Source organism: Myotis nattereri, assembly GCF_964212035.1.
Source record: "Myotis nattereri genome assembly, chromosome: 2".
NCBI lineage: Eukaryota > Metazoa > Chordata > Mammalia > Chiroptera > Vespertilionidae > Myotis > Myotis nattereri.
Genome location: NC_138076.1, coordinates 161,369,323 through 161,441,411, shown reverse-complemented (window position 1 = coordinate 161,441,411; position 72,089 = coordinate 161,369,323). Strand labels below are relative to the sequence as shown.

General features: G+C 36.9%; 3 protein-coding genes across 3 annotated transcripts; 2 read left to right on the top strand and 1 right to left on the bottom strand.

Moving 5' to 3' along the window:
• Window positions 1–16,361: 16,361 nt before the first annotated feature.
• Window positions 16,362–17,318, bottom strand: LOC308513067 (olfactory receptor 6C6-like; the record flags this gene model as incomplete). Its single annotated transcript, XM_081082865.1, has 1 exon — window positions 16,362–17,318. One exon carries the CDS (start codon window positions 17,316–17,318, stop codon window positions 16,362–16,364), a length of 957 nt encoding a protein of 318 aa, XP_080938991.1.
• Window positions 17,319–43,545: 26,227 nt separating this feature from the next.
• Window positions 43,546–44,529, top strand: LOC308513913 (olfactory receptor 6C2-like; the record flags this gene model as incomplete). Its single annotated transcript, XM_081083982.1, has 1 exon — window positions 43,546–44,529. One exon carries the CDS (start codon window positions 43,546–43,548, stop codon window positions 44,527–44,529), a length of 984 nt encoding a protein of 327 aa, XP_080940108.1.
• Window positions 44,530–62,399: 17,870 nt separating this feature from the next.
• On the top strand, window positions 62,400–63,356 carry LOC308513912 (olfactory receptor 6C2-like; the record flags this gene model as incomplete). Its single annotated transcript, XM_081083981.1, has 1 exon — window positions 62,400–63,356. The coding sequence occupies one exon, from the start codon at window positions 62,400–62,402 to the stop codon at window positions 63,354–63,356; it is 957 nt and encodes a 318-aa protein (XP_080940107.1).
• Between the last annotated feature and the right edge of the window lie 8,733 nt (window positions 63,357–72,089).

Here is a 72,089-nt window from a genome sequence, read left to right as displayed (position 1 = left end):
AGAAAGAAAGAAAGAAAGAAAGAAAGGAAGGAAGAGAAATTAGACCACCAATTTACACCATACACAAGAATAAACTCAAAGTGGATAAAATGCATAAATGTAAGTCAGGAAACCATAGAAAGAACCCTAGAAAAAACATAGGCAATAAAATCCCAGACATCCCACATGCCAGAATTTTTGTGGAAACATCTCCTGGGCAAGAGGTGGTTAGGGGTGATGAGGCAGGCAGGCGAGCAGTTAGGAGCCAGCAGTCCTGGATTGCAAGAGGGTGCAGGTCAGGCTGAGGGGACGCCCCCCCCCCATATGCACAAATTTCATGCACCGGGCCTCTAGTATATATACCAGTATAAAAACCTAATATGCAAAGTGTGCCCTTGGGAGTTCGACTGACCAGGAGTTCGATCTCTCGCTATGGCGTGCACTGACCACCACGGTGCGGCACGAAATGAAGGAAGGCCCTAGCCAGAAGACAGCAGTGGGGGAATGGAGGCCCCAGCCAGCAGCCAGCAGCCTGGGAAGAGAGGCCCCGGGCAGCTTTTGCAGCTGCTAAGGACCCTACCTGTGCATGAATTTCGTGCACTGGGTCTCTAGTAAAGCTATAAAAAAGAAGGATATCTTACCCTTTGAGATAGCATACGGGGACCTAGAAAGTATTATGCTAATTGAAATAATCCAGTCAGAGAATGAGAAGTATCACATGATTTCAATCATGTGTGGAATCTAATGAACAAAATAAACTGATGAACAAAATAGATACAGAGATATAGAAGCATGGAACAGACTGAGGAATCCAGAGGAAAGGGGGTTGTGTGGGGGGGGGGGGGGGGCGGCAGGGGGGACATGAAGAGACTAACCAAAGAATTTATATGCATATATGCATAGCCCATAGACAGAATCAATAGTGTAGTGGAGGACTCAGGTGGGGCAGGAGCACAGGGGGAAAATGGGACACATCTGTAATACATCAATAAAAATAAATATATAAAAATAGAAACAGTGCTAAATGACTAAGTTAAGAGTTTTAGAAACAAAGAGAGATATTTTTGCAAATTTTGCTTCATTACTTATTACTATTTATATGGTCTTGAGAAAGTTAATTTCCTTGTTTTAAAATTTCACCTACAAAAATAGATAAAATAGTTTTGATCTAAATTATAAGGATGAAATGAGATGTGCATAGAATACACTAATGATTACTAACTGCTTAATAATCAGTGAAGAGATCAGTACACATAAAAACCATAAATGTGTAGTAATATTGTAGAGGATGTCATTTCATACTTTAACAACCTTAAAGTAATACTAATGTTTCTGAGAATAGAAGTACTATGTAGGTGGGCATTAATAATTAACTAAATTTTAGAAGTTTTTTTTTTACTGGAATCAGACCGACACAAGGGTGCTGATGAGCCCTATTGTTCAATAAAATTCTAAAATCTCTAACCAATTAAACAAGATTAGAAAGAGAAATTATAAATTATAAAATTTAGGTAAACACTTGATTGGTAAATAAAGTAGACCTACTTTGTATTGATCTGATCAGGGCCTTAAATATCCAATTAACAAATTGAAACTATTATAACAATAATATAGTTAGTTCAGTAATGTGAACAGACCAAATAAATTTCTAAGGAGGAATAAAATGTTTAGAATATAATGGTAAATTTACCTTTCTCAAAAAGCAATTCAACATCCATCTTAGACTTAAGCTATATGTCATGACATACTTTCAGAGTAAAAAAATAGAAAAGTCTAAATAGTTAAAAATAAGCAATTCTTCAAATAATTTTATTCATTCAGATAATTACATTTTTAAATAAGGACATTGATGAATATGTATTCTTATTAAATATTCTAGACATATTTTAGATGTAAAATTACAAAAATGTTTATACAGATTGACCCCAATTTTACATGCAGATATGATTTCGGCAAATACATAAAAATAGTAATAATACTGTCAGTGGGATATTAAATCATAGTTCATTTATATTTTTCATAAAAATTTATTCATTCTTAATTAACATCTTACCAAAAGACATTATCCAATAAAACATGTTTTTTCAACTTCTCTAATTTATAAAAACTGTTAATGAATTCAGAACACTGATTGCCAAATATTTTATAGCCATATTTTCAAATAAAATAAATTTAGTGACATTTAATTTTCTTCTGGAACTGAGGAAAATCTTTGTTGCCAATCTGCAAAATAGATAAACTATTTCCAAATAAACTTAGAACATAAGCACTGATAGAGGTCAACAATAAACATCATATAGCATAAAATGTTTTCATTTAAATAAAAAATATTTATATTACATTCCTTCTTACTAATTAAATTCTGCCAATCAATTTTTTTGCTTGTTTTGAAGTTTTTCTTCCTTTTATTATTAAGAACATAATATTTTCCCTTCTACATGATTATCCCGTCACTTCAAACATGAATTCACAAACCCACATTATGTAGACTAACAATTTTATATTTCTTCTCTTATTTTAATTTTCCAGTGTATTACCTCTGGGCTGTTGATGGAAATGGTAGGTCTTAAAGAATCATAGAATCGAAATCTCTCTTCCTGGATCTCATCTTCTTTTGGCCCTGCTCATTTTTAATATGTCCTTGCTCTAACTTCCACTCTTTCTGCTAAACACAGCGAGCATTCCTGAAGATGCAATGTTGGTACCAAAGCAATTTCAAACCACAAAGCAGATATTTGTTCTGCAACCAGTTAAGATTTGAGAATCAATAACTATCAGTGATAAGTTGTCATTGCTCAAAGAGTTGATTAAAAATTGCACTTTCAGGCCTGGACAAGTCTCTCTCTCTCTCTCTCTCTCTCTCTCTCTCTCTCTCTCTCTCTCTCTCTCTCTCCTCTCCACCCCTTTTTCTCTGTCTCTGAAATCAATCAATAAAAAATATAATTTTTTTAAATTAGTACTTCCAAAAAATGTATCTTTTCTATTTTTAAAAATGTAGCAAAATATGTGAAGGCAATTCTCCAGGAAAAAATATCCTCCAACCTCATCATTTTTATTGACTTCTAGGGTCGTTCAGGCATTTTTGATAGAGAGCAGTAAAACAGTCACCACTCTCTCCACCATCCTACAGTGCATTGTCTGGTTTAAACACTAATGTATTAGAAATGCAGGTGCAAGTGCATAAATCAAATACACATGGTCTTGCGCTGATTTATAAAATAGCAAATAAAAATAATTAATGTTTTATTTAAAAAGGAATAATAAAGTATCATCTTCAAATCACTGATATTTATTTGTATGTAACTTACATGGTATTTGTAATTATTCTTAAATTTTTGAAAGAAAAGTAATAACACTATTTTACTTACCGTTAGCAGTATATGTTGATTATCTTTTTCTTTTTTCTAGATTACATGAGCAAGGATCAACTATAGTGAAAGGCAAACATATATATTGTAAAACTTTGTAGGTAGGAAAATTAATGCAAATAATTTTTCAAGTTAATTCAAATCACAGACCTAAAGTGTGACTATTTTAATAATGCTATTATTCTTCACTATCACATATATCTGAAATTATGGTAATATCTATGCCTTGAATAATAAAGATTTCTGATAAACTCTTCTTTTTTGATACCCAAATAATTTGTAAGATGTGTGTCTGACTAATCCCCCTTTGCTAACATTCATAAAAATTGTCATAGCTGAGATGGTTAGCTTGAAACTTGGGAAATATTTGCAGGTTTCAAATTATTTAAAAGGAATGGATGCTGCTCTATAGTAGTAAGAAATCTAAGGGATAGTGCCATGGTCAGCAAACTGCGGCTCGCGAGCCACATGCGGCTCTTTGGCCCCTTGAGTGTGGCTCTTCCTAAGCCTTAGGAGTACCCTAATTAAGTTAATAACAATGTACCTACCTATATAGTTAAGTTTAAAAAATTTGGCTCTCAAAAGAAATTTCAATCGTCGTACTGTTGATATTTGGCTCTGCTGACTAATGAATTTGCCAATAGTGTCTCTGAGGAGAAAGAGGAAAGGGGAAAAAATACTCAGTAGAGCCTATGCCGGTTGGCCATTGTTTTCATCATTAATTGTTAAAAGCTTATTGTTTTGAGAATGATGACATAAAATATGATTAGGTATAGATGATAGATGACAAACTCATTTATATGATTCTGTGACATTTAAAAATATTCATTTTAAGCCGAAACCGGTTTGGCTCAATGGATAGAGCGTCGGCCTGCGGACTGAAAGGTCCCAGGTTCGATTCCGGTCAAGGGCATGTACCTGGGTTGCGGGCACATCCCCAGTAGGAGATGTGCAGGAGGCAGCTGATCGATGTTTCTCTCTCATCGATGTTTCCAACTCTCTATCTCTCTCCCTTCCTCTCTGTAAAAAATCAATAAAATATATTTAAAAATAAATACATAAATAAATAAAATATTCATTTTAAGACAATCATGTAGACACTGCAAACTAACAGACTATTTTGAAACATAAGAAATACATATGGGCCAAGACACCAAGAAAATTAATTCCTTTATTGGGGGAGGGGGGAGTCCGTCAATATGTAAATCTCTGACTAAGAGAACAGCATGTGGGCCCTAACACAAATATTACTTATACCTATTTTTTAAAAAGCAACTGTATTCAATATTAAGAAAAAAATAGAACTCTGAATACTACTATGATTTAAGAAAGAATATTTTCTTATGCAATTTGAGAATGTGCACCTAAGCTCAACAACCATCTTGGAATATTACTAATTATATAACACCTATCATGAATTGAACATTTACTATGCATGAAGTATTATGCTAATTGCTATACATACATTATTCAATTTGTCATCATAATAGGCAAAACACACAACTGTGAACTCTTTTGCTATTACAAAAATTGAGAATTGTGAAAATTATTTCACTTGCTCACATTCATGATAAAATTTATAAATTATGGAGACGAGATTGCAATCAGATCTTTAACAAGTGTAGTTTGTTAATCATTAAATTATACATTGAATTAAGTAAATAGGTGGTTAGATGACAGGTTAATGATTGATATATGGACAGATAGATAAATAGGATAAGATAATGATGATAGATAGATACAAATAAATTTTCAGCAATTCTCAACCTTTTTCATCTCATGGCACACATAAACTAATTACTAAAATTCTGTGGCATACCAAGAAGTATAATTTTTACTGGTCAGACAAAAAACTTCACATAGTGTGTGCATCATTCATAGTACTGAGGGAATAATTCTGATTTGATTTTGCGTAAATTTTAACATTGGGCAAATTAATAAACATATTAATGATAAGAACTAATAATCTCACTGTAGAAAAAAGGGGAGAATCAAATATGAATGAAAGAATTCAGTGTTAGATTAGAATTAGAAGCAGCAATGTAAACTAATGAATTTTTTTATTTTAGGAGCTACCATTTATTATGCCAATACTATGTTAAATTAGTTTTTTTCTGATTTTTATTTAATCTATTGGAGTGACATCTATAATAATCCTATATAATAAAAGCCTAATATGCAAATTGCCCCCTTGGGTGTTTCTTCTGGGAGTTCGACCACTCACTATGACATGTGCTGACCACCAGGGGGCGGCACGAAACATTAGCGATGTGGTGCTGGCAGCAGGTGGCATTGGAGGTGCTGCCTGCCCTGATGGGCCCCATGAGAGCAGGACTGCAGCGGGATGGTGGAGCAGTTGAGCATGCAGCACCAGGCCAAGACGGGTACGAGCAGGAGCCCGATCACCCCACTGATCGCCCTGCAGATAGATGGCCACCAGTGGCAGTGGCGGCAGCTGAAGGTGGAGCTGCCACCTGGCTCCCAGGCGTTGAGGGAGCTGGGCAGGGGCCCAGCCCCGATCCATCACCCCACAGGCAGGATTTTGGAGCAGATGAGGGAGCGGCACCAGGACAAGGTGGGGTGCCAGGCGGGGCTGCAGGGCTACAAGGCTGGGGGCACAAGCTGGGGCCCAACCCCAGGCACCACCTCAAGGGACCCCACCCATGCACGAATTCGTGCATCAGGCCTTTAGTAAAAGCATAATGTGCTAATTAGACCAGACACCCGAATGACCTTCCAGAAGTCATTTCAGACGTCCTTCCATATGAAGCGAGGTGGTGGGGGCCGAGGCAGAGACAGTTAGGGGCAATCAGGCAGGCAGAGGAGCAGTTAGGGGCAATCAGGGAGGCAAGCAGAGTGGTTAGGGGTGATCAGGCAGGCAGGTGAGTGGTTAGGAGCAATCAGGCAGGCAGGCAGGCAAGCAGTTAGGGGTGATCAGGCAGGGGAGTGAGTAGGGGCAATCAGGCAGGCAGGCAGGCGAGCTGTTAGGAGCCACCAGTCCTAGATTGCAAGAGGGTGCAGGCCAGGCTGAGGGGACTTTCCTCCATGCACAAATTTCATGCACTGGGGCTCTAGTTGGTTAATAAAATTATATAGGTTTCATGAGTACAGTGTTATAAATGCACCATCCATGTCTGTAGGCTGTCTATGCTTTCCTCCCGTCTCATCTCCCCATTTATTCCCACTTTTAGATGTTTTAATGCATGGGTCTTTCAGGTATGGCTCTGTATTGAGCAGGGATTTCTTTGTTGAATTATAGTTGGTTAACTTGTTGAAATTTCAGGGGGAGACGCCAAGAGGTTCTCTCATGTTGCAGTTCCTCTGATGTCATTCTGTTTGTTTTCTTGTTTGTGCATTTATTGCTTTCAGTTATACAACCCACATATAAGTAAAATCATATGGTTCTTGGCCATTTCTGTCTGACTTATTTGGCTTAGCATAATATTCTCAATATCCATCCATCTTGTTACAAATGGCAACATGGATATCACATCTTCTATATCCAATCATCTATCAAAGGACACTTTGGTTGTTTCCAGGTCTTGGCCACCATGACTATATGTTAGCTTGTTGTTTAAAAAGAACATAGGTTAACTATCTAGAGATTACATTTCAGCTTTTGTCCTTGAACACAGTACACTTAGTTTATTATAGTAGCTAGCCAGATAATTCCAACTTCTGGAGACACTATTTGTTTCTATATTAATGGGTGTTTTTTTCTCTATTGTTTCATGTCTGATTTATTTTTTGCTGGACACTGTTTGAAGTTATTCTTACAGAAAAAAAGTGGGGACCATATATATGGTTTTATCTACTCCAGAGAGAATTTTTTCTCTTTTCTTTTTCCACTGGGCCAGAGAACACTGACAGCCTTTTATTTGCCTGAAACCCTTTCTTCACTTTATTTTCTTAATACCCTTCTACCCTGGTGATTGTCCCTCCTACCTCACTATGTGCTCTGTCTACATATTTTCTGCTGATCCCTCCTTATTTTTCTGACTTCTGTATGTTGAATTGGCCCAAAGTTCATTCTCTAGGTCTGTTTCCTTTCTATGCTTATTCTCAAGGTGCTCTTAGTTGGTCTCAAGTTTGAAAACTCCATCTATATATTGGAACTTAACCACCTCTCACCATTTCCATTGCCACTTTCCTGGTTAAAACCACATTTATGTATTATTTATTTATTTGTTTGAAATTTTACTAACAACTTTTGTAGGCAAACATATTGAAATTGAACTCAAAATATCAGAAACTAGTGTTGACCATCAATCCATGATATACTGTGTGTTTTTTAATTTTCAACTTTAGTTAATATATTGATAAACATTAGGATTTTGTATAACAGTGCAAATTATCACTACAGGCTTTTCTTCTCAGATTTTATCTTTCTCAGCCTTAAAGAGAATCAGACTACAGTATGTGGTAGATTTGAAGAGAGGGTGGTGGAAAGAAAATACAAGATGCCAATAAGCAATGAGTAATATTTTTAGGGGAAATAAGTATCAAGGGAGAAAAGGAAAACAAAATGAAACTATCAGAGACCCATGATATGTGTGTGTGTCGGGGGTGGGGGGAGGTTAGGTAAGAGTAAATTTAGGAAAGAGATTGTATGAAGTGTAGCAGTGGATTATGCATTAATATTTTCAATGGTTTTCTCAAGACATTTAATTAAATTTAATTTTAGCTATTTCTTCTGGCTTTGAAGCTTTCTGTATTAGACTTTAGTATCAGTATGAAACTAGACCACATCCAATTTCACTATAGTCCAGTTACATCTAAATGAAATATAAGTAGGTATTTTCTTTTTTCATAATCTAGAATGATGCTTTCATTTATGTTAATATTCTACCTATTGTGAACTTTTAAAATGCTATCATTTTATCTGACATAAGTTGGACATCAAGACCTTCTCTAATGATAAGGAATGGTGGGTTGAAAGGTACATAGGAGTTTTTCTTTATCTTTTTTACTGTAAATAATTTTTATTTTTTAATTACATTTAATGTACAATATTATATTAGTTTCAGGTCTATAACCTAGTGATTAGACATTACATAACTTATTAAGTGATCACCTGATAAAGCTAGTAGCCAACAGTTATTACAATGTCTATTCCCCATGCTATACATTACATCTTTCTGACTATCCTATAACTACCAATTGGTACATAGGAGTTTTGATCTTCCTTCTTGATAGAATAATGATTCAGAATTTCTAATAAATTCTCACCTCTATTATTAATGTTTTTAGAAATTCCAAGTCTAGACCCATGTAATTTCTACTTGTTAGCTCTACACTCTATTTGCTCCCCTTCTCATTCAATAACAACAAAACCCCACATTACAATTATTTAATTATATCATGCTTGAACATGACCCTGCACTCCCTTTTATTGTCTCACCATGCTTCCTTTACACCAATCTTTCTCCATGAAGTGATAAATTTCCACTTACAAAGAATATCTTTTCATTCTTTTGTTGTTGTTGTCGGTAATCCTCAACAGAGGATATTTTCACATTGATTTTTAGAGAGCAGAAGAGGAGGCAGAGACAGGGAGAAAGGAAAATCAATGTAAGAGAGACCCATCAATTGGTTGCCTCCCACACGCGCCCTGACAAGGGCCTGGGATTGAGCCTGCAACCAAGGTACTTGCCCTTGACCAGAATTGAACCCAGGACCCTTCAGTTTATGGGCCAACACTCTATCTCTGAACCAAGCCAGCTAGGGCCATGTTTTTGTTCTTGACCCTAATAGGATGATCAAATATTGGATATCAATTATCCTTTCTCTTTTCCCTTGGTTCCCATCCAATAATGATAAAAATAAGATGGTATAAATATGGAGTGAAACTGAGATGAGGATACACAAGGAAATTATATTCTTTCTGTATTTTAGAAATTCTTTAAAATCTGTGGGCTGATTATGGCTCCCTTTCTTTCTTTACAAATAAATAATTTTAAGATAAATTCTAAAAGAAAATTCAAAGATGAAACCGATAAAAAAATATGATAGTTTCCCAACTGGTGTTGCTCAGTGGTTGTGAGGAGATAGAAGAAGGGGGCTAGGTAGAGACAGTAATATAAGACTTCCATTGCCAGGATCATGGAAACCTTAAATAAACTTTTATCTTTATCACCATTTTCATCTACTTCACCATATTTCTAAAACATTCAAGTTTATGAATAAAACAGATTTAAATTTCTTGTTGACATATGAAATCACTATATCTGCTTATTTATTTTTTGACAATCTATTTTTGAAAAAGAAAAATATTCTGGTTTACGACAGTACTGTATTGTCTTAAATGATGTTCAATTTCTTTAACATTCAGTTTTTATACTCTACTAATAGCAAACTATAACGTATATTGTAATAATATATTAAACATATAGAGGATAGATGACAAACTCATTTTTATGATTCTGTATCAATCACGGGATCAATTTACAAATTAAAATTTTCCAGAGACTAGAAGATGGGAAAATGGGGAGATGTTGTTCAAAGGTACAACATTCTAGTCATAGGATAAGTGAATACATATGGGGATCTAATATACAGCATAATGACTATAGTTACAATATGGTCTTACATACTTAAAAGTGATGAAGAGAGTAGATCTTAAATGTTTTCACCACAGAAATTTTTTTTAATCTTTATTGTTGAGATTATTACAGATGTCCCTCTTTTTTTCCTCACATAGCTTCCCTCCACCTGGTTCCCACCCCACCCCAGGCCCTTGCCACCCTATTGTTTGTGTCCATAGGTAATGCATAAGTGCATATAAGGTCTTTCCTTCTCTTTTTCCACACCCCCCTCCTTCCCCCTTCCCTCTGAGTATCATCAGACTGTTCCATTTCCATGCCCAAGATTCTATTCCATATTCCATTCACCAGTTTATTCTGTTTATCAAATTTTTTATTCACTTGATTTTTATATTCACTTGTTGATAGATATGTATTTGTTGTCACTTTGTTGTTCATATTTTTTATCTTTACCTTTTTCTTCTTCTTCCTCTTCTTAAAAAAAATACCCTTCAGCATTTCATATAATAAGGGTTTGGTGGTAATGAACTCCTTTAGTTTTTCTTGTCTGTGAAGCTCTTTATCTGACCTGCAATTCTAAATGATAGTTTTGTTGGGTAGAGTAATCTTGGTTGTAGGTTCTTGCTATTCATCACTTTGAATATTTCTTGCCACTCCCTTCTGGCCTGAATAGTTTCTGTTGAGAAATCAGCTGACAGTCATATAGGCACTCCCTTGTAAGTAACTAACTGTCTTTCTCTTGCTGTTTTTAAGATTCTCTCTTTGTCTTTTGCCGTTGGCATTTTAATTATGAGGTGCCTTAGTGTGGTCCTCTTTGGATTCCTCTTATTTGGGGATCTCTGTGCTTCCTGAACTTGTAAGTCTATTTTTTTCACCAGGTAGGGGAAGTTTTCTGTCATTATTTCTTCAAACAGGTTTTCAATATCTTGCTCTCTCTCTTCTTTTGGCACCCCCATAATTCGGATGTTGGTACATTTGAGGTTGTCCAAGAGCCTCCTTACACTATCTTCATGTTTTTGGATTCTTTTTTCTTTTTGCTCTTCTGGTTGGGTGTTTTTTGCTTCCTCATATTTCAAATCATTGACTTGATTCTCAGGATTCTATAGTCTACTGTTAAATTCCTATATATTATTCTTTATTTCAGTCAGTGTATGCTTAATTTCTGACTGGTCCTTTTCCTATTTTTTTTTCTTCTTCTTCTTTTTTTTTTTTTTTTGGCATTCTCACTAAGATCCTTGAAGGGCTCACTAAGTTCCTCAGTGGTTTCTAGAAGTTTCTTGAGTAACCTTCTAACTGTGATTTTGAATTCTATATCCACTAGTTTGCTTTCTTCCATTTTTCATTTGTGGCATGTTTTTTTGTCTCCACATTTTGGCTGCTTCCTGTGTTGGTTTCTATGTATTGGGTAGCTGCTAAGTCTCCTTGAGTTGATAGAGTGACCTTGTGTGGTAGGTGTCCTATAGGGCCCAGTAGCTCAGACTCCCCAATCACCTGAGGTGGACACTCTTGGTGTACCCCTTTGTGGGCTGTGTTCACAGTCTTGTTGTAGTTGAGCCTTGATTGCTCTTGGTGTCACTGTGGGAAATTGATCTCCAGGCCAATTGGCTGTGGGGTTCAGCTGTGACTTCAGTGCAAGAGCTGCTGTTCAGGAGACACCCTTATGGATTAGGACTTGCTTCAGTGGGGCTTTGGTGCTCACTGAGTCTGCCTGTTGAGTGTGTCACTTATGGATGTGAAGAGTTGTAATCTGGTATGGTCTCACCCTGACCACTGGGTACACTGGCTCTTGGGTCTCCAGGGAGGTGCAAAGTCAGCCACTGCCTGGGGCCACCCAGCAGGAGCTAAAAAGAGATCTGCAGATTCCTCCTTTTTGTATCAGGTTTGGAAGTGTCCATGCAAGGCCCAACTGTGAAGCAAGGCAGGCTGGTGCTGGTGCCGGCCTTGGGCCTTTTATTGATAGGTTTGGGGCTCCCTGACCCTGCTGCAGCTTGTTTGACAGGTTTTAGGCTGGAAAAGGACAGACCATTCATATGCAAAAGCCACTGCGCACAGCTTGGGTGGGGTTGTAAATTGGGTGGAGCAGGGTCTCAGGGAATCACCAGGGCAGAGTAAACAGAAATGGCTGCCAGTCAGCCCTGCACTTGGGAGGTCCCAGCACAGGAACAATGACTGCTGTAAGCACCTCCATCTGGAAGAAAGCTGCCCCCGCGTTCCTACCCTGATGCCAGACACTCCAGTTTCTCCCGTATGTGTCTAGGTTCCCCCTGAGCCTCCCCCGGCACTGGAGGTCAGAGCAAACAGGAACTTGTAAATTCAATTCACGGTGCTGGCCTTTTAAAAGGAGCAGTTGGGTCTCCAGCAGCCTGTGTGTCACTCAGCCCCAATCTGCACTGGTTTTTACAGTTTGTAGTTCTTATGGCCCATAGGGGCTTCTTTCCCCAGCTCTGGGACCCTGAGCTGGGACTCTGGTATGGGGCTAAGACTCCTTGCTCCTCCAGGTGGCCTCCACAGAGGCAATCTCCCTCCCTATTTAAAATGCAGCACACACTTAATGATCATTACTAAGGCTTTTAGAATGCAGTTTCTCATTTGCCATGGACATGACCACAAAACATTTCCCCAATAGGTTTTTTTCTTGCCATGTTGGTAGCGTAGCATTCAGCCTACTGGGAACATTTTACTAACCTTAGTTTACATTGCTAGATCACTGTCCACTATAAATATAACACAAGCTATAGGAGGTTTCTGTAATAGCCATTGGTAATCAGTGAGATTTGATAACAGCCATCTTAGATATCTGGGGCCTTGATGTCCTTTGTCTAGCCAATCCTTCTCAGTTACCATACAGTTGGTGATCATGATAATCTCTATTCATATTATATAGGACTGACTGAAATGACATCATGATTGAGCAAAAAAAGGGAATAAGACGAGTAACACTCAAACTCAAGAGAGGAACTAAGGCAGTGGAAGAACTCAGAACATGTGAAATTCCTTAAATAAAAGTTTATTAACTTTAAATAGTTGTGCCTATGTTACAAATAATAAAAGCCCTTTATACTTTTTGTAGAAAAAAAATAAAAAGGGGCACACCCAGTGCCGGGCCTGCCCATTCTGTGCCTCCGCACCTCCTACCAGTCTCAAAGTGCTTTCTTCTTTACCTCTCTAGATGCAGTACTTTCACTCAGCCAGCTTTCCCGTGGTTCTGGATGATAGTTATTCTGTATTTTAATTGTAATTTTGAAGTGGTTGTGGGAGGCAGCAAGTACAGGTGTTTACCTATGCCGCCATTTTGGTTCTCTCCTTACCACAGAAATTTGTATTTATGTGTCCTAGACTTGTGCTAGCCTCCAGTAATGTAATTACTTTAATCCAACATAATAAAAGGGAAATATGCAAATTGACTGAACAGCAGAACGACCGTTCCCTATGATGCACAATGACCATCAGAAGGCAGATGCTCAATGCAGGAGCTGCCCCCTGGTGGTCAGTGCGCTCCCACAGGGGGAGCACCACTCAGCCAGAAACCAGGCTCAGGGCTGGCGAGTGCAGCAGCAGTGGTGAAAGCCTTTCCCGCCTCCATGGCAGCCTTAAGAATGTCTGACTGCTCCTGGTGGGAGCAGGCCTAAAGCGTCATTTGGACACCCCTGAGGGCTCCTGGACTGCAAGAGGGCACAGGCCAGGCTGAGGGACCCTCCTCCAAGTGCACAAATTTCATGCACCAGGCCTCTAGTAGTAATATAAGTTATTTTATACTTTTACATCTCTTTTTTTCTCATTCTTTCCTCCATATAAAGCCCATATACTGTGCCCTGAAGAAACATAGGTTTCAACAGGGTGCCAAAAATTTCTGAAGTAATATGAATGTATTACATGGATTGAAGCATTCATAATGTTAAAACCTTCAAGTACTATTGTATTTAATGGGATAAACTGAACAAGAGGTAAAAAACAAACCTTATCTCTTTAACTTGCCCCTAACACTGACATCATTCTTTGGCACAGCCAGAGAAAGAAGTAATGATTTGCAATTTCTGAGCCCATGTTTTTGGTTATTTTCAAACTATCTGCATTGAATTATCTGCTGCCAACTGATCACATATGACTTTCTTAGTTGTTCTCTGAGTGCCGGGGAAACAAGATACCATTTCCCAGCATCCTTTTCCCTGTGTGGTTCAAATGTACAGTTTATCAATGAGAGGACTTTGTGCAAAATTTTAAAATGTGAAAACAGCAGAGGCTGGCTTTTTTATTTATTTTTATTGTTGACACTATTACACATGTCCTCATCCGCCCCCCTTTTGCCCACCTCCACCCAGCCCCTGCCACCCCACCCCTATCACCATGACCACACTGTTGTCTATGGGTTATGCATATATGTTCTTTGGCTTATCCTTTTATCTTCTTTCATCCATTCCTCCTGTCCACTCCCCTTCTGATAGCTGTCAAGCTGTTCCATGTACCCATGCCTCTATTTCTATTGTGTTCATCAATTTATTTTGTTCATTAGGATTCCACATATAAATGAGATCATATGGTACTTGTCTTTTTCTGATTTACATATTTCACTTAGCATAATAATCTCCAGAGCTGTTTTGTAGTCAGACTGGTGAGCAGACAGGAGATCCATAGTGGTTTTATAGCATGTGAGAACTACCTACTTTACTGTTGAGAATGTTGATAGATGCTTCCTCAGAAATTACTGCCATTTCCCAGCATCTTTCCTGAACCAATCTCCAAAGGACTCCAACCTGAGATATATGCTATTGGTTTCCTCAATATTCTATCTGGTGTTCAAACATGATTCCCCTAGCTCAGTGGTCGGCAAACTGCGGCTCATGAGCCACATGCGGCTCTTTGACCCCTTGAGTGTGGCTCTTCCACAAAATACTGACTTCTGCGCATGGGCCACGAAGTTTCAATCGCACTGTACGTGCGCGCCGGCACGTGGTATTTTATGGAAGAGCCACATTCAAGGGGCCAAAGCGCCGCATGTGGCTCGCGAGCCGCAGTTTGCCGACCACTGCCTAGCTCTTCAAAAGCAGGTTGAGTTTTGAGGTCTGTTGCAATGGACACAGACAATAGTGTGGTGTAGGAATGGGGAGGGGGTGGGTACAGAGAGAAAGGGGTCAATTGGGAGGAAAGAGAGGGACATCTGTAACACTTTTAACAGAGTTAAATTTAAATATTTTTCCAAAAAAAAATCATAGGAGTTAATTTGGAACACAGATGGGCTTCTAAAATAAGCAACAAAAGGGTCATGGTATTCCTCCACATGTATCCTTCTTTTTCTCCTCTAGGGACATTCCCGGTCATCCAACTTCCTTAGAGAATGGCAAGTGAAGAGTAGAGTTACCAAGACATGGAGAAGCACTCCCTTTTATCTATTTCCCTTTAGCAGACAGCTTATTTCAAAGGACATTGTGGGATGATAATAGTTTTCAGTGATTGGAATTTCAGAATATGGTTTATCCTGATTTTCACACTGGTCAATCTCAGGGAGAGATTCCTCAGAGAATAAGACCACCAAGGTGTAGGACTAGGGTAGAGAATGCAAGCTATGACTCAAAGACACCAGGGATTCTACTAAATCACATCAGCAAAAAGAAATGAACTAAGGATGCATGCAATAGTATGGGTACACCTCAAAAACATTATGCTTCTTGAATTTGATTAAACTGATAGAAACAAAATGGGTCAGGCATTTTTAATTTGAAAATAGTTTAAAATATATAGAAAGATTCCCAACCCCATATGTAAATAAATTATACCTAAATTTCTTTCATGGATTACTATCATTTGTAGGCCTAATACTGCAATACAATATAAGCAATTTTAATCAAAGCCTGGAGTTCAATTATTTCTACACCAAACAATAACTAATAATGTTGCAAATACAATATGCTCAATCACTGTAACTCTCCTTTTCACATTTTATATCTCTGATTAAAGAACTTTTGGAATTTTTTATTTCCTTAGTCAACCTTCAAGTTTCAGCATAAATAACTTTTTGAAAGGTTACCATGATCCTTAAAATTATTTAATTTTTCTCTCTTTTTCATCACAATAGCAATTATTGCATGTTATAATTATCAAATTTTGAGTTTTCTCTCACAATTTAGCTGAGAAAATACTTAAAAGCAATGCTTAGCAATTAGCACACACATGTTGAAATAATTAACCACGTATATCTTGCAAGGTTTAGTTTTTGAAGGCATTCAGTACATGAAAGTATCATTTATGGGGAGATATATTTCTAGTCAAAGATGGAATTTAATATTCTGAATTGGAGAAGGCAGTTTACCACTAAAGAGTAAAAAGATCTATTCAGAAAGAACAGAGAGAAGTACAGAGACCAGGAAGACTTAGTAAGCCTAATATGATATAAATCATTGAGGGGAGAAATGGCATAGCTATGAATGAATGAACTGAACATTGTTTTCAATTTCCCCATTCATGTTTCGACAACATATTACTTACACCCCAATTTTGTCTCATTGTTTTCAAAATAACAAAATCTTTGAAGCGTATCCTTGAGAGATTCTTTCACCTGCTGGTTCCTCAGAGTGTAAATGAAGGGGTTTAGTAAGGGAGCAACAGAGGTATTGAGCACAGCTACGCCTTTAGTTAAAGACACCCGTTCCTTTGCTGAAGGTTTCATGTATGTAAAGATGCAACTCCCATAAGTAATAGAGACAACGACCATGTGTGAGGAACAGGTGGAAAAGGCCTTTTTTCGCTGTTGAACAGAAGGGAATTGTAGAATGGTTTTGATGATGTACACGTAGGAGAGGACCACTAACAGCAAAGTGATGACAAGTGTCACCACAGCCAAGACAAAGGCCATCAACTCTAGGAAATGCGTATCTGTACAAGAGAGCTGCAGTAAGGGAGAAGTGTCACAGAGGAAGTGATCAATCGTTTTGGAGGCACAGAAATCCAGCTTGAGTCCCAAGACCAAAGGGGGAAATATGATTAGGAATCCAGATATCCAAGAGCTGAGTACAAGCTGACAGCACACTTTGCTGTTCATAATGATGGGGTAGTGCAGCGGTTTGCAGATGGCAACATAGCGGTCATAGGACATGGCAGCCAGAAGGAAAAATTCTGTAACTCCTAATGAAATGAAAAAGAACAATTGAGTTACACAACCACTGTAGGAAATTGTTTTGTCCCCAGTCAGAATGCTTATTAAGAATCGTGGAATGCAGACGGTTGTGAATGAAATCTCTAAGAAGGAGAAATTTCGGAGGAAGAAATACATTGGAGTCTTGAGACGGGGATCCAGCATGGTGAGGAGGATGATAATTAAGTTCCCCGTCAGGCTCAAGATGTAGTTGAAAAATAGAAACAGGAAAATCACAATTTGCAACAGAGGGTCACCTGTCAGTCCAAGCAAAATGAACTCTATTTCTGTTGAGTTGTTCATTTCTTTTTTGTTTTCCTATCAAAGCTAGAAAAAAAATTTAAAGCACAAGTGAGAAAATAGGTTTCTTTATTCTCAACCATAGAATGTTTCACATTCAGAAACTTGTCAATGTGTAAATATTTTCACAAATCTACTTTGAATTCATCAAAATGAATATGTCCTCTAAAGTCAGTCATATTTATAAAAATGCTGAGTATTTTCCTTTAACAAGATTGAAATAAGTCTTACTGTGGTTTATCAGTCATTAAAACTTTATCCCCACAACTTAACATTGATCTATATCATCTTCCAAAGACTTTACCCTAATAGACTATTTAAATAGTTTAGATATTCTATTTTCTGAAATTAGCAAATATTTTAAGTAATTTTATTCCTTTTACTCATCACTAAGTTCCATTTTATATGTCCTTTCTTTTATTTTTTGTAGCATTTCCTTTACATTTTTTTCAACTCCATCTGCTTGCCTATTCATACATTTTATCAGTGGCCTTTAGATTCAACACTTAGAAAATTCCCAGTAAATCAGTAACAATTATTCAAATCTGGATGACTTGGGAAATAAACAAACAGAAAAACTGAAATAAGTCTTCTTATATTTTAATCTATTTTTACTTTATTCAATTATAATAGTTTTATATTACCTTCTTTATGGTTGTGCAGATTACATTAAGAAGCTGTAGCTTTGCTTGCATATAAAATGATCTTAAGCACAGTCACAGTTCTTGTCACTGACTAGTGTTATAACCATATCCCATAGTTACTGATTACAATTTGTTTTCTGTTAATTATATTATTTGTAGTAGAGCAAGACTCTTTGTCTTAGCCAGTTTTCAGAATTGCCAGATGATATTCAAAAGTCTTTCTTCTTCCCCCATTTTTTAAAATTTTAAACTATAATAGAAAAAAATCAAATGTCACATAAGTACTTTTATTTCTTATCAACTAAGTTTATTCAAATATATTCCTCTACTTTTCTAGATAACCTGATATTATTTTATTCATACATATTCTTTTTAAAGTTACTAAATCCCTAGAATCTTTGTGTTAAACATATCTGAATTCTTACCACCAGTTTTAATCTGTTTATTGTTTGTGAATAATGTTAGTCCTTGCATTTCCACATAATATTTCCATTTGATTGTTCCTTAAGTTTTTCTATTAATCACTTTTTTCATTAAAATATAAGTCTACATTTCTTATTCATTGTCTGTGGAATTTTATGACATGGTAGGCAAACTATAAGTAGTAAAGACATTATTTCATCATTTTCTAGTTTAAATAATCTTCTGAGTTTTGTTAAACACACCAATTGTTTTTAAATTTGAACTAGGTGTAAATATTTTGCTAGATTTCCTCAAAAAGTGAAAAATAGCTCCTTCTAATTTATCTAATGCAGTTAAAGTTATAGGGTTAGATAAATAAAATGAATTAGTCATTTATCTATGAAAATACATGCTACATATATGTGTGTGTGTGTGTGTGTGTGTGTGTGTTCATAGCAAAATTTTATAGAAGTTTTTATTTCTTCATCAAAAAGAATGGATCAATAAGACAATTTAAAGACAAGTTCAATTATCTTATACTTCCAAAATATTTTCCTAAGTTCTGATTTAAAAAAAGACATATTAAAATTTGACTTACCTTACACACAGCACATTGGGATTTCCTTTTTTGTTATGATATATAGTAGAATACATAAACTAACTAAATTAAGAGTGATGATAATCATTTCAGGACTTCATTCAATTATTAAAAGGATATTTTACAAAAATCAATGTTTTCTTCAGAAGGATTCAAATAAAAAGTGAAATGTGTTTTCTTTCTTTTTCAAAATATTTTCCATTATTCACTTAAGTTCACACTCACAACATATCTCATTATTCAGATACTAAAGAACATGGATGTATCTCTACCATCCCTTCCAGTTTGGTTAAATTTTCACTAAGTTCTTCTTAGTCTTTAACTGGAAGTGTTATGTCACAGGTGATTAAAATCTAAGAAGAAATATGTTTAAGTACAGAAATTTAACATATCCCATGATTCAAACTAAATTTTATCTTTTGGCTCAATAAGGACCCAAGGGAACCAATAGCAAACAATATTCCCCTAAAGACATATTCAGAAAGTACAATTTATGTGCCAATAAAGGAAATTCCATTCAGCTGATCCTTTTTTTAATCTAGTAAATATGAAATAAAAATATGAATTGTTTCATAGTCTAAAGACAATATAGGAAAACCTTCTGGTCTTTAGTAAGAAACATTTTTTCACTATTACTAAAATAATAATAGTAGTAGTAGTAATAATAATAATAATAATAATAATAGGCCCAATATTAGATTTTAATGTTGCAGAGAAATTCAATTTAAATAAGAGTTTTAACTGTATATTACTAAAATATTTCTGAGGTTTCTCTTTTAATTTTAAGAAAGTGTTTTTGTTAGAGTTGTTGCTTAGAAATATGGGAAAAGCAAACCTATGATGGCACATTAATTTTATGGCATGAGGACCTTTTCAGGAGAATGAAAATATCTGAAACTTTTGCCCTAACCAGTTTGGCTCGGTGGATAGAGCATCGGCTTGCAGACTGAAGGGTCCCAGGTTCAATTCCAGTCGGGGACATGTGCCTTGGTTGCGGGCACATCCCCAGTGGTGGGTGTGCAGAAGGCAGCTGATCGATGTTTCTCTCTCATCGATGTTTCTGGCTCTCTATCTCTCTCCCTTCCTCTCTGTAAAAAAAAATCAATAAAATATATTTAAAATATCTTATACTTTTGAACTGTATTGATATAAAAGATTCTGCTAAAGTTAAGTGGATAGGTTACATATATTATATGCAAATTATTATGAAACAAATTCCCTGATAACTTTATCGTGATCCAAATAAAAGTTGTGAAAAGGAAGTTTTAAAAGACTTGCTATTGGTATTTAAACATGAAGAAAATTTCTTTTTTAAAAATATTCTTAAATTATAAATTTTAAAAAATTTAAGTATAGTTAATATTCAACATTATGTTAGCTATATTAATTTTAGGTGTACAATATAGTGACTTGATATGTTTATACTTTACAATGTGATTGCCCACTAATTCTAGTTATCATCTGTCAGTGTGCAAACTTATGTCAATATTAAGAAAATTTCTTAAGAAAGCTTCAAGTCAACTATCAGAATTCACAGAGTTGAATGGCAGCCCAAATATTGCTCTTATACAACAAACACAACATCAGATAAATGTCTATAGAAACCTACAGTTTTTCAACTGATTTAAATCTTGTTTAAAAATCAGTTACTCCTAGAAGTGGGATCACTGGGTCAAATGGGAGTTCAGAAATACCAATCAGAAAGAATATATGCACCCCGATGTTCATAGGAGCACAATTTACTATAGCTAAGATTTGGAAACAGCCCATCAGCAGATTTGTGGATTAAAAAAGCTGTAATACATTTACACAATGGAATGTTATGCAGCTGTAAAAAAGAAAGAACTCTTACTATTTGCAACAGCATGGAGGGACCTGGACAGTATTGTGATAAGCAAAATAAGCCAGTCAGAGAAAGAGAAGTATCACATAATCTCTCTCAAATGTGAAATCTAATGAACAAAATAAACTGATGAACAAAATAGATCCAGAGACATAGAAGCATGAAACAGACTGATGAATCTCAGATGGAAGGTGAGGGTGGGGGTGTTGGAAGAGCAATTAACCAAAAACTTTTATGTATATACTAGTATGCATAATCCATGGTCAGAGACAACAGTGTGGTGAAGGCCAGAGCGGAGAGGTATGGGGGGTGAGGGGGCCAGGTGGATAGAGTCAATAGGATAAAAAAGGGGACATATGTAATACTTTCAACAATAAAGATAAATTTAAAAATTGAATGGGGAAACATATTTTGGTATATTCATATATTAGAAAACTACTCAGCTACATACAAAATGGAATAAACTGTTAGAACAAATAAAATAGAAAATTTCAAAAACATTACGCTGAGCAAAATATTTCGACACAAAATAGTACATGCTGTATTCCATACATTTATAATTCTACAACAGGAAAATCAAATATATAGTGACAGAAAGCAGGTCAGTAATTGAAGGAGATCAGAGAAGGAATGTTTTGAGATAACAAAGATATTATACACCTAGTGGGGGCGTTGATTACTTGGATGGATATTTTCAAATTTTCTCAAACTTTACTCTTAAAATTGATGCATTTTATTATGTATAAATTATACTCCAATAATTTTTATTTAAAAAGCAAAGAGAATAAGCAAAATAACTTCAGGTACGTCACATAAAGGAATACATTCGCTAACACAGAGTCTAAGTAAGGAATTCTCACACACTGCACAGAAGAGTATAATTGGTACATCCACTTTGTAAAATATACCGTATAACTAACAATTAAAATTTTAGGTATAGATTCTAGCCAGGGACCTCAGTTGGTTGGAGTGTTGTTATGATATTCCAAATTTGTGGGTTCAATCCCGGGTTAGGGTACATACAAGAATCAACCAATGAATGCATAAATAAGTGGAAAAACAAATTGATGTTCTCTCTCTCTCTCTCTCTCTCTCTCTCTCTCTCTCTCTCTTTCTCTCTTTCATAAATAAAGTTTTTTTTTTAATTTAGGTATGTTATCACCAGCAATGTCTGCATGTGTAAACAAAAATCATGAATAAGATAGTCTTATCTGTACTATTGAAAATAAGCAGGAGCGGGCAACTTTAATGTACATTAAGAGTAATACAAATAAACTGGCATATAGTTACACTGAGATGTTGTACAATATTGAAAATAAAAAAGCTGCTGCTATATGTCATAAGTTTTTGGGTGTCACAAACAAAGGAAAATATTGTACAAAAGAAGATTTATGCAAATATATAGTGTATTAATTCCTTCACATGAAGTTCAGACACAAGCCAGAGTCTTGTATCTATGCTAATAAAAGGGTAATATGCTAATTTGATGGGTCGACCTGCCATCTTCTGGACATCTGACTTCCTTCCAGACAAAGCCATGGTGGCGGGGGTTGAGGCAGAGGCAGTTAGGGCAAATTCAGGCTGGCAGGAAATTAGGGGCAATCATGCTGACAGGGGAGGGCAGTTGCAGACAACCAGGCTGTCAGGGGAGGGCAGTTGGGGGCGACCAGGCTGGCAGGCAAGTGCGTGGTTAGGAGCCAGTGGTCCTGGATTGTGAGAAGGATGTCTGACTGTGGGTTCAGGCCTAAACCGGCAGTCGGACATCCCCTGAGTGGTCCTGGATTGGAGAGCGTGCAGGCCGGGCTGAGGGACACTGCCCTCCCACCCCCATGCATGAATTTTATGCACTGGGCCTCTAGTATAATAATAAAAGTTAGAACAGTGGCTACTTTTCATTGAATCTTGACTGGCAGAGTAAGAGGGAGTTGTCTTAATTGCTGCTAATATTCTATGCCTTGTTCTGTGTAGTGGTTATACGGTTGTATATATTAGTAAAGGTTAATTAATAGGTAGAATTTAATTTGTGCCCTTATTGTAAATGTCTTATACAGCAATATATTATTAAAAGTGAAACAGAAATTTCCAAACACAAAATCTAAGTGCATTCATCATCACTATACCTACAAAAGAAGAAATAATAAAGTGTTCTTTATAACTAAGAAACATAATGACATGTATTCTTATTTTTCAGCTATTGTTGGCATTCAATCTTATTTTAGTTTCAAATGTACAGCATAGTGGTTAGACATTTGTATAATGTATGAATAGATCCTCCCAATAAGTCTAGTACCCACCTGGCCCCATGCATAGGTATTACAATATTATTAACTATTTTCACTGTGCTGTACTTTCCGTCCCTGTGACTACTTTGTAACTACCAATTGTACTTATTCGACTTCCTTCACCTTTTTCACCCAACTCCCAACCTCTCTTCCCTCTGGCAACCATCATTTTGTTCTCTGTCTTTATGAGTCTGTTTCTGTATTTTGTTCTTTATACTCTATATATAAGTAAAGTATTGCTATTTGTGTTTCTCTGTCTGACTTATTTTACTTAAAATAATAACCTATAAGTCCATCCAGCTTGTCACAAATGGTAAAATTTCATTCTTTTTATGGCTGAGTAAAATTCCATTGTACATATACATTTTTCATCCAATTGTCTTGGTGGGCACTTTAGCTGTTTTCATGTAATGGCTCTTATAAATGACAAATGCATATATCTTTCCAAATTAGTGTTTTGGGTAAATACCCAGAAATGCAATTGCTGGGTCATAGAGTAGTCATATTTTTTATGGAGCATCCACAATGTTTTCCCAAGTGGCTGCATCAATTTGAAAACCTACAAACAATGCACCAGAGTTCTCTTTTCTCTTACCCTCTTCCTGCTTTAGTTTTTCCCTATCCTTTATTTTTACCTCCTGTTAAAATTTGATCTTACTTATATATCTAAATTCTGCTCCCCTGCTCTAAGTCCATACACAATTCTCTCTTCTCTTTCTTCACTATCCAAATTTTTTTCTCTCTTCCTTTTCTTTTCTTTTTTTGTTTTTCATTTTATTTTGTTTTGTTTTGCCTTCTTCTTTCTCTCTGTCTTGTTGTGTGTTTGTTTGATTGTTGATTAGTTTCATTTTTGTTTGATTGTTTCTCTTTTTTGCTTCTGTTTTTCCTCAACTAGCTTGTTCTCTTCTTCTACTAATAGCTTAACTAATTCCAATCACCAACTCAGGCATATCTACTCTCTATTCTCCTGTTCCAATAGTTAACAAATACATAGATAGATATATTAAAGAAGGGGAATATATATATATATATATATATATATATATATATATATATATTCTTTTCTATATATATTTTATAGAAAATAAATATATATATTATATATATATTTATTTTCTATATATATTTTATTTCCTTTTTTATATTTTCTGTTTTTAACTTTTCATCTTATACACTAATTCTCTTTCTACCTCCTCTATAATGAAGTGAGGCTATTTCTCCATTCATTCAATTCCTTGACCATACCTTCTGGAAATAAGCACTCCCTCCTCAGATTCATCTGGGTGTTTGTTTTGCATTTTTTTTATAAGTTGTTTTTTTGTAGTTTTTATTCATCTCTGGGTGTTTGTTGTTTGCATTTTTTGGATTAGTTGTTGTTTTAATGGCATCTTCTCCCCATATACATATATTTCCGCCATTCTTTTTTATTCTCTTTCTTTTCTCTCTTACATTTTTTTACTTTTCTCAATACAATTTTTCCTCTCTTTTCTTTTTATCCCCTAATTCTCTTTTCTTTGGTGGCACAACCTTGGGTGTTGTGCCTTGTTGTGTTGTATTTTGTGCCTTTAAGTCAATGCAGGAGAGAGAGAGCTATATAACCAGACACCATGAGAGGAGGGATCATGGGTAGACAAAGAAACATCCTGAATACAAAAGAAAGAAGGGACGGACATCATCCAGAACCACAGGAAGGCTGGCTGAGTGGAAATTCTACAACTAGGAGGAAAGAGAATATCATATCCAGACTCAGAGGAGGCGCAGTACTGAAGTGAAATACTCAGGTGCAGAGTGCACGCGGAGCGGGCTGGCAGTGGAGGGCGCGGTTGGTGTTTTCAATAGGGAGGGAGTCTCAGATTCTGAGCTCCAGATCCGGGCGAGTCTCTAGGGACCCAGACTCTAACGGGAGAAGCGGGACTGTCTGGCTTCGGTCGGAACTCGAAGGCAGCTTTCTCTCCGAAGTTTGCAGCGGTTGCTGGGACTCTGTGAGGCAGAGCCCCTAGGGACAGAACTGAGAGCAGCCATAACTGCTCTCTCCGGCCCACCCTGTTGATCCCGAGCCCGAGCGACCCACCCACCCCTCCCAAGCCCTGCGCAGAGCCATTTGCCAGATAGCCTCAGGCAAGGGCTAGATTAGCACCTCCCTAGAGGACAGAATTTCTCTCACTGCAGACACAGCTGATTCTCACAGCCAGCTGGCCTGGAGGTCAAATCCCCCTAGTATTAACTACAACAATCAAAGCTTAACTACAGGAGGACTGCACACAAAGACCACTAGGGGGTGCACCAAGAAAGCATAAAAAATGCGGAGACAAAGAAACAGGACAAAACTGTCAATGGAGGATATTCAGTTCAGAACCACACTTTTAAGGTCTCTCAAGAACTGTCTAGAAGCCGCTGATAAACTTAATGAGATCCTCAACAAATCTAATGAGACCCTCGATGTAATGATAAAGAACCAACTAAAAATTAAACATACACGGACTGAAATAACGAATATTATACAGACTCCCAACAGCAGACCAGAGGACCGCAAGAATCAAGTCAATGATTTGAAATGCAAAGAAGCTAAAAACACCCAACCAGAAAAGCAAAATGAAAAAAGAATCCAAAAATACGAAGATAGTGTAAGGAGCCTCTGGGACAGCTTCAAGCGTACCAACATCAGAATTATAGAGGTGCCAGAAGATGAGAGAGAGCAAGATATTGGAAACCTATTTGAAGAAATAATGACAGAAAACTTCCCCTACCTGGTGAAAGAAATAGGCTTCCAAGTCCAGGAAGCATGGAGAACCCCAAACAAAAGGAATCCAAAGAGGACCACACCAAGACACATCATAATTAAAATGCCAAGAGCAAAAGACAAAGAGAGACTCTTAAGAGCAGCAAGAGAAAGAAATTCAGTTACCTACAAGAGAGTACCCATACTACTGTCAGCTGATTTCTCAACAGAAACTTTGCAGGCCAGAAGGGAATGGCAAGAAATATTCAAAGTGATGAATACCAAGAACCTACAACTAAGATTACTTTATCCAGCAAAGCTATCATTCAGAACTGAAGGTCAGATAAAGAGCTTCACAGATAAGGAAAAGATAAAGGAGTTCATCACCACCAAACCAGTATTATATGAACTGCTGAAAGGTATCCTTTAAGAAGAGGAAGAAGAAGAAAAAGGTAAAGATACAAATTATGAACAACAAACATGCATCTATCAACAAGTGAATCTAAGAATCAAGTGAATAAATAATCTGGTGATAATAATAGAATCAGGGACATAGAAAGGTAATGGACTGACTATTCTTGGGGGGGAATGGGGTGTGGGAGATGCGGGAAGAGACTGGACAAAAATCGTGCACCTATGGATGAGGACAGTGGGTGGGGAGTGAGGGCAGAGGGTGGGGCGGGAACTGGGAGGAGGGGAGTTATGGGGGGGAAAAGAGGAACAAATGTAATAATCTGAACAATAAAGATTTAATTAAGAAGAAAAAAACACACAAAAAATAAAAATAAAAAAAAGAAAATAAAAAAAAGAAAGAAGGCATCACCAGAAAAGGAACTAAAAGAAATAGAGGCAATCAATATGTTAGAGAAAGAATTCAGAGCAATGGTCATAAAGTTGCTGAAAAGGATGAAAGAGAAATTCAATAATATGTGTAAGCACCAAGAGGAAATGAAGAAGAACCAAGAAGAAAGGAAAAATGACATCACTGCAAGAAAGAACATAATAGAAAACATCAACAGTAGACTAGAAGAAGCAGAGGATTGCATCAGTGAGCTAGAAGACAAGGTAGGAAAAAATAGTCAAGCAGAGCAGCATCTAGAAAAAAACATAAAAAACAGGAGAGCCTAAGGCAGTGGTTTTCAACCTTCCTAATGCCGAGACCCTTTAATACAGTTCCTCATGTTGTGGTGACCCCCAACCATAAAATTATTTTCGATGCTATTTCATAACTGTGATGTTGCTACTGTTATGAATCATAATGTAAGTATCTGATATGCAGGATGTATTTAGGCGACCCCTGTGAAAGGGTCGTTCAACCCCCTAAGGGGTCATGACCCACAGGTTGAGAACCGCTGGCCTAAGGGCACTTTGGGACAACATGATACGAAACAAAATCTGCGTAATAGAGGTACCTGAATAGAGGTAAACTGAGCAAGGAAAAGAAACCTGTTTGAAGAAATAATGACAGAAAACTTCCCTAATATAGGGAAGAAAAATCTCACACAAGTCCAAGAAGCTAACAGAGTCCCAAACATGAACACCAAAAGACCAACCCAAGACACATTATAATTCAATTGGCAAATACCAACGACAAAGTAAAAATCTTAAAGGCTGTCAGAGAGAGACAGAAAGTTACCTACAAAGGATCACCCATCAGACACCCGATTGATTTCTCCACAGAAACACATCAGGCCAGAAGAGAATATAATGAAATATACAAAGTCATGCAAAGCAAGGGTCTGAATCCTAGAATACTGTGCCCAGCAAGGCTATCATTCAAAATTGAGGGTGAAATCAGCAGGTTCACAGATAAAAAATTACTAAGGAAGTTTATGATCACCAAACCAGCAATGCAAGAAATGCTAAAGGGTCTGCTGTAAAAAGAAGAAATATGAAGGAAAGGAGGACAATCAGCATAAAGAATAAAAACGGAGACAAACATGTACCTATCAATACTCACTTTAAATTTAAATGGATTAAGTGCTCCAATCAAAAGACATAGGGCAGCTGAGTGGATAAGAAAACATGACCCATATATCTGCTGTCTATAGGAAACCCACCTCAGAACAAAGGACTCACACAGACTGATGGTGAAGGGATGAAAAAACATTTTCCAGATGAATGGAAATAAAAAATAAGCTGGGGTAGCAATACTTACATATGACAAATTAGACCTCAAAGTGAAGGCCATAACAAGAGATAAGGAAGGCCACATCATAATACTAAAGGGAGCAATCCAAAAAGAAGATATAACTCTGGTAAACATATATGCACCCAATACAGGAGCAGCTAAATAAATAAGAACCTTCTGGCCCGAACCGGTTTGGCTCAGTGGATAGAGCGTCGGCCTGTGGACTGAAGGGTCCCAGGTTCGATTCCGGTCAAGGGCATGTACCTGGGTTGCGGACACATCCCCAGTAGGAGATGTGCAGGAGGCAGCTGATCGATGTTTCTCTCTCATCGATGTTTCTAACTTTCTATCTCTCTCCTTTCCTCTCTGTAAAAAATCAATAAAATATATTTTAAAAAAAAAGAAAGAAAGAAACTTCTGGAGGATATCAAAGGAGAGATTGACAGCAATACAGTCATAGTAGGGGACTTTAATACCCCACTAACACCACTTGAAAAATCCTCTAAACAAAAAAAAAAAATCAACAAAGAAACATCAATCCTAAATCACTCATTAGAACAGATGGAATTAATTGACATCTTCTGAACAATTCACTCCAAAGCCACAGAATATACATTGCTCTCAAGTGCACATGGGTCATTTTCAATGATAGACCGCATATTGGGACACAGGCAAAGTCTCTTCAAATTCAACAAGATATAAATCATATCAAGCATCTTCTCAGATTACAATGGCATAAAACTAGAAATCAGCTACAATAAAAAGTATTTAAAAAATCAAAAACCTGGAGGCAAAATAGCATGCAATTAAACAATGACTGGAGTACCAAGGAGATCAAAGAAGAAATAAAAAGAATCATGGCAACAAACGACAATGAAAACACAACTATCCATGATCCATGGGACACAGTGAAAGCAGTCTTGAGAGGGATGTTCACAGCTCTACAGGCCTACCTCAAAAAACAGGAAACAATGGTAATAAATTATCTACCCCTACAACTCCAAGAGTTTGAAAGAGAGCAACAAGAAAAGCCCAGCATAAACAGAAGAAAGGAAATAATAAAGATCAGAGCAGAGATAAACGACATAAAGATTAAAAAAATAATACAAAATAAAACCAAGAGCTGGTTCTTTGAAGGGATAAATAAGATTGATGGGCCTCAAGCCAGGCTCACCAAGAAGCAAAGAGAGAGGACCCAAATAAACAAAATCAGAAATGAAAAAGGTGAATAACAACCAATCACACTGAAATACAAACAATTATGAAAAAATACTATGAACAACTGTACTCCAACAAAATGGACAACCTAGATGAAATGGAAATATTCTCAGGAAAATACAAGCTCCCAAAACTCAATCAAGAATAAACAAAAAACCTGATTAGGCCGATAACTACCAAAGATATTAAAACAGTAATCAAAAATCCTCCAGCAAACAAAAGCCCTGGTCCAGACAGCTTTACAGGGGAGTTCTACCATGCATTAAAAGAACTAAAACCTATCCTCCTCAGACTATACCATAAATTCAAGGAGAAGGCACACTTCCAAGCTCTTTCTATGAAGCCAGCATTAGCCTAATTCCGAAACCAGATAAAGACACCACAAAAAAAAAGGGAACTACAGGCCAAAATTCTTGATGAACATAGATGCTAAAATCCTCTACAAAATTCTAGCAAATATGATTTTGCCACACATTAGAAATATCATACACCATGACCATGTGGGATTTATTCCGGGGATGCAAGGATGGTACAATATCCGCAAATCAATAAATGTGATATACTACATAAACAAACTGAGACAAAAATCACATAATCATACCAATCGATGCAGAAAAAGCATTTGACAAAATCCAACACCCTTTCTTGATTAAAAACTCACAACAAAGTGGGAATAGAGGGATCATACCTCAACATAATAAAAGCCCTATATGACAAACCTATAGCCAACATCATACTCAATGGGCAAAAACTAAATTCATTTCCCCTAAGAACAGGAACAAGACAGGGATGCCCACTTTCACCACTCCCGTTTTACATAGTACTGGAAGTGCTGGACATAGCAATCTGACAAGAAGAAGAAATAAAAGGCATCCAAATTGGAAAAGAAGAAGTAAAGCTGTCCTTATTCGCAGATGACATGATACTATACATAGAAAACCCCAAAGACTCCATCAAAAAACTACTAGACATAATAAATGAATTTGGAAATATAGCAGGATACAAAATTAACACCCAAAAATATGGCTTTTTTACATACCAATAATGAACTCACAGAAAGAGAAATGACAAAATAAATCCCATTTGCATTGCACCAAAAAAATTAAGTTACCTAAGAATAAGCTCAACTAAGGATGTAAAAGACCTGTTCTCAGAAAACTACAGGACATTGAAAAAAAGAGATAGAAGACATAAACAAATGGAAGAATATACCGTGTTCATGGATTGGTAGAATCAACATCATTAAAATGTCCATACTACCCAAAGCAATCTACAGAGATTCCATGTAATCCATACTAAAATACCAACAGCATATTACATAGATCTAGAACAAACTCTCCAAAAATTCATCTGGAATAAAAAGAGAAACTGAATAGCCACAGCTATCCTGAGAAAGAATAATAAAGTTGGAGGGATCACAATACTGGATATCAAGCTATATTACCAAGCTACTGTTCTCAAAACTGCATGGTACTGTCACAAAAAGAGACATATAGACCAATAGAACAGAACAGAGAACCCAGAAATCAACCCAAACCATTATGCTCAATTAATATTTGACAAAGCAGGCAAGAGCATACAATGGAGTCAAGACAGTCTCTTCAATAAATGGTGCTGGTAAATTTGGTCAGATACATGCAAAAAAAAATGAAACTAGATCACAAACTTACACCATACACAAACACAAACTCAAAATGGATAGAGGACTTGAATGTAAGATGGGAAACCATAAAAATTCTACAAGACTCCATAGGCAGCAAAATAGCAGACATATGTCGTAGCAATATCTTTATAGACACAGCTCCTAGGGCAATGGAGACCAAGGAGAAAATAAACAAATGGGACTACATCAAAATTAAAAGCTTCTGCACAGCAAAAGAAACCATCAACAAAACAACAAGAAAGCCCACTGCATGAAAGAACATATTTTCCAAAGATATTTCTGATAAGGGTTTAATCTCCAAAATTTACAGAGAACTCATACAACTTAACAAAAGGAAGATAAATGATCCAATCAAAAATGGGCAAAGGAACTAAATAGACACTTATTGAAAGAGGACATACAGAAGGCCCAGAGATATAGAAAAACGTGCTCAAACTCAAATCAAAGATGCAAATCAAAAGAACAATGAGATACCATCTCATGCCTGTCAGAATGGCTATCATCAACAAATCAACAAACGCCAAGTGCTGGCGAAGATGTGGAGAAAAAGGAACCCTCATGCACGGCAGGTGGAAATGCAGACTGGTGCAGCCGCTGTGGAGAACAATATGGAGTTTCCTGAAAAAGTTGAGGATGGAACTCCCATTTGACCCAGTGATCCCACTTCTAGGACTATAACCCAAGAAACCAGAAACACCAATCAGAAAGTATATATGCACTCCTCTGTTCATAGCAGCACAATTTACAGTAGCTAAGTTTTGGAAACAACTTAAGTGCCCATCAGCAGATGAATGGATTTAAAAAACTGTGGTACATCTACACAATGGAATACTATGCCGTTATATAAAAGAAGGAACTTTTACCATTTGCAACAGCAAGGATGGAACAGGAGAGAATTATGCTAAGTGAAATAAGCCAGTCGGAGAAAGATAAATATCACATGATCTCACTCATATGTGGGGTATAATGATCAACATAATTTAATGGACAAGAATAGATCCAGAGACAAATGGTAGGGGAAGGGGTTTAGAGAGCAACTAAAGGACTTGTATGCATGCATATTAGAATAACCAATGGACACAGACACTGGGGCTGTTGGGGCTTGCCTGGGATGGGAATGAGGAGGTGGGGTCAATTGGGGAAAAAGGAGACATATGTAAAACTTTAGACAATAAAAAAGGAGAAATTTCAACAAGTTAAAAATACATGACTCATACAGTTATTCAATTAACACATGCAAAATATTTTATTCAAGTAATTTGACATTAACCAGTAAAATGGTACCGCTCAAAGATTTTGAGGAATAACATTATATAATTAGAAGACTGCTGTTCAGTATCTGATAGATATTGAACTGGCTAATATCCAATAGTGCCATTAAACTGTGACCTTTAGGATATGTTTTCTACTGAACACAAATCTACAGCCACAGTTTTACAATTTCACTTCACAGTGGCTGGAATTTAGGCAAAAGTACATAGCCAAGTCAAATGCCTGTGCATTTTCCTGCATAATTAAATAATTATTGGATGGCCCATCAAATTATGACATGGTAACGATAGTCATTCTGATTTATTTCTAAAATTTGGAGGATTTTTATCAATAATTTATTTGTGCAATCTCCTGGCCACTCACCTACTATCCTGCTCCTGGGGTGGAAAGCAGGCTTACCTGACAGATGGATTTTGAACTAGTAAATGGCTGTATGATATTCCTATTCCCTCTCCTGATTTACACTGTATTTTCTACAGACAGATGTCAGACTGTTCAAATTCATGAAATAAAAGGGTTTGCCCCAAGTGGTGTGGTAGAGTTGGGGGTCTAGCACTGTCTATCTGAGAGATATGACTAACTCAGGAGCTTCTTATCAGGATGTTCAAAGCCATGTTTTAAATACTTCTAGCTATAATAAAACTGGTAATTCTTTTTACCTGAAACTATATAATTTTATTAACCAATGTCACCCCAATAAATTTGATAAAGAATGAATTGAAAAATAGAAAAACATTAAGATTGCCTAAATGTTGTCAAATACTTAAGTCTCTCAAATCATAATACTCTATTTTTTTCAGTAGAGATTGAGCTTTAATTTGTACATTTTATTTTTGATTTTGATTTTTAAATTTAAATTCTTTATTGTTTAAAGTATTACGTTAAGTTCCCTTTTCCCCCCATTGACCACTCTCCAGCCACCCCCACCCCCCAGCACATTCCTCACCTCCACCCCCATCTGTGTCCATTGGTTATGCTCATATGCATGCATATACACTGAGTGGCCAGATTATTATGACTGGCCAGATTATTATGATCACCCCATCAGTACTTCATTGACACTTCCAAAAATACTGAATATTGAAAACTTCCTAAGCAAATACTCTCAATGTTTTATTATTATTATTATTTGCATAACTAATTAACTTCATTGTACTGATGGGGTGGTCATAATAATCTGGCCACTCAGTGTAAGTCCTTTGGTTAATCTCTTACTCCCTCACCCCCTGCCTTCCTTCCCTTATAGGTTTGATAGTCTGTTTGATGCTTCTATGACTCTGGTTCTATTTTTGTTCATCAGTTTATGTTGTTCATTAGATCCCACATATGAGTGAGATCATGTGATATTTATCTTTCTCTGACTGGCTTATTTCACTTAGCAAAATGCTCTCCTGTTACATCCATGCTGTTGCAAATGGTAAACATTCCTTTTTTTTTATAGCAGCATAGCATTCCATTGTGTAGATGTACCACAGTTTTCTAATCCACTCATCTGCTGATGGGCCCTTAGTCTGTTTCCAAGTTTTACCTATAGTAAATTGTGCTGCTATGAACATAAGAGTGCATAAGTCCTTTCTGATTGGTGTTTCTGGTTTCTTGGGATAAATTCCTAGAAGTGGGATCACTGGGTCAAATGGGAGTTCCATTCTCAACTTTTTGAGGAAACTCCATACTGTTCTCCACAGTGGCTGCACCAGTCTGCATTCCCACCAGCAGTGCAAGAGGGTACCTTTTTCTCCACATCTTCGCCAGCACTTGTCGTTTGTTGATTTTTTGATGATAGCCATTCTGACAGGCGTGAGATGGTACCTCATCGTTATTTTGATTTGCATCTCTCAGATGATTAGTGACTTTGAGCATGTTTTCATGTCTCATGGCCTTCTGTATGTCTTCTTTTGAAAGGTGTCTATTTAGGTCCTTTGCCCATTTTTCGATTGGATTGTTTATCTTCTTTTTGTTAAGTTGAATGAATTCCCTATAAATGTTGGAGATTAAACCCTTATCGGTGATAACATTGACAAATATGTTCTCCCATGCAGTGGGCTTTCTTGTTGATTTGTTGATGGTTTCTTTTGCTGTGCAGAAGCTTTTTATTTTGATGTAGTCCCGTTTGTTTACTTTCTCCTTAGTTTCCATTGCCCTAGGAGCTGTATTGGTAAAGATATTGCTATGACAAATGTCTGCTATCTTGCTGCCTATGGCTTCTTCTAGGATTTTTATAGTTTCCTGTCTTATGTTTAAGTCTTTTATCCATTTTGAGTTTATTTTTGCATATGGTGTACATTGGTGGTCTAGTTTCATTTTTTTGCATGTATCTGTCCAATTTTCCCAGCACCATTTATTGAAGAGACTGTCTTGACTCCATTATATGCTCTTGCCTCCTTTATCAAATATTAATTGAGCATAATGGCTTGATCTATGAGTTCTCTGTTCTGTTCCATGGTCTATATGTCTATTCCTGTGCCAGTACCAGGCAGATAAAACTGATATTTTAATCTCCATTTCCTTGCCTACTTTTTACTCTCTTGTTGACTCAAACTCAAGTAAGGAATAAGGGTGGGATTCCTTCAGACCCCACAATGCCAATAGTGACACAGAGACCCAAACATGGTGTGCATATAATGTAGTATTACACATTGGAAGCAAAATGTGGCAATAACTTCAAAATTCTAATATGTAAGAGGGCTTTGCATCAGAAATTGCTCTTGTGGTCATTTAAATAGAAAAAAATCAATGATGTTTATTAAAAATGAGATTTTTTATATATAAGTTTTAAGAGTGAAATATTGGAAGCTTTATTAGATAATGGCATACACATAAAAAGAGTGCAATACAGAAAATTATAGTACAAACATATATTTTTACCCTGAGAAAGTATGTACAGTTGTAGGATTGGAAACTGTGTTTATACTACTTTTAAGGTTTGTTTGGTGTTTTTTTTTTTTTCATAGAAAACACAGACAAAGCAATTTTGTCTTTTGTGAATACTTTGTTATCTTTCATCATACAATTATTGTTCTGCACTTGGAATGTGTCTCTTAAAATTATTGCATCTTATTGTCTCCAAGGACACTATTCCCACTGCTCCCTCTAGTATTTTGCCAAAATTCAGTGCATATTAACATCATTAGTCATGTTTGAACTTGGTCATGAAGGGCCCTTTACTTATCCACACAGAGGGCCCCTGTACATCCATAAGAGTCTGAGATTATAAAATTCATCTTAATCTTCCTTCACTGTGTAAAAATCTTTTCCCAGGAAAAATCAGAAATTATCTTTCAAAATCTTCTAGAAAACAGCCTTATATTTCTCAGACATTTAAAATACATGACTTTTTATTTCAGCTTTCAGATATAAGAAATTGTTCCCTAGGTTTGAAGTGAAATAGAGCCTTTAGGAAGAGTCTTTTGGCACTTTCTACTAGAAAAATATTATCCGTGAATGTGTATGTCTTCATGAGAGGAGCATTTGGCCACATTAACTGACCCCACTTATACTTTCGTTTCACCTTTGGGACTACCAGATTACAGAGTCAACTGAAGCCAGGATTACCTTCCATAAGAGTAAGTATGTATGTTTGGCAATTCAGTTTCCTTCTTCATTCAAAATTTTAGTTCTTTAGTCTCTGGAAAATATAAGACTAAATCTATTTACAAATCAGAGATGGCAATATCGGGTGTCTCTGAAAAATAAAATAGTTATTTCTAAATGTTAGTTTGTATTATAAAAAAGAAATCTGAAGGGATTATACTCATTTGAAATATTTATTACATGCTTCATTAGAGATGAGTCGGTACCTATTCACTCCTTTTATCCTTAATATCTACAGCACTACCTGTCATATGATAGGTTTTCAATAAATATGTTCTGAAGGAATTCATGAGTATTCATAGCAAGAGGCTGTATATATATATATATATATATATATATATATATATATATATATATCTGTAATATCTTCCACTATTATCAGAAATGTTATTAGTGATTAATGAGCTCATTTTAATTGCAAGTATTCTTTTAAATATAGAAAATTCACCTGAATGAAAGTGGTCTACCAGAACATTCACTTAAATTTTGCCATCACAGAATACCAAAACTGAATTTGGTCATGAAGGGCCCTTTAGTTATCCACACAGAGGGCCTCTGTACATCCATAAGAGCCTAAGATAATAAATGTCAACTTAATCTTCCTTCACTGTGTAAAAGTCTTTTCCCAGAAAAATCAGAAATCATCTTTCAAAATCTTCTAAAAAACAACCTTGTATTTAAGTGATTTGGTATCACTTAAACTTTTGGTATTGGTGATTGGAAAGGGAGGAGAGTTTAGGAAAGTGGAACAATGCTCTGAGTTAAAATGCCACAGTGAAGTATTGAGAGCTTAAGAATTTTCTCAGTTTGGTTCACAAGGGCAATTCCTATACGACCTTATCTAAAAAGGTACCTGATTAGCAGCTAATTATTTCTCCCCCTCAGCCTAGATTAGTGCTCCTTTTCTGCAGAGATGCCTGTAAACCACAGGTAATTCTCTGTCTCTAGCTCTCTAATGCCATTATATGTTACAGTCTTGATAGTAACAACTAACAGCATTCTATTCACAGACTTCTATTCCTCTGACCTTCGGAAAACACAACTGTAGCTTTCTTGTGGGGTAGAGATTGCTAGAAATAAGTGAAGCCATTAATATACCAAACTAATTAAATTTCTCATGGAAAATTATTTTCTTACGTGGAATGCAGAGACAACAAAAGACATATAGTCTTTATTTACAAAAGGCAATAGCTGCCCATGTAATTGTTAATGGGGTTGAGACAGAAATGTGAAGTGCCTATTGCCTCATATTCAAAACTGCAGTCTCTAAGCTCTGCCCTTAGAATTTCTTCACAGAACAATGAACAGGTAATCAGAGGCACCAAAATTCATAAGCTTTATAAAGAATTCAGGAAGTGCCTTGGTTGGTGTTGCTAAGTGGTTAGAGCGTCACCCCACACATTGAAGGGTTTCGGGTTTGAATCCTGGTGAAGGGCATGTACCTAGGTTGCAGGTTCACCCAGGGCCACAGATGTGGCACATGCCAGAGGCAATCAATTGATGTATCCCTCTCTTGTCAATGTCTCTCTCACTCCCACTCTGTCCAAAAATTAATGGAAAAAATTTCATCTGGTGAGAATTAACAATAACAAAAAAAGAATGCAGAAAAAAAAACCACAATAGCTGTAGTGATTACTGATTAGTGCCCTCACACAATATCATCTATACTAGAGCAGGTTATAGAGAAAAAAAGAGAGGAGGTGAAAGAAGGAGAGAAAATAGAGGTAATGGTGTTTACTTATAATCTAACAGGCACTCTGCATGGACTATCACAATCAACAGTCACAATAATTTCATGAACTACATATTATGTAGGAAACTGAACCCAAAAAGGAAAAGAGAAATGAGAACTTCACAGTCAGAGACTGTGTAAGAAACACAGGAAGTATACTTTCTCTTACTAGGCATCAGTCCACACGAAAGCAGTACTCAGTCATACCTACATAATATTAAAGGCAGTCTTTAAAAATGAGTTCATTTTTACCAATCAGCTCAAGTAAAAACTAAGACAAATATTTAAAGTCATTTTAAAGACCTACTAAGTCATGTTAAAGAAAATACCTTTAAAACAAATTTTAAAGAAAATAAGGCAAATACAATAGTCCTTTATTTCCACAAACTTTTAAGGAACATCTACTATGCCCCGTGGAGGTAAGCTTGCTGCTTGGAACACAATAATGTCAAAATAAAATTTATCAATACAACCTGTCAATTTAGTCATAAAAGCAATAATAAAAAATAATCATAGGGTACAATGGGAATAGCAAAGGCAAAGCTACCTCTATCTTAAAAAGTTATGGATAGATTCCTGGTGGAATTAGTACCTAAATCAAAACTTAAAAGAGGGATAGGAAGGTTAGAGACTACCATTAGAGAGATCATTAACACCATATGAGAAGCGTCTGAGTCTCTACACAGGTAATTTTAAGCATCGCCTTTAATGGAAACCGCTAGTAGATAAGTCTAGGAAAGCAAATTGAATCAAGAGAGATGACACCAGCAGCCTGACTCTATAGGTCATGTTCTTGATCACTATGGCATCCTATCTCTCGCAGGCAGCCAGTGCAAGTACCTTAGTAGGACAGAACAAGACATGAGGTAAATTGTGTGAACTGATACTGAAAATATTAGAAAGATCTCCATATGCTAACTAAGAAGCTTAAGTTTTGTAATGAGGGCAAAAAGGGATGATTGAAAGAATTAAAATTAATGTTTCAGTTACAAAACTCCATTTACACTCTGAAAAGAAAATTTTTTTTTTTATTAACTTAATATCAGTCCTCCCTAACTCCACCACCTTGCTCTAGTGAATCATCTACATATATCTGTGCTGCCTCTCTCAACCCAGGTTCATGGTAATTCTGGAACACCTACGTTATTCCACTGTGTTAAGAAATAAAGATGTCAGTATCCATCATCTCTTCTGGTCCTCGAACATCTATTCATGTGCCTCACTGTCCTGGATCATTTCTTTCCTTTTCCCATGTTACTCTTAAGTTCCAGTAGTTCTCTGTATAAGTTATAAGACCCATTTAGTATTCCTGTGGCAAATTGCAGTACAGGAAAATTTATCAAGTATCCAATTTTTTTCTTTAGTTTCATGTCACGCTGGACATAAGAACACCCTTCTAATTCTATACCAATGTTTACAATGAGAAAACTATGTGACTTTCTAAGGGTTTTTTAGCCTATTTTCAATGAGCAACTTAATTATTATTATTGTTCCCCTTACATCTCTACAAGGAAAAGAAACTGCAGAAATCTCTCTTATTTTTCTTTCCTTCTGCTACTCGGGCTCCGTATTAGTGGAAGATAACAAACGCCCCCAAATATAGAGATCTTATTCCGAACCACTACACCCTTTAGCCTATCCCCCAACTCTCTTATCCCCTGATAAAGAAAGTTCACAAATTCTCTAAGGATGAGAGACTTTGTCCTTAGTCACTACTCTGAATGAAATATGTATTGCCTGAAGTATTTCATTAATGCATTAATCTAAATGTTTAATGCATTTAAAACTGAAAACTCATGACTGTATTCATTTTTCTCTTCTCAATTCTTACCTAAAGTCAAAATGAATTATATTCAATTTAACTGAGAGATAGAACAAGAGTTTCTTGAAAATACATACCATAGGATGTATGTCAGTTCAAAAATGTTTTCCACAATACATAGGGGAGAGATAACCACATCTGGACTTTTTAAAAAAATGATTCGGAGTGCATTGATTTTAAAATAATGAATGGGAAAAGCAAAGATATATGTTAATCATATGTTAACATGTTTTTACAATATTTAAGCTATAAGATAAAGACACCAAGACTAAATGTAGAGTTCTGAGTGAGAGAATAAAAGGAACAAATCAGCACAGCCAGGGTGGCTCAGTGGTTGAGCATTAACTTATGAACCAGGAGGTCACGATTTTGGTTTGGTACAGACTCAGTCCCCAGTAGAGGATGTGCAGGGAGCAGCAGATCAATGATTCTCTCTCACCACTGATGTTTCTATCTCTATTTTCCTCTCCCTTACTCTCTGAAATTAATAAAAATATGTTAAAGAAAAAAAGAACAAATTAAAAAGATAACAGAAATGGCAAGACATGGTGATAAAGTGAAAATGGGAGTAAAGAAAAAAGAATGGTAAATAATGTTTTTATATGAGACTTATTATCGACAGGGAAGGAAAAATAGTCATGAGTGCCATATTAAAAATCATGAAATGTGCACATTTGGAGGACTCTTGATAGGAAATAATAAGATTACAAAATAAGAATGCCCAATACTGTGAACAGTAATGAATGTCCACCTCATTTCAGATGTGGCTATACATATTTTATCTATATTATCTAAATTTTTCATTATAACCCTAAGATGTACATATTATTTTATCTGAAGTTTGCATGCATACACATACAAATAAAAAAGAAACACAAGATAAAGAAATTAATCAAATTGCTCAAGGACTCTCAGATAGGAAAAAGGAAATACACATTTACACTAATTCAAACTCTCTAAGTCTGATCTAGATGTCCAAGAACAAGTTAATGTTGAAGTCAGAATCCTGCAGATATAAATTTAGGAATCATCAGCCTATTTGAAGTCACCTTATTTATTAGGACCTCCTAGAGAGAGAGCAGAGTGAAAGAGAATATTGCCTAGAAAAAAGCTTTCAGGTGCACCAACAACCCTAGAAATTAGAAAAGAAAGGGCTGCTAGAAGAAAATGGAAAAATATAGATAAAGTGAGAGGAAGAAACTCAGGATAATGTGAGATGGTAGAAAATAAGCGGTAAAGACTTTCATAAATTCACAATTTATATGTAGAAGAGAATTTGAGTTAAATCAATTCTGAAGTTTGTTTAATGATTGAAACAAGAGGGAAGCTAGTGATGACCTTGGCTAGAGCAGTTTAAATGATGCAAAGACAACATGAGTTGACGTATAAGTGGTTAATGAGACAGAGAAGACAATTATCAAGTATGTGAAATTTAAGAGAGAATGTTGAAGTATGTTTGAAAAATTGCTAACCCTTGTTAAACCTGATATTGTTCAATGTCATTCATAATGGGTGGTAGAGTGTATTTCAAGCTAAAATAGGTTGACCAAAAACATTAAAAAATCAGGATATTTCTCTTTAAACATACACTAAATGTCCCCTTATTTGTCTGTCATAAATTTTGAATGTAATTCCTGCAATACATTCAAGGAGTGAAAATATTGACAAATGCGTTTAGAAGGAAATAATGGAAAAACATAAATAACAATATATTTAATATAAAAATAATCTGGTCTTAACTAGAAGCCTAGTAGGAAAAAAACTTTTAAGATCTAAAGAATATGAAACTATAGCAGAGAGTTAAAGGACATTAGGGTTTTCACTGTCAGAGGAATTTAAAAAGAAATTAATTAACCAGAGTATACAGTTCCAGATTTCTGCTTGTACACTGGGGAAAAAATGTCTTTGAGGCACTAGACTATTCTAAAAAGCATAAAAATGTATAACATTGATATTCTAAGAGTAGAAGTAAAATATAGCCAAAAATAACATTAATGATATAAAATACAGACAATTGAAAAAAAATTCTGTGAGGAAAACCTCAAAAAGTTTGGACTATAACACATTTAAATGAATGTTTAAGATCATGTATTCAATGGATAGTGTCAGCCTGCGGACCAAAGGGTTACGGGTTTGATTCGGGTCAAGTGTACTTCGGTTGCGTGCATGCAGGAGGCAACCAATCCATGTGTTTCTCTCACATGGATGTTTCTCTCTGTCTTTCCTTCTCTCTTCCACTTTTTTTAAAATCAATGGAAAAATATCCTTGGGTGAAGATTTCAAAGTATAACTAAATAAATAAAAACAATAACTTCTTTAAAAATAAAAGAACATGTATCCAGTAAAAATGTTTTAAACACACCTCAGAGAAACTGCATTAGATAGGATAAAACAGAATAAACTATGTGATAAGCATTTATTGTCAGTTTAATTGCTAATACAATGTAAACTTTAATGTAAGAATTTTCTTAACAAAGACCATTGTTTGTTTGTTTTTTGCGGGGGGGGGGGGGGGGGGACTTTGCTAGAAACATGTCTGAAGTTAGAAAGTAGGAGGAAGAAAGAATAGTAGATCCAAAAGTAACTTTTAGGACTTGTTTTTCAATCTATACTAATAATAGCCTAGGGCCCTCAGGACCTAAATGACTAGACAGACGTGACCCGTCACCAGGAAGTGCATGGAGCACCTCACGGTCCCTCCCCCACGTCCGGCAAGTCTGGCGGCAGGCGGGCAGGCGGGCAGGACGAGGTGGGCGCAGCGAAGTCATTAGCCTATGACCCAGGGCCAGCTGGAGGCCTAACGAACTAGCTGCTGCTGCTGCGGCTGCGGCTGTGGATCAGGCCCAGAGAGAGGCCCAGAGAGAGAGGCAGGTCCTGATCAGTAGCCGCCATGGCTCCTGGCGAGGCCTGGAGAAAGAGAGAGGCAGGGCCTGATCGCAGCCACCAGGGAGGCTTCAAATCATGCCGGAGATAGGCCCCAAGAGAGAGACAGCTGTCAGCGGGCCATTCTGGATTTCCCAGAAGAACCAATGGCTGCCTAGGAGGCGGAGCTTTTGATGCTGACTGGCATAGAAACCGACCAATCAGAACCAAATTTGTGTGAACTGTGAGGAGCCAATGGCTGCCAGGAGGCGCAGTTTTTGACTCTGACTGGCATAGAGACTGACCAATCAGAACCTAATCTGGATGAACTGGGAAGGCAGAACCTAAAGTGGGGGCTGAGGAGGGGTTTTAAGGGCAACAGCTGTTTGGTGTAAGGTGTAAGAAAGTGATTCAATTTTTTAATGACCGGTTTGGCAGTATATTGCATATGGCTGGCTATCAGTCCAGATATAGGAATTATGTATTTTTGTCTGCAAAGAGCATCTCCTCCTGCTGAAAAAGGCTCACCCCTCCCCCCATTTAAGCAATCCTATCCTATATAATCTATAGCAATAAAAGGGTAATATGCTAATTAGACTGGGTCAACAGGCCATCTTCCGGTCATCCAATTTCCTTCCGGACAAAGCTATAGTGGTGGGGCTGAGGCAGAGGCAGTTAGTGGCGATCAGGCCTGCAGGGGAGGGCACTTGGGGGCAAGATCAGGCCAGCAAGGGGTTAGGGGCAATCAAGCTGTCAGAGGAGGGAGGTTGGGGGCGACCATGCCAGCAAGGGAGAGCAGTTGGGGGCGAGATCAGGCCAGCAGAGGAGGGCAGTTGGGGACAACCAGGCCTGCAGGGGAGGACAGTTGGGGGCAACCAGAAGGAGAGGGCTGTTGGGGGTGACCAGGGAGGCCGGTTGGGGGGGGCAACTGGGGGTGACCAGGGAGGCTGGGGAGAGCAGTCGGGGGCAATCAGGACAGCAGGGGAGAGCAGTTGGGGGCAATCAAGCTGGCAGGCAGAGGTGGTTAGGTGCAATCAGGCAGGCAGGCAGAGGCACTTAGGGGTGATCAGGCAGGCAGATAAGAGAGCGGTTAGGAGCCAGCAGTCCCAGATTATGAGAGAGATGTCCGACTGCCAGGTCCCCAATTGAAGAGGGTGCAGGCTGGCTGGGGGAACCCCCAACCCCATGCACGAATTTCGTGCACCAGGCCTCTAGTAATGTTTATAAGATAATATGTTCAAATGACAACAATTGCAGCTAAATTGCAGCAGTGTGAATAAGTGATTTAAATATGAACAGTTTGTATGACACAAAGAGGCATGTATTAGGTGCTTGATTCCCCACAGGTCAATTGTTTTGGGATCACTGTCAGATTTACTTCTCTTGAGGTTAGAGGATAACAAGTTAACTTTATTGTTTCAAGCAGAATGGGCAAAAGGCAATAATCAAGGATGAAAAACCAAACTACACTAACAACCTTCATCTTGCTGGGACTGACCGATGACACTCCACTGAAAATATTGCTTTCTATCTTTCTATTTCTTTCCTACGTGTTGAGTATATCTGGAAACCTAACCATCATCACCCTCACTCTGATGGATTCCCACCTAAAAACACCGATGTATCTGTTCCTTCAAAATTTCTCCTTCTTAGAAATTTCTTTCACAACTGCCTGTGTTCCCAGATTCCTATATAGCATATTATCTGGGGACAAGTCCATTACCTATAATGCTTGTGCCAGTCAACTCTTGTTTACAGACCTCTTTGCAGTAACAGAATTTTTCCTTCTGGCTGCCATGTCCTATGATCGCTATGTGGCCATCTGCAAACCCCTGCACTACACCACCATCATGAACAGCAGAGTCTGCAAGAACATCATTTTCTCCTGTTGGGTAGCAGCACTGATGATCATTCTCCCACCAATCAGTCTGGGTTTGGGCCTGGAATTCTGTGATTCGAATGTCATTGATCATTTTTGCTGTGATGCATCTCCTCTCCTGAAGATCTCTTGCTCAGACACCTGGTTGATAGAACAGATGGTTATCGTGTGTGCCGTGTTGACATTCATCATGACCCTCATATGTGTGGTTCTTTCCTACATTTATATCATCAGGACTATTCTAAGGTTTCCCTCTGCCCAGCAAAGGAAAAAGGCCTTTTCCACCTGTTCTTCCCACATGATTGTGGTTTCCATTACTTATGGAAGCTGCATCTTCATTTATGTCAAACCTTCAGCCAAGGACGAAGTAGCTATAAATAAAGGGATTTCACTCCTTATTACTTCTATTTCACCCATGTTGAATCCCTTCATTTATACACTGAGAAACAAGCAAGTAAAACAAGCTTTCCATGACTCAGTTAAGAAGATTGCATTCCTCTTAAAGATGCAGAGGAAAAAGGAGTCAGTGAATCCAATTAAAAGGAAGGATAACTAAGCAGAAAACCTGAAGTTTCTAATATTATTTGTCTCTGCATGACCTATTCTCCAGTCATATCGACATTCACACTTTGTTTGTAGACTTGCTTACTGTGAACCTTGACTATGTAATATTTTACTCCCTATTAAAACTAAATTCTTAGATGTTTACACTTACTATCTGACAGAAATTGCTATTTTTGCCAAATAATTTGGTTGTCATCCCTGGAAACACTGTAGGCTATATTGTTCTGACATATTTCTACCCTGTAAGATGTGACTATGTAGCTTATGTTGTAGCTGACAGAATGAGTTTGGAAGTGATGTGCAACATTTAAAGACCTGCTCTATGCAAATATTCAATAGGTGATCCACCATTCCTTTTCCCCGCCTACTGGCAAGATATGCATGCTTCAATGACTTTGTAAGGTTCATGTTGACAATGATTGAACTTGAACTTCCATCTCAGGTATAGCCTTCACCCAAAGGACAGGCTATCACAGCTAGTTTGATAAAGCTTCTCCTCTGCTTCACCTCCAGTCAGTTGTCATCTGATTTGAGAAGTAGAGTACTACAGCACTATCCCTGCTACTTACTAAGGGACCAATATTGAGAGTCACCTCTAATTGGCTACATGGGTGCAATTACGACCCACCCTCAACATTGAAATACATATTGTTAAATTTAATGGTATAGACATTATGTTTTGCCTATTGGCATACTACTACTCAGACAGCCATAAAGTCAAACCTGGCCCAGGACAATCAGATGAGGAAAAAATAGTATTAAAAGTAATATACACAAAGTTGTAATACCACCCACCCTTCTTCAAATCTCCTGCTCTTATAAGCCTTTCCAGTGAAGTTCCTCTGTTACATTCTTTTATACTCGCTGCGAGTTAGAAATTAGCTAAATACAATTTTAGCTATTTAATATTTTTCAAACACTTGTGTAAAATAACCAAAGTTTACTTTACCCTTTTCACTCTAATGAGTCTATCACATTGAGAACATTGTGGAAAATACATGGCTCTGTAATATTTAGCTTTTCTTGACTCTTTATGTACATTGGTAACAGTAAAGTATGTAATTTTATCATAAATTTATTTATGATATCCCACAAAGATTTGTGCAGAAAATGTTGAGCCTTCAGTCAATTTCTTTCTGATTCCATAAGCTTAAATGAGGGAGTAAATTTAGCCCCGTGTACAAAAATTTGCTATTTTATATTGCAGTACCCAATATATCTGAATTCTTACAGGCTAGAAATAATGGAATAAAACTGAAGATGTTTATGTGGAGCTAAGGTAGTTTTCTCACCACCCAACAATTGATATTTCACTATTAATTCTTTGGTGACATCTTAATAAATAATCTGTTTTCACATTATTCTGAAAAAGTATGTGTCTCAAGAGGTCAAATACATAACTTCAAATAACTACCTTGCAGCCATTTTAATAAAGAGTTTTTAAAATCTGCAAAAACATAGATTGCTTTAAAAAGTAATAGAACATTCATAAATTACGAACTACATACAGGAATTTTTATGCTAAAACTTTTGTTAATCATTAAAGTGGTATTTAGTTCCCTGTGTTTATAAATCAAAAATATAGAACTTTATGTCTTACTTCTATAAATTGCTCCTATATTTTAAATATGCTTAATAAATATCCACATGGATACGAAAATGTATGAATGTACATATTCAAAATATCAGAAATATCTATCTCTCTGCCATTGTGATTTTACATGTACTTTCTTTTCTATTAGATTTATTTTTATAATTAAAATGAAGTACAAAACAATTAGTAACTACGGAAAATTGTTTCCTATTAATTTTTAAAGAACTATGGTGATGTAGTTTGCATATCTCCTTTTTCTGATGCTCATGTCTACTTCTGGCCCCAAGAACACAGTTCCCACTGCTGCCTTTGGAGTGTTTCTTATCCCAAAAGTTGTTTACACACTAGAATTCTTAGTCACTTTTGAATCAGAGTCACCAAGAACATGAGTGTTTATTTATTTTTTTTATTTTCTTAAATGTGCTAGTGTGCCAAAGGCATCATATCTTCAAGTTCTCTAAAAACCAAAAAGAGGTCCTACACACTCTAGCTTTTTTCGCCTTTTCATTTTCATTTTTTAATTAAATTTATTCGGGTAACAGTGGTTAATAAGATTGTATAGCCCTCACATGTACTCTTCCATAAAACGTGATCTGTATATTGCATTGTGTGCCCACAACTTCTCCAACTAATGTTATTACTTGCCTTGTTGATAATAGCCATTTTAACAGATGGTTATTATGTGAGGTATCTCATTGTAGTTTTGATTTGCATTTCCTTGATTGCTAGTAAAGTTGAGCATCTTTTCATAATCTGTTGGCTATTTGTATGCCTTTTTTTAATTTCTATATTGATTAAAGTATTACATATGTGTCCTTAACTCCTCATTGCCCCCCCACACCTCCACTCATGTCCTCAACCCCATGTTGTCTGTGTCCATTGGTTAGGCTAATATGCATGCATACAAGTCCTTTGGTTGATCTCATCCTCTTACCCCCACCCTCCCCTACCTTCCCTCTAAGGATTGACAGTCTGATCGATGCTTCTCTGTCTCTGGATCTGTTTTTGTTCATCAGTTTATGTTGTTCATTATATTCCATAAATAAGTGAGATCATGCGATATTTATCTTTCTCTGACTGGCTTATTTCACTTAGCACAATGCTCTCCAGTTCCATCCATGCTGTTGCAAATGGTAAGAATTCCTTCTTTATTAACACAGTGTAGTATTCCATTGTGTAGATGTACCACTGTTTTCATATAGGACTTTTTAAAAAAATGTATTTCATTATTGATTTCAGAGAGGAAGGGAGAAGGAGAGAGAGATGAAAACATCAATGATGAGAGAGAATCATTGATCAGCTGCCTCTTGCACACCCCTTACTGGGGATCGAGCCCGCAACCCAGGCATGTGCCCTTGGCCAGAATCGAACCTGGGACCCTTCAGTCCACAGGCTGATTGACGCTCTATCCACTGAGCCAAGCCGGCTAGGGCTAAGGCTTTATTATGCTGAGATATGATCCCTCTATTCCCACTTTGCTGAGAATTTTTATCAAGAAAGGGTGTTGGATTTTGTCAAATGCTTTTTCTGCATCAATTGATATGATTATGTGATTTTTGTCTCTCAGTTTGTTAATGTGATGTATTACATTTATTGACTTGCGGATATTGTACCTTGCATCCCCAGAATAAACCCCACTTGGTCATGGTGTATGACCTTTCTAATGTAATTCTGGATGCTTTTTGCTAGAATTTTGTTGAGGATTTTAGCATCTATGTTCATCAAGGATATTGGCCTGTAGTTCTCTTTTTTTGTGGTGTCTTTATCTGGTTTTGGAATTAGGGTAATGCTGGCTTCATAGAAAGAGCTTGGAAGTGTGCCTTCCTCTTGAATTTTTTGGAATAGTCTGAGGGGATAGGTTTTAGTTATTATTTGAATGCTTGGTATAACTCCCTTATAAAGCCATCCAGACCAGGACTTTTGTTTGCTGGAAGATTTTTGATCACTGTTTCAATTTCTTCTGTAGTTATTGGGCTATTCAGGTTTTTTTTATTATTCTTCTAGGTTGAGTTTTGGGAGCTTGTACTTTTCTAAGAATATGTCCATTTGTCTAGGTTGTCCTTTTTGTTGGAATAGAGTTGTTCATAGTATTTTTTCATAATCATTTGTATTTCTGTGGGATCGGTTGTTATTTCACCTCTTTCATTTCTGATTTTGTTTATTTGGGTCCTCTCTCTTTGATTCTCAGTGAGCCTGGCTAGAGGTTCATCAATCTTGAATATCCTTTCAAAGAACCAGCTTTTGGTTTTGTTGATCTTTTGTATTGTTTTTTTGTTCTCTATGTCATTTATTTCTGCTCTTATCTCTATTATTGCCTTCCTTCTGCTTATGGTGGGCTTTTCTTGTTGCTCTCTTTCAAACTCTTGGAGTTGTAGGGTTAGATAATTTATTACCATAGTTTCTTGTTTTTTGTGATAGGCTTCTAGAGCTATGAACTTCCCTCTCAAGACTGCTTTCACTGTGTCCCATAGATCATGGATTGCTGTATTTTCATTGTCGTTTGTTGCCATGATTCTTTTTATTTCTTCTTTGATCTCCTTGGTACCCCAGTCATTGTTTAATAGCATGCTATTTAGCCTCCAGGTTTTTTATTTTTTTTATTGTTTTTATTGTAGTTGATTTCTATTTTTAAGCCATTGTGATTTGAGAAGATGCTTAACATGATTTCTCTCTTCTTTAATTTGAAGAGACTTTGCCTGTGACCCAATATATGCTCTATCTTTGAAAATGACCCATGTGCACTTGAGAAGAATGTATATTCTGTGGCTTTGGGGTGAATTGTTCTGAAGATGTCAATTAATTCCATCTGATCTAGTGAGTCATTTAGGATTGATGTTTCTTTGTTGATTTCTTGTTTAGAGGATTTTTTAAGTGGTGTTAGTGGGGTATTAAAGTCCCCTACTATGACTGTATTGCTGTAAATCTCTCCCTTGATATCCTTCTGATGTTTTTTATGTATTTGGGTGCTCCTGTATTGGCTGCATATATGTTTACCAGAGTTATTTCTTCTTCTTGTATTGATCCCTTTAGTGTAATGAAGTAGCCTTCTTTATCTCTTGTCATGGCCTTCACTTTGAGATCTAATTTGTCAGATATAAGTGTTGCTATCCCAGCTTTTTTTTCATTTCCATTCACCTGAAAAACCTTTCCCATCCCTTCACCATAAGTCTGTGTGAGTCCTTTGTTCTGAGGTGGGTTTCCTGTAGAAGACAGATATGTGGGTCATGTTTTCTTACCTACTCAGCTACCCTATGTCTTTTTATTGGGGGATTTAATCCATTGACATTTAAAGTTATTATTGATAGGTACTTGTTTGTCTCCATTTTTATTCTTTAAGCCTGTGTTCCTTCTTCACTTCCTATTTCTCCTTTTTACAGCAGACCCTTTAGCATTTCTTGCATTGCTGGTTTGGTGATAATAAACTCCCTTAGTCCTTTTTTATCTGTGAAGCTCCTGATTTCACCCTCAATTTTGATTGATAGCCTTGCTGTGTACAGTATTCCTGGATTCAGACACTTCCTTTGAATGACTTTGTATATTTCATTCAATTCCCTTCTGGCCTGATGGGATTCTGTTGAGAAATCAGTCGCCAGTCTGATGGGGAATCCTTTGTAGGTAACTTTCTGTCTCTCTCTGGCAACTTTTAAGATTCTTACTTTGACGGTGTTTGCCAATTTAATTACAATGTGCATTGGCGTTGGTCTTTTGGGGTTCATTTTTTTTGGGACTCTGTAAGCTTCTTGGATTTGTTTGAGTTTTTTCTTTCCTATATCAGGGAATTTTTCTGTCATTATTTCTTCAAACAGGTTTTCTATTCCTTGCTCAGTTTCCTCTCCTTCTGGCACCCCTATTATGCGGATGTTGTTTCAGTAAGTGTTGTCCCAAAGTTCCCTTAGGCTCTCCTCCTATTTTTTAGTTTTTTTTTTTTTCTAGATGCTGCTCTGCTTGGGTATTTTTTCCTACCTTGTCTTCTAGCTCACTGATGCGGTCCTCTGCTTCTTCTACTCTACTGTTCTTACTTTCTATTGAGTTCCTTATAGCAGCAATGTCATTTTTCATTTCTTCGTGATTATTATTCCACTTCTTCTTCCTCATTTCCCCTTGATTGTTAGACATATTGTTTAATTTGTCTTCCATTCTTTTCAGCGACTTTATGACCATTTCTCTCAATTCTTTCTCTAACATATTACTTGCCTCCATTTCATTTACTGTCTTTTCTGGTGATGCCTGTTTTTCTTTCATATGCGGGCTGTTTCTTTGTCTCCCCAATGATCTCTCTTCTCCAGGTTTCTGGTTTTGTAACTCTCTCTCTCCTGCATTTTTTAAAGGCACAAAATACAATACAACAAGGCACAACATACAAGACACTGAACACAAATGTATTCACGATACTAATAACCCCAAATAAAGGTGACCACCAGAGAATAGAGAATTAGGGGATATAAAAAAAGGAGTGCAAAAATAATATTGTGAAAAGGAAAAAACGTAAGAGATTAAAGAAATATATTTTTAAAATGGGGGGTAAACTATTTATATGGGGATAATACTCCAATAGAACAACCACTAATCCCCAAAAATGCACACAACAAACACCCAGAGATTAATGCAAACTACAAACAACAACTAATAACAAGCAAGGAGGGGGAAAACAGAAGCAAAAAATAAACAGAAACAAAAACAAAAACAAAAAGGAGAAACAATCTCACAAACAAGCACAAAAAAACCAATCTAATCAACAATCAAGAGGAGGAGAACCAAGATGGCGGCATAGGTTAACGCCGGAGTTTGCTGCTTTGAACAACTACTTCAAAAGTGAAACTAAAAGACTGAACGGACATCACCCAAAACCACTGGAACGCTGGCTGAATGGAAGTCCTACAACTAGGAGGAAAGAGAAACGCATACGGACACTCAGAGGAGGCGCAGTGCTGAAGTCAAATTCTGAGGTGCGGAGTGCGCGGAGCGGGCTGGCGGCGGAGGGCGCGGTTGGCGTTTTCAATCGGGAGGGAGTCGCAGACTCTGAGCTCCAGATCCGGGCGAGTCTTTAGGGACCCAGACTCAAACGGGAGAAGCGGGACTGCCTGGCTTCGGTCAGAGCGAATGCAGCTTTCTCTCCGAGCTTTGCAGCGGGTGCTTGGACTCAGAGAGGCAGAGCCCCTGGGGACAGGACTGAGAGCGGCCATAACTGCTCTCTCCGGCCCACCCTGTTGATCCTGTGCGACCCGCCCCGCCCAAGCCCTGCACAGAGGCATTTGCCGGATAGCCTCAGGCAAACGCCAGATTAGCACCTCCCTAGAGGACAGAAGTTCTCTCACTGCTGACACAGCTGATTCTCATAGCCACTTGGCCTGGAGGTCAAATCCTCCCTGGAATTAGCTACAACAATCAAGATTTAACTATAAAACCACGAACAAAGACCACTAGGGGGTGCACCAAGGAAGCATAACAAAATGCGGAGACAAAGAAACAGGACAAAATTGTCAATGGAAGATCTAGAGTTCAGAACCACACTTTTAAGGTCTCTCAAGAACTGTTTAGAAGCCGCCGATAAACTTAATGAGATCTACAAGAAAACTAATGAGACCCTCGATGTTATATTGGGGAACCAACTAGAAATTAAGCATACACTGACTGAAATAAAGAATATTATACAGACTCCCGACAGCAGAACAGAGGAGCGCAAGAATCAAGTCAATGATTTGAAATGCGAGGAAGCAAAAAACACCCAACCGGAAAAGCAAAATGAAAAAAGAATCCAAAAATGCGAGGATAGTGTAAGGAGCCTCTGGGACAGCTTCAGGCGTACCAACATCAGAATTATAGGGGTGCCAGAAGATGAGAGAGAGCAAGATATTGAAAACCTATTTGAAGAAATAATGACAGAAAACTTCCCTCACCTGGTGAAAGAAATGGACTTACAGGTCCAAGAAGCGCGGAGAACCCCAAACAAAAGGAATCCAAAGAGGACCACACCAAGACACATCATAATTAAAATGCCAAGAGCAAAAGATAAAGAGAGAATCTTAAAAACAGCAAGAGAAAGAAACTCAGTTACCTACAAGGGAATACCCATACGACTGTCAGCTGATTTCTCAACAGAAACTTTGCAGGCCAGAAGGGAATGGCAAGAAATATTCAAAGTGATGAATACCAAGAACCTACAACCAAGATTACTTTATCCAGCAAAGCTATCATTCAGAATGGAAGGTCAGATAAAGAGCTTCATGGATAAGGAAAAGCTAAAGGAGTTCATCACCACCAAACCAGGATTATATGAAATGCTGAAAGGTATCCTTTAAGAAGAGGAAGAGGAAGAAAAAGGTAAAGATACAAATTATGAACAACAAATATGCATCTATCAACAAGTGAATCTAAGAATCAAGTGAATAAATAATCCGATGAACAGAATGAACTGGTGATTATAATAGAATCAGGGACATAGAAAGGGAATGGACTGACTATTCTTGGGGGAAAAGGGGTGTGGGAGATGCGGGAAGAGACTGGACAAAAATCGTGCACCTATGGATGAGGACAGTGGGTGGGGAGTGAGGGCGGAGGGTGGGGCGGGAACTGGGAGGAGGGGAGTTAAGGGGGGGAAAAAAGAGGAACAAATGTAATAATCTGAACTATAAAGATTTAATTTAAAAAAAATAAAATAAAATATTCTGCAAAAAAAAAAACAATCAAGCAAACAACAATAAGACAGAGAAAAAGCAAGCAAAACAAAACAAAATAAAACACGAAAACCTATAACAAAAAAAAAAAAACAGAACAAGAACAGAATAACAACAACAGCAAAAAAAAATGGAAGAGGAAAAAAAGAAAAAAGTTTGGATAGTGAAGGAAGAGAAGAGAGAGGTGTGTATGGACTTAGAGCAGGGAATTGGAAATTAGATATATAAGTAGGATGATTTTTTTAACGGGGTAAAAAGAAGGAATAGGTAAAATCTAAAGCAGGAATAGGGTAAGAGAAACAGAACAACAAAATGAGAAAAGTGAGGAAGAGAGTGTTGGCATAAAGGAAAGCTGAGATAGAGTAAAATGATGCTAAAGGAAAAATGAAAATAGAATGTAGAACACTAATTCCAAAATAAAATAGAGAAAATAAAATACTTTTTTTAAAAAAAGGGTAAAATAGTAGCAGTAATAATACTGATTAAAAATAAAAATATAATTAAAAAGGTAAAACCAAGTGAGGAAAAAAGAAAAAAATAATCTCTTAAGTAAAAGATGAAAAATAAAAATGCACATAGTGAAAGTCATTCACTTCCTCTACTGTTCTGTGTGTCACGCCTGTTTCCTGTAGGTAGTCAGGACAGTATTGAGGTTCCCTGCGTTCCACTGCTCCTCTGGATTGTAAGCCACAGTCCTGATTTTCAAGCAGGCCATATTTCTTTGTTTCTTAGACTCCTTTGTGCTTACACAAGGGTCAATTTGTGATTCAACCCCTGGCAGCAGGGTTTCTGGATTGACCTCCGGGGCTATACGTCCTCTCTAGCCAGTATTTAGCTTTTGTTTTCCCTGTCGCATTTAATACTGGTTTTGGAGAATGAACTGTCCCAGAGCTGGTTCTCCCCACTCTGATCCCCAGGTTCCACAGAAACAACTTTCTCCTGCAGTCTCTTAGAGTGTCCCCAATTAGGTGATCCTATGTACTGGGTTTAGTAATCAAAAGCAAGGATTTAAAGAGAGAGAGAAAAAAAGCCAGAGTAAGTGCGCAAACTCGTGACTTTTATCCTCTGGCACTGCTTGCTCTTATCCCCTGCCACTAAGCAGCGGGTTTACTGGTAAAATTTCAGGGTGCCTTTTTGTGCCCAGTCCCACTATGGGTTGATTTTCAGAGTTCTCTTCTGCCAGCAGCCCTGTGGATCCCCTTCCACATTCGTGGATCATGCTAGCCCCAACAGCTGCAGGTTTTGTGGGGCACAGACTTTCCCAAACCTCTAGATCCCATTTGCGCATTTCTCTCTCCTTCCTGGATTGCAGACCTCACCTTTTCCTAGGCAAAATCTGACTTTTTCGTGAGAAGGTGCAAAGATCATCCATGTCCACGTATTCATGCTGCTAGAGATCCAGTGTTCCTGGGTTTGCAGCTGGTTGCTGGGTGTTGTGATTGTAGAGACCCAGGCTGTATAGGTTTCTGATAACAGCCACTCTCCCCTTCAAGATGGCACTATCTCCATGGCAGAGCTGGTTGCTCCAGGAGAGATTTCAGCACCAGTAGAGGCTGCCCGGTCAGGGGAGCCCGTTCCAGCAGTCCCCAACAGTCCCTTGGAGTATAGCTGTCCCTCACCCACAAATATACACTTCCCGTACATCCACATGCTCATCTTTTGTTCTCTCCCTCTTACACTCTCTTGCGGTCTACCTTCCCATTGGCAGCCATCTTCCTCGCTCCTGTCTACCCATTTTTATCTCATTGATGGATCTAGATGTCGAGTCTTGCAGGGGCTGCTCCTTGGGTGGCAGTGGCTTCTTGGGCAGTCACGGCAGTGGCTACTCCTCAGTTGGCAGCAGCTCCTCTGGTGGGTGCAGTTCACAGCCATGGTGGCTCCTCTGGCTGGTGAGGGGATCCTGCTCACATAGCTTCTGCTCATCAGACAGGGGCAGGCTGCTTGCAGCTGCTGCTCCTTGGACAGGGGAAGATTCTCACGTGGCTACTGCTCCTTGGATGGGGGCTGACTGCGTGCAGCTGTTACTCTTCGGACAGGGTGGCTGCTTGTGAGGCTGCTTGTGAGTCTGCTGCTTCTTGGACAGGGGCAGGTTGCTCACAGGGCTGCTCCTAGTACAGGGGCAGGCTGCTCGTGCAACTGCTGCTCCTTGGACCAGTGCGTGCTGTTCCAGGTTGCCACTCCTTGGACGTGGGCGGTCTGCTGCTCCTCTAATGGGTGTGGGCTGCTCATGCGGCTGCTGCTCCTCAGATGGGGGCAGGTTGCTCACACAGCTGCTGCTCCTCGGACAGTTGCAGAGTGAGGGCTGCACACACACACCACATGACCACACACTCCTCGTTTGCTCCCTCACTCACTCACGCTCTCTCCCTCACTGCCACCTTCTTCCTGCCTCTGTTGTTGGGTCTGGGGTGTTATTGACCCATTTGTAGATGGAGTTTCCTCTCCAGGTGTCTGGTTATGTGTCTCGCTCTAGCACATTGGCTGGACAGGATAAAATTAACCTCGACAAGACACAACACAAAGGGAACAAAACACAAATATACCCATGACACCAATAACCCCAATATAAGTGACCACCTGAGAAAAGAGAATTAGGGTAGAGAAAAGAAAGCACAAATGATATCGAAGAGAGAAATAAAGATAAGGGTAAAGATAAGGGAGAAAAGAAAAAGGAGAATATATATATATATATATATATATATATATATATATAGAGAGAGAGAGAGAGAGAGAGAGAGAGAGAGAGAGAACACCATAGAACAAACAGATAAACCAAAAAATTCAAACACCAAATACCCAGCAAAGAGGGTGGGGGCAGAGTCTGTAGAGGCTGAGCATATATACAGAAAATAAAGTTAAGAATTGGATGAATATGGTGAGGACCTCAGTTCAGCATAGAGGAAGTAGAAAGGGGATGAGTGAATAAGAAGAAAGAGAATGGAAAGGAAATAATAATAATAAATTTACAAAAAATTGATTTTAAAAATAGCAAATAAAATAGAGTGATGGAAAAATAATGTGAAAAGAACTAGAAAATAAAGCAACAAAAAAAAGGAAAATAAAAAGGAAAAAAGAGATAATAAAATAATAATAAAATGAAATAAAAATGGAAAAGTGAAGTGTAATTCCTTTGGCTGGCTTAAGATCCCAGTCTACTGTATTGTCTGCAGTTTCTCAGTTTCCTGTTGCTGGGACTGAAAGCCTCTTTTTAGGCCAGTCCCTGTGGACTCTCAGGCACTATTCAGATTTCTTTTTAATTTTTTTAATTTTTAATCCTTTGTACCATCAGGATGTATTCTGAATGTAGCTGTATTGGTTGCCTGGAGACTGGAGGGAGGAGCTATCTCTTTAGGAGAAAATGGCTGCCCAGATCCTGGGCTCAGGTATGACTCAGCGCCAGACTCACTGCCACTTCTACTGGACCCTCTCCTCTCCCCAGCCTCTCCCCAGACTCCACAAGTCGGCACCTTCTCCTCCACCTCAGCCATGGGTGAGTGTCCGTATCTGAAAAGTCCTATGAACTTGGTTCAGTGAAGAAAAGCACAGGCCACAGAGACGGGAAAGACTGCACTTCTGCAAGCTCTTCTGCTGGCACTGCGTGGTCTGGTCAGCCCTTCAGGCTGCCCCCTCTGGGCTCAGTCTTTCTTGACTGTGGACCCAGATCTAGATTCCCCTGCCACCAGCAGGCCTGTAGACTCCTTTCCACAGTCAGACACTGTGCCTGTCCCAAGGTGCAGTGTGGTTTCCTGCTGACCCTCTGGGCACAGAGATCTGGCAGATCTCTCCTGCCCAGATCCTTGATTTTACCTTTCTCCAGGGGTCCTCTGCCCTTCCCAACTGCAAATTGTCTCACCAGCTGAGTCTCCTTCACCAATTCGGGGTGGATGTTATTTGTTTCCGCTGCTCATTCTATCTGCTCCGGGACAAGGCTCAGGACACGCCTGTCTATTCCGCCGCCATTCTGTCTCTCCCGTCCTCTAGTCTCCCAGTCTGTATGTCTTCTTAGAAGAAATGTCTGTCAGGTCCTCTGCCCATTTTGTAATTAGATTGTTGGTTTGCTTATTTGTTTAGCATTTTACTTAAAGGGAGTACAAGAAAATATTGCTTTCATTTAAAGCAAGATCAAAATTATGTTGATAAGAATCTCCAAAATATTTTAAAGCTGGAACACTCTGAGAAATCCTGCCTTTGAGTGTGAGTAAGGGTTCAGAAAAATAAGTGATTGGCAGTGCAACTACCTACCTCCGCTGACACATGTCTGATCAGCTTTTGTCGCTCTGAGGAATTTGGGGATTAAGTGACCATCTGAGGTTATGATTTTCAGGAGAGTAAGTATTTTCTCTTTCCCATTTATCATCTGCATACAATGATGTTTGCTTTTGAAAACTAAGGTGATGTGATATTTTGTTAAAAAAATTCCTTAGTAAATCAAGTCAAGTAATTTTTTATTATTTTTCTTTTTTTTTTAATCCTCACCTGAGGACTTTTGTTGTTGTTTGTTCCCACTGTTTATCAGAGAAAATAGAAGGAAGGGAAGGAGAGAAGGGGAGGGAGAGAGAGAGACATCAATGTGTGAGGGACACATCAACTGGTTTCCTTCCACGTGTGCCCCCACCGGGGTCAGGGAATGAACCTTTAAACCAATTATGTGCCCTTGACCACGAAGCAAACCCACCACCATAAAGTGCCCAGATGGATCCTCTAACCATTGAGCCATGCTGGCCAGGGCAAGGCAAGTAATTTTTAAGTATGAAATATATATTAAAATTAATAGATGCCTGATTATGCATTTGTTAAATTAAAGATATCTCAATGTAACCAGAAACAGTCTTGTCAACATGTTATTCAAACCTGAAGTATATATATATACTCTATATATACTCTATATATATATAGAGAGAGAGAGAGAGAGAGAGAGAAATACATATATTATAGATATGTGTGTATATATGTGTGTGTGTGTGTACACATAGAAATACACTTTCTTCAGTAAAATGACATATTTGTTAATGTTCCAATAGTTTTGTCCCCTACTAACTTGTAAATTTAACAGAAATCATCCCTGCAAGATAGACATCAAACCCGTACACTTCACTATCAATTAGTTTGTCAAAATTGTGCTCTGTATATCTAGGCAAGATAACGCACATACATATGTACAATAGAAATGACTCAAACATAAAATATCTGTGCAACAATATCACTGTTCTGCGAACAGTGTGCACATAGAGGAAAGTGAGTTAAGAAGAGATGAACTGAGAAGAGGTTACCAGGTTTCAGATAAATTTCATTTCTATAGCTCAGTATGAGCTACTGTGGTTGGTTTCCCTGTGGTTTTAAAATACTGTCTCTAGGGAATTAACCTAGTTCCATTTCCGTAACATGGTGTTTTAAACAGTAGAGTTTGAACAGTGGAAGCTGAGCACCAAGGTGGGCTGATTGGAGCCTTTACTTTAGTAGGATAAATGAAACTAAGTGAAACTATTTATAGAGCCTCCACTAGATGGTTTTCCATAAAAAATTTAGGAAAATTGCAACCCTTGAGATACCAACTGCAGAGACAAAACATTTGAGTATTCAAGGGTGCATGATAAGTTATATGTTAGCCTCAAATAGGAAACAGCTAATAATGAAAACAGGATTGTAAATCCTTGGCTTCTGCTTTAATATCTCAATGAGGTGTTTTGAGAAGATATGTGGCATCTTCAAAAAGAGAAAAATATAAAATTAGAAAGAGGAAGGGAGCTATCTCTTTGGTCATCAGAAGGAGCTCTCAGCATCAATATAGTTGCTAAAGGTTTAGTGATAACTCCTCCACCAAAGCAAAACTATATCAATAGCTGCCATGTGCAGTCAAGGTCATGGAAAACTTTTGTTAAAGATATTTTAAAAGGGAGTACCAATTGCATTGAGGGAGAAACCTAGAAGTGTATTTGAAGTCAGTAGGTTAAACAATCAAATCACATATTATAGGGTAAAATTTTTTTTGAGAATTTGATTGTAAGTCTGGAATTCTGCTAATAGTATGATATAATTTGAATAAATCATAGTCCCAAATCTCAACAAAGTACTTCATACTGCTGAATGCTAAGATAATAATAACCAGTCCTTCAAGATGGCACAAAAGAGAGGCACTTAACCCACACAAGTGACTCAAGAGAATTTTTCAAAGGAAGTGATCCCTAAATCAATGAAGTATATTATCAGTGTTAGCAGTTGGACGTTAGATATTATTATTACTATTCCCTAAATTGAATAATCCTGTGCCAGAGTATTCTCCCATCTAACTCAGAACTGGATTAACTTAGAGCATGTTTCCCTTTCAGGGAATCTCATCTTTAAAGATGATTTATTCTGATGAGGAATCTGTGATCATTCTTATGTTTGTCCCAGTAGTTGCTTTTTGAGTTTTTATCATTTGTTCTTGGGAATTTTATTGTTATGTTCCTTAGTGTGATTTCTTTTGTGTTTATTCTTCTTAATGATTATCAAACTTTTATTATCATCAAATTTGTATTGTTTCATGCATTTTTTATTTCTTTGAATATTTTTATGACCCCCAACCCCAGGCCCTTCAGTCTTTCTTTGTTCTCAACTCCAATTACACATGCATTAGATCAGTTAACATTGGCCTACAAGTTTTAAATCCAGTTATATTTTCAGTATTTTACCTTGTCTGTTTCAGTGCATCAAACTTTAATTAGTATAGGTATGATTTTTAACGTATTGCTGGATTTAGTCTCCAATACTGTGTTGAAGATTTTAGCATCTATGTGCATCAAGGATATTCGCCTATAATTTTCTTTCTGTATAGTGTCTTTATCTAGTTTTGGAATTAGGATAATGCTGACCTTGGAAGTGTTCCTTTCTCTTGAATTATTTGGAATAGTCTGAGGTGGATAGATTTTAATTCTTCTTTGAATGTTTGGTAAAACTTGCCTGTTAAAGCCTGGCAGTCCAGGCTTTCACTAGCTTTTTTTTTATTACTGCTTCAATTTTAGTAGTTGTTACTGGTCTATTCAGGTTTTCTGAATTGAATTTTGGAATATTATATGTTTGAAGGAATTTATCCATTTCACCCAGGTTGCCCAATTTGTTGGCATATATTTTTTATAGTATTTTCTTACAATCCTTTGTATTTCTGTGAAGTCAATTGTTACTTTACCTCTTTCATTTCAGATTTTATTTATTTGGGTCCTCTCTCTTTGTTTCTTAATGAGTCTGGCTAAAGGTTCATTAACCTTGTTTATCTTTTCAAAGGACCAGCTCTTGATTTCATTGATCTTTTGTATTGTATTTTTAGTCTCTATGTCACATTGACAACATGATCACTTCAAGATAGTCATGTCGCCCTAGCCGGTTTGGCTCAGTGGATGGAGCGTCAGCCTGTGGACTGAAGAGTCCCAGGTTCGATTCTGGTCAAGGGCATGTACCTTGGCTGTGGGCACATCCCCAGTAGGGGGTGTGCAGGAGGAAGCTGATTGATGTTTCTCTCTCATTGATATTTCTAACTCTCTATCCCTCTCCCTTCTTCTCTGTAAAAAAAATCAATAAAATATATTTTTTTTAAAAAAAAGATAGTCATGTCAATTTGCTTGGCATTTGTAGCCAGTGTCGAAAGCTCATTCAAGTGTCTGAATTTTTCATGCAAATGGGGAAGGAAACAGGGATAAATAATGAGAAACCACACAATAACAACATTCATCCTGTTGGGACCCACAAATGATCTTTATTCCAATACGTTTTTGATTTATAGTCATCTTTACAAATTATTCAGCCAATTATACCACCTATTATGATTCACCTATTTTTAATTGATGCATATAACATTTAAACAAGTTTGTTGATTTATAATCTCAAAGGATATTTACCAAAGTGGTAACATTATTACTGCATTACATTATATATATATATATTACCTGATTAATTTTGGAAATAATTTTATTAATGAAGTAATAGGTAAATACAAGAAAAAATCAGGGGTTCTTGATCTTCAACGTGATTTGGATGATATAAACTTAATCGTAATTATGTAGAATAGTGCATTATCTCATTCTTGTTGCCTATTTTCTAATCTCTAAGCTGTTTCATCTTCTTTCCTCTGAGAATATTCTTCTCCTCAGAGCTGCATGCATTTGGCTTTTTGCCAAGATTATGACACAAAGGATTTAATGCTAAATAAACACCAACCTTATTAATGTGCAAACCTTTGCTCAGGGAAATCAGAATATCATGATCTTTAAAACCAGAGAGAGTTATTGCTAATTCTCAACTCTTAGAACAGCTTTATATTTCCAGGTATAGGCAGCATGAGGAAATACTCTTTGGTTTTATAGTGAATAGAATCCTTTGTGATAAAATTTTTCATAATTTTTGTTGCTATCAGAAATATCTATGCATTTCCAAACCACACATAAACATACAGTGAAATAATGAACAATAGAGAACAGATATGCAAAAATAAATTTTAGTCTTATGAACTAATGTTGCTGAACAACAACCTGAAGTTATGATTGACTGAAAAAAAAGTAAGTACAATGAATTTTTCTTTAGTACTCCCTTTGTAAAATGTCATAAATTTCTGTGTAAAAATGCATTGTATCTGTCTTTATCAACCAAAAGCTGTTAGTAATTTTGATATTTTGTAATGGGACCAAATGTTATTTATTATATCATCTTTAAATTTTATTTTACTAGAATAGATAAAAATTATGGCAGGTTGATATTTATGCAAAAGTTAATTTAGGATAGTTTGAGACATATCAAGACAATAAACTCCTCCTATCTGCTCAATTATAGCTTAACAACAACAAAAAACATAGACATACACATTCACTCACTCACAGATAATATGATCATACTCCCATGTAAAATATAGGGATAATAGTCATGATTTATCTTCTTATTTGACACCCCTCCCTCCATTACAAATGCTGATTCAAATGTATGTTAAATAAACAGAAGTGGATCAATCACATTCGAGGGTCAATTACTTTTTCAGTTCCTGATTTGTAGCTTCTAGGATAAACTGAGTTTCATGGATAAACTGCAGTGATTGAAAAAGAAACCATGTGTGTTTTAGAACACTGAAACCTGACTGGAATGTGAAAACCTGAGTTCAGTATCACAGTATCACAGTAAAATCACATAAAATAATCAGGTCTGCAGTGGAAGCTTTTAATTGTTCATTGACATAGGGGTTTCCAAGCCCTGGAGACACTTACTGCAGATTGAAGACCAATAAATTTCTTTGTAATTAATTGACGAAAGATTTTAAAATATAACCTTGGAAAAGTTCTCAATATTACAAAGTATTTGAGCACTAGCTTCCATTACTCGTGGGTAGTATACTAAGCTAAAGCTGTTGGTAACAAAGATGAAACTATTAGATGGAAGATAAGATGAAAATGAAAATATAGTTACTGCTCATATCCACCATAAAAATATTACACATAGACAAGATGATCACTTCAACATAGTCAAGTCAGTTTGCTTGGCACTTACAGCCAGTATTGAAAGCTCATTTTGGTTTCATTACACTCTATTTAAGTGTCTTTGAATTTTTCATGCAGACTGGGCAGAAAGCAGGAATCCATGATGAGAAACCACACAATAACAACATTCCTCCTGCTGGGACTGACTGATGACCCACAGCTGAAAGTTCTGATTTTCATCTTTCTTTTTTTTACCTACATGTTGAGTGTAGCTGGGAACCTGACCATTATCTCCCTAACCGTCATAGATTGCCATCTCAGAACCGCCATGTACCTTTTTCTACAAAATTTCTCTTTCCTAGAAATCTCATTCACAACTGCTTGTATTCCCAGATTTTTGTACAACCTATCAACTGGTGACAGAATCATTACCTATGAAGCTTGTGCTGTTCAAATATTCTTTACTTATCTCTTTGGGATAACAGAATTTTTTCTTCTAGCCACTATGTCCTTTGACCGCTATGTGGCCATCTGCAAACCCTTGCATTATGTGACCATCATGAATAACAGAGTCTGCAACAGACTTATCATCGGCTGTTGGATGGCTGGTTTGTTCATCATAATCCCACCACTTAGCCTGGGCCTCAATCTGGAATTCTGTGACTCTAACGTCATCGACCACTTTTTCTGTGATGCCACTCCTCTGCTAAAGATATCATGCTCAGACACCTGGTTCATAGAGCGAATGATTTTAGTCTGCGCTGTGTTGACTTTTATCATGACCCTTGCATGTGTTGCTCTGTCCTACATTTATATCATCATGACAATTCTAAGACTGTCTTCCACTCGACAGAAGACAAAGGCCTTTTCTACCTGTTCTTCCCACATGATTGTGGTTTCCATCACCTATGGCAGCTGCATCTTCATTTATATCAAACCTTCAGCAAAGGAAGAGGTGGCTCTTAACAAGGGAGTGTCCCTGCTCATTTCGTCCGTTTCACCTATGTTAAACCCATTTATTTATACCCTAAGAAACAAGCAAGTGAAGAAAGCCTTGAATGACTCAATCAAAAGGCTTGCATTCTTCTTAAAGAAAAGGAAAAAAGTGGTTGATTAACTAAAATAAAAGATCAATATTCCCTCAACTTTTGGGGTAAAATTCTAATCATACTTTGTCTTAATAATTTCTCTTTCAGTTTTATGAACATTTTACAATTTCTTTTACTATACTGATGGGGTAGTCTTACAAATTAATTTCTCTATTTCAAGTCTATCTAACCATTTCATTCACATGGATATAATTCTTTAATAAAATTTGGTTAAAAGTTACAAATAACGTGTAATGCAGAAATAAAAAGCACAAGGTTTTATACAAATATAATTCCAGAATGAGAAAAATATGGTAGACTAAAAAATGGAAAAGTACTACCAATGCAAACACCTGGAAAATTGTCAACACAACTTAATAACTACTTTCAATGCTACCTTATCTTATAGTAAATAGGTGGCACATATAAAGAGGATACTGGAAACAGACAGCCAAAGACTATATATAAACTGTCATATGTAAACTGGCATAGATTACAGAAAAGTAAGTAAAGATATGTCAGAATATATCAAGCTGAATGAATTTAAATATGGATGAACATAAAGATGGAATATGAGATTTCAACTGCCACATGATGAAAAACCTTTAGAACTAGCACAACAACATGACACTAAAATTACCATCTTGATGTACATTTAATGAAAGGGAAATTTTTTAAAACCACCTGCCTACTACATATTCACATGCTAAGTTTAAACATTTTTGGCTATCAGCTTAAAAAATGAAAAGAGCAGAAAAAGTTCCCTGATGTAACTTAAAACCCTGATTGTAGGATCACACAAAGAATGTTTTTAAAATCTATAAATCATATGTAAAATTAAAAAATTAGAAATACGTTTCCACAGTGACAGATTTAGGTATAAAAATGTTGAATCACTATATTATACACCTGAAGCTAATATAACTGATATAAGATTATTTACCAACTATGCTTAATAAAGTAATAATAAAACTGTGTTGCTGAGCTTATAACACATAGAGACATAATTTGTATAACAATAATAGTACCAAGGTAAGAGGAGGCAGCAGAGCTGTATTTGAACAGTTTTCCACACTATTAAAATTAATTTTGTTTATTCAGAACTAGATTGTTAAACGTTAAGATGTTCTTTGTAATACCCAGGAAAACAACTAAGAAAATAATTCAAAAACATACACTTTAAGAAACAAGAGCATTAAAATGGAGTACTAGAAAAAATATTTCATTTAATGCAAAAAAAGAAGTAATGAATGAATAAAGGAACAAAAAAGACAGCAGACACACAGAGACATAATAGCAAAATGTTAGACTTACAACCTACCTTATCAGTAATTATATTAAATATGAATGGAATAAAATCTCTAATAAAAAAGCAGAGATGGAAAGAATGCTTTTTTGTCGTTCTTGTTAATCCTCACCTGAGGATATTTTTTCCATTGATTTCTAGAGAGAGTAGAAGGGATGTAAGGGGTAAGAAAGATAGGAAGAAAGAGAGAGAAAGAAACCTCGAAGTGAAAGAGACACATGGATTGGTTGCCTCCCACCCTCAAACCTGCAACCCAGGCACATGACCTAGACCAGGAATCAAACCTGTAACTTTTTAGTGCAGGAGCACAACACTCTAACCACTGAGACACACTGGCCAGAACAACAGAATGCATTTTTAAATGATCTATTCTACACTGTCTACTCTTTACAAATTTTAGATACAAAACCCAAGTAGGTTTTAAATAAAAGTATAAAAATATATATACCACCCAAAAGAGACCTGAAGTGGGTATCTTATTATCAGACCAAAAAAATTATATGACAAAAAAACGTGTTACTAGAAGCAAAGAGAGACATTTTATAATAATAAAAAAAAGTATCCAAAAGACATAATAAGTATAAACATATATTCAACTAGGAATAGAGCCCCAAAACCCATAAATCAAAATTTAAAAAAATAAAGCATGAAATAGACAATTCAAAAATAATAGTGGGAAATTTCAATGCTTCACTTTCAATAATGAACAATGATGCAGAAGATTATCAGGTAAATAAAAGATATGAGCAATACTATAAACCAAGTAGAGCTAACAGACATCTATTTAACATTCCACCAAACAATATCAAGATACACATTCTTCTCAAAGACACATGTAAAGTTCTAGGACAGATCATATCCTAGGCCATATAACAATCACTATCTTAAAAGTTATTTAAATCACACAAATTATGCCCTCCAAACACAATGTAAGAAAAATATAAATAAATAAAATTTGGGAAATTTACAATTATATGAAAAGTAAGCAGCGTACTTCTAAATTGCCAATGGATTAAAGAATAAATCACATGAGAAATGAGAAAATACTTTGAGATGAGTGAAAGCAGAAACACAACATATCAAAACTTACATAATGCAGCTCAAGCAGGGCTTACAGAGAAATTTGCAGCACTAAACCTATATTAAAAAATAAAATCCCAAATCCTGAACCTCACCTTTCAGTTTAAGAAACCTGCAAAAGAAAAGTAAGCCAAAGCCAAAGTAGGCAGATGGAAGAAAATAACAATAGGGCAGAAATAAATACAGCCACTCCAGTTTTTTTTATTATTGTTAATATGATATATCTTTCTTCGTCACTTTACTTTTATCTACCCAAGTCAATTTATAAAGTTGATTTGTTATAGAAAACATACAGGAATAAAAAGAGAAGAAAGAAAGAAAGGAACAGAAGAAATCTTTAACATTTCTCACAAGGCTTTTGTTTTTTAATTCACTGTGACAACCTCTGTCTCTTAATTTACATATTAGGCCATTAAAATTTAAAGTGATTTTCTTAGACCATTTTAAGCTTTGAAAGGTCCACAGGGCAAAGAAAAGTGACTCTTAAAGATCAGGTGTTTGGCAAATATTTTTCTTTCTGTCTAACCTTGAATTTTATAGTAAAGAACATTCTATGGTCTGTTCTTCCCTTCTGGGAATCCTGATGCTTGTTTGTTTCCACTTTTCATACAATAATGTAAAATTGTATAAAGTTAATACAAAGCCAAGGATTTAAGAGCAAGCAAGAAGTGATTGTCAGCCCTAACTGGTTTGGCTCAGTGGATAGAGCATCAGCCTGCAAACTGAAAGGTCCCAGGTTCAATTCCAGTCAAGGGCATGTACCTTGGTTGTGGGCACATCCCCAGTAGGAGGTGTGCAGGAGGCAGCTGATTGATGTTTCTCTTTAAACGATGTTTCTCACTCTCTATCCCTCTCCCTTCCTCTCTGTAAAAAATCAATAAAATTATATATATATATATATATATATATATATATGTGTGTGTGTGTGTGTGTGTGTGTGTGTGTGTGTGTGTAAAAGAAGAAGTGATTGTCTTCTAAGCAGTATAAGTAAAATAGTGATCATAAATATCTTAAGTGTCCCCCAGACACACCCTCAGGAGTCCTCACCATTGGATCTTTCCTGTGTACTCTTGCACTAAACCTTTCAATGACCCTGCTCATTAGTTGCTCTGCCCATAATTTATCTTTATGCACAATTTTATTTTTCCAAAGCACTGTTTAATAACTAAAAAGTATCTCCACATAAAAAACTGTCTGCCCCAAAAGGAAAAAAGGGAGAATTCTTCTCTACCTCCCTCTGAATCTGGTGGCCCCTAGAACTCTTTGACTTGCAGCTGCATGATTCTAATTTCAGCCTCCATCTTCACATGGCTTTCTTTCCTATGGCTTTTTGTATACTCTTCCCTTCTTACAAGGTCACCAGTCATTGGAGTTAGGGCCTCCTAAATTTCTGAGCTTACTCACATCTGCAAAGACCTTTTTCCAAAAAGGTCTCAATTGCAAGTTCTGCAGGTTAAAACTTGGACATATCTTTTTAAGGGACACTATTCAAACCACTAAAATGGTCAACTGGTATATAACAAAGGTGCCAAGACTATTCACTAGGAAAAGAATAGTCTTTTCAACAAATGGTGTGAGAAAACTGGATAACCGTATGCAAAGGAATTTAGTCATCTTCATCATGCCATACAAAAATAAACTCGAAATAAATCATAGAACTAAGGGTAAAAGGTAAAACACTCAAAAATAAACTGTTAAAAGAAAACCTAAGAGTAAATCTCTGTGACCTAGGGTTATACAATGGTTTCTTATGACACTGAAAACACAAGTGGTAAGAGATAAGCAAAAGTCAATTTGATTTCATCTAAAAAAAATTGTAGTTCAAAACACACCATGCAGATACTGGGAAAGCCACACACTAGGAAAAAATATTCAAAATTATTCTCTGATAAAAAAGACTTGTGCCCAGAATAGATAAAGAATTCTCACAACTCAACAAAAGGAAAACAGTCCAATTAGAGAAATTAGCAACTAACTGCTTTTTTTTACTGCTTTTAAGATTCTCTTTTGACATTAATCTTTGGCATTTTAATTATGATGAGTTTTAGTGTGGGTCTCTTTGGGTTCATCTTGCTTGGGACTGTGCTTTCTACTTCTAGTAGTTGCCACATAAATCCCTCCAACTTCAAAGCCAGATATAGAAAATTTTCTTCATGTCAAATCTCACATGCTTCAAATTTCTTTCAAAAGCTTCCATTCTTTTGAAGGGCTCATTTGATTTGGCAAGGCCTGTGAAAGCCACACCTGCATGGCTAGGGTTCAAGATCTGGAGAAAGGCCATGCACAAATGAATACACTAGACAAGAAATATGAATTTGGAAATCATGGGGGGGCCATGCGGAGAACCCTTCTCTCATGGAAAGGCTTCACTGGGGCCCAGGCCCTGTTAGCTTTTATTCAATTTTAGAATACACATCATGCCCTTAGTCAGGCAGGCAATCCAGTAGCAGATGGACTATCTTAAAGGTAAATAAATATTAGTAAAGATTTACTTTGAGACTATTAGGTCAGGAAATTGCTTGAGCCACCATTGTCTCCACAGAACAATCGGTGCATAGCTTTTGGCCCTTGCCAAAACTCAAGGTCCATCAGCCTTCTGGGTTCCCTGTTTGCACTTTCATGATGGTGTAGACAATGGATAGCTTCCAAGAAAGTCCCACCAAGGATAATTTCCTTATCTTAAAGTCAACTATTTAGGACTTTATTATGTATGCAAAATCCCTTTACAGTAACACTTATATTCTTGTATAATTGAATAACTGTCAGAAATTGTGTACATCACAGAAGTCTTGAGGCCTGAGATAATTAATTTTATGTGTCCACATGTACCTCTGATGGGCACAGTTCAGTAGGGAATGGAGAACAGCTTAGAGGAGGACAGTCCAAGAGTAATAATCTCAAGGACTATTGTTTGGGACCAGGTGGTGGGCAACGTACTCACAGGAATCTGTTTTGAGCCCAAGCCAGCTGAAACTGCTCATACAGAAAAGGCAATAGGCTGTATCCAATCTGAATCCTCATCAGGCCATTTTAGGGGGAACTAGAGTTGAAAGAAATGGTAGAGACTGAGGAGTCAGCTTTGAAGCAAAAATTAATTTCCCCTCATTGAGTGCCTGGTGGTGAAATCTCTAAACTACAGTAGCCTGCATCTGCCCTAAAGACTCTTCGGAAGACACCAGCAACCACAGAGGGGAGGTGGAATAGCTGACAAGAAGAGGCAGTCCACAGAGAACCTCAGACAAGCCTGAGATTAGTGAAAGCAGAAACACATTTGCTTACTAGAAGCAAAGAGAGACATTAACAATAATAAAAAGATTGGAGTGGCTATAAAAAGACACTGAGAGCCAAATGTGGACAGCTCCTGCAATTGGCTGACGCAAAAGTACCTCCCAGGAGGCCTGAAATTAGCATACAAAACACTGAGCCTCAGACATCATAAACTGCCCAGATGAACTTCACTTGGTTGGTTCCTTTTTTCTTTTTCTTTTTCTTTTTTTTTTTTTTTGTCTTTATTGTTGTTGATGTTTTGTTTTATGACTTTTTAATTTTTTTTTGTTTTGCTTTGCTTTTTTTTGTTCTATTTTCAGCATTTTCTTCATATTCTCTGTTTTATTGCATTTCTTTACATTTTTCTTCTATATCTCTTATTGCCCTCCTTCTTTACCTTTTTTCTCTTTATTCCCCTTTGTCTTTCTCATGCTTTCTTTTGCTTTACCTTTCTCTCTTTTCTTGATACCATTGCATAATTTTTTCTTTCTTTCTCAGACTTCTTGTCTCTCTCTCTTTTTTTAACATTTTCCTATTCCTACACTATCCTCTTAATTTTTGCTATTTCTTCCTTCTTTTCAGAACCTTTTGCCGGCACCTTTTACCTCCCAGTAGCTTTTTTATTTTATTTTAATTATTTTACAATTAGCAATAATATCTTTTTCTCTCTTAATTTTTTGCCTTAATATTTGTGTTCTCTCTTCTCTTTCTTAATTCTCTTTTTTCTTGGGTTGATTTCACTGTGGTTTTCAGGATATTTTGTATGTTCCGGTTTATTTCCTGTCAGTTACATTTAGTTTTGACAGGAACTGACAAACCTATACAACAGTTCACACAACATGGTAGCAACCAAGCCTCACAGTTAGCCAGCCTGAAAACAGATTTCTCCCATGAATGGGACAACAAAAATCTGGACAGAAGTGTCTAAATAACCCACAAAAGGGACATCACTAGAGCATACAGCTGAAAAATACAAGAAAAATACACCTCTAGGTCCCACAGGACATTCACTACAAAATCCCACCCCACAAGACTGGGAATCATAGCAAATATATCTAATACATAGGAACAAACACAAAGAAACAACTAAAATGGGGAGACAAAGAAATAACTCCCAAATTAAAGAAAAGGAGGAATCACCAAAGCCCTAGGAGAGATGGAGGGGAAGCAAGTTATCAGACACAGATTTCAGAGTAATGGTTACAAAGATGCTGCAATTAAGTTCCAACTTAATGAGGACTTAGTGAGAATTAAAGGAACTTAGTGAAAGCTACATCAGCATGAAAGAAGATATAGATGTTATGAATAAGAACCAGTCAGAAATTAAGAATACTATATCTGACACAAGAATATGCTGGAAGGAATTAAAAGCAGGTTCAGTGAAGTAGAGGATTGAATAAGTCAATAAGAAGGTAAGTAGTAAAAAAAACAATCAGAGCAGAAAAAAGAAAATGCTTAAAAAACACAAGGACAGGTTAAAGGGACTTTGGAACAACATGAAATGAAACAACAGTCACCTCATAGGGGTGTCAGAGAGAATAAAAGTGAGCAAGGTATAGAGAACCTGTTGGAAGAAATAATGACAAAAACTTCCTTAAGCTTGTGAAGGGAAAATGCCATACAATACCAGGAAGCCAGAGGGTACCAATCAAAAGGAACCCAAAGAGATCCACTCCAAGACACATCATAATTAAAATGGCAAGTGTTGCCCTAATGGGTTGGCTCAATGGATAGAGCGTCAGCCTGCAGACTGAAAGGTCCCAGGTTCGATTCCGGTCAAGGCATGTACCTTGGTTGCAGGAACATCTGCAGTAGGAGGTGTGCAGGAGGCAGCTGATCGATGTTTCTAACTCTCTATCTCTCTCCCTTCCTCTCTGTAAAAAATCAATAAAAAATATATTTTTAAAAAAAATGGCAAGTGTTAAGAACAAAGAGAGAATCTTAAGGGCCCCAAGAGATAGATAGTCAGTGACCTACAAGGGAGCTCCCATAAGGCTATCAGATGATTTCTCAACAGAAACACTACATGCCAGAAGGGAAGGAAATGAAGCATTTAAGTAATAAAAAACAAGGATCTGAAACCAACACTACTCTATTCAGCTAGGCCACCATTCAAAACAGATGGGGAATTAAAAGTTTCCTAGACAAAAAAAAGGTTAAAGAAGATAATTATCAACAACCCAGCATTGTAAGAAATGTTAGAGGGAATGCTATAAGAAGAAGAAGAAATTATAGAGAAAAAAAGAGAAACAGGAAAAAAAACTAAAACTGACAACAAATAAATATCTAGCAAAAAATAACCTTAAATGTAAATGGATTAAATGTTCCATTCAAAACACATAGGGTAACTGAATAGATAGTAAAGCATGACCCACATTTATGGAGTCTACAAGAGACCCACCTCAGAACAAAAAACTGACTGAGGATGAGAGGTAAGGTATGAAAATTTTTTTCCATGCAATGGAAACAAAACAAAGCAGGGGTAGCAATACTTATATATGACAAAATAGACTTCAAAGCAAAGGCCATAATAAGAGACAAAAAAAAAAAGCTATTACATAATACTAAAGGGATCAGTCAAACAAGAATATATAACTGTGGTAAACACTTATGCACCCAATATCAGAACACCTAAATGTATAAAAAAAAAAAAACTCTTAAAAGGCATTAAGGTAGAGATCAATAGCAATACAGTTCTAGTGGGGGACTTTACCACCTCACTGACACTACTGGATAAATTTCCAGACAAAAACTCAACAAGGAAACACAGACCTCATATGGCACACTAGATCAGATGGATTTAACTAGCAGTTACAGAACATTCCAACTCCAAAGCTGCAGAATATACATTCTTCTCAAGTGCACATGGGACATTCCAAAAAATAGACCATGTGTTATGACACAAAATAAGTCTCTATAAGTTCAAGAGTATTGAAATATTATCAAGCATCTTCTCAGGCGACAATGGCATAAAACTAGAAATTAACCAGAATAAAAACATTCAAACACATGGAGGCTAAATAGTATGTTACTAAACAATAAATGGGTTACCAATGAAATAAAAAAAAATCAAAAACTTTCTGGAAACAAATAAAAATGAACACAAAAC